Genomic DNA, 72089 nt, shown 5'->3' with positions numbered 1-72089 from the left:
TTTCAAGGTGAGGCATGATGATCATGACTACCCCATAATGGAATCGGGGGTTCTCGACCTTACGTCATCCCGATAGAGTTATAGTTTGTATTTGAGTTCTAATGCATGCTTTATGATAAGTATATGATGATGAGATTACACCGTGCCTAGATGGTCGGGCATGACACCGCGAAGGCGGGCGGCTTATGATTACATCGTGCCTAGATGGTCGGGCATGACACCGCGAAGGCGAGCGGCTTATGATTACACTGTTCCTAGAGGGTCATGCATGACACCACTAGTGGGCGGCGTGTGATAGTTACCCGGACGCGGGTTAACGGTGATGGTATGTTGATACGCATAGCATGTGTTTTCCTTTAAAAGCTAAGCAGGTTATGTCTTCACCTCATGTTTCATCATTTCTTTATTATGTTAGTATTATTCAGGCCTTACATACTCATTACACTTTTTGTACTGACGTCCTTTGATTTTTGGACGTTGTGTTCATGCCCACAGGTAGACAGGGAGACGGTGCAGATCCATAGGAGCTTATCTTATCAACGGATTCTCAGGAGCACTTCACTACTCCGGAGGTGCTACTTATGGTCATATTATTTTGTATATATATATACTTTGGGTATGACGGGGTCCTGTCCCGTCCTGATGTCACAGTACTCTAGTAGAGGCTCGTTGATACGGATGCGTGGGCAGTTGATGTCTTATGTATACATCAATGTATATTCTTGTATATCATTTTTGCATCCATGAGGGCTTACGTATATTTGTGTATTGTCTTGGACATTATATGTGTCCATTATGAGTATGATGACTAGCATAATGAGTGGTGCTCGGTAGTCAGCTCCGGGTACCCGTCATGGCCCCTAGTCGGGTCGTGACAAAAGTGGTATCAGAGCAGTTCCGTCCTAGGGTGTGTCTATGAGTCGTGTCCAGCAGATTCTTGTTTATGGGTGTGAAGTGTGCCACACTTATGAACAGGAGGCTGCGGGACATTTAGGAAAAATGACTGTTCTTCTTCTTACTAGATTGTGCGATAGAGCCATGTTATAAGGATTTTCTCCTACCTAATTGTGCACAATGATTTCAGCGATGCCGGTAAAGAGAAAAGCCACAGCCGCCCAGAAGGGCGGGGTTACGACAGAAAGGCGGATGGAAAGGGAGCCACCAACGAATGTAGAGGAAGGTGAATCTCATAATGATGCTCCACCCAATACCTCTCACACTCCGCCTATTCTAGAAGAACAAAAGGGGGCTTCAGCTCCGGCTCCTATGCCTCCAGTTCCTCCATCGGGTGCTTTGGGTCAACAAATGACCGAAGCTATTCAGCTATTGACACAGTTAGTTGCCGCTCAGGCTCAGTGGCAGTGTTCGGGTCCAGGTGACAGGGCGACTAGTGCTAGAGCCTGTGATTTCATGAGTTTAAATCCTCCAAAAATTTTTGGGTCAAAGCCGAACGAAGACCCACAATGTTTTATTGATGAGATGCTGAGAACGTTGAGAATCATCCATGCCTCCGATACTGAATCTGTGGAGTTGGCGTCCTATAGACTCCGAGATATGGCGGTTCTTTGGTATAATAACTAGATATCTTTCAGAAAGGAAAATGCACCTCCCCTAGTTTGGCAAGAATTCGTAGATACTTTCATCTGCCACTATTTGCCACTCAAGGTTCGAAAGGCCCGAGCTGACAGGTTTCTGAATCTAAAGCAAGGGAATATGAGTGTTCGGGAGTATAGTCTCTTCATTGGCCCGGTATGCTCCCACTATGGTAGCCGATATGGGAGATAGAGTACACAGCTTTGTGAGTGGCTTAGGGCCACATTTGTTCAAAGATTGTTTGACAGCTTCACTCCAGGAGGGGATGGGCATTTCCCGTAGAGCAGCAACATCCGCAAAGGGGTGAGCACGATATTGATAGAGGGCAGAGTAAGAGGGCCAGATCTATTAGTAGTGAGTATAGAGGGGGTCAGCAACAGTATTCCAGGTACTCGAGCCAGTCTGCGACTAGTGCACCTCCTCGGTTTGCGGGTAGGAGATTTGGTCGCCCTATTTATTCTGGTCCGGATCAGAGTTTGAGGGTCTCAGGTTCCCAGTTTGGAGGTGATCCTCGCCAGAGGAGACCACCGGTTCCACGATGTAGTCAGTGCAGAAAGTTACATTCGGGCCCGTGTCGCCAAGGTTCAGATGCTTGTTATATTTGTGGACAGTCTGGGCACGTGATGCGTGATTGTCCCTCGAGTACGATAGAGATGGGGTTCAGCCCACAGGATCAGTAGCCGGTTCTTCTTCTTCTGTACGCCCCGTAGGGCAGACTCTCCAGATTTCGGTAGGCCGTGGTAGGGGCAGAGGGGGAGCACCCAGTTCAGGCGGTACCCAGCCCCGTATTTATGCTTTAGCCGGATGTCAGGATCTTGATTCCTCTCCAGATGTGGTTACAGGTATACTATCTATATTCTCTCATGACGTTTATGCATTGATTGATCCGGGTTCTACGTTGTCCTATATTACTCCTTGTATTGTTAGACGTATTGGGGTAAAACCCGAGCCAATTAAACCTTTTGAGGTATCTACTCCGGTTGGTGATCCCGTAATAGCTAGACAAGTATATAAGAATTGTGTGGTGGCGGTACATAATCGTCAGACTATTGCTGATTTAATTGAGCTGGAAATGTTAGATTTTGATGTGATTATGGGCATGGATTGGTTGGCTTCTTGTTATGCCAATGTGGATTGTAGAACGAAAATAGTTCGATTCTAATTCCCGGGAGAGCCCGAGTTTGAATGGAAAGATAATACAGCGTCACCAAGAGGTAGGTTTATTTCCTACCTTAAGGCAAGGAAGATAATAGCTAAAGGCTATATTTATCATCTAGTTCGAGTTCATGATACCGAAGCAGAGCCACCGACTTTTCAATCCGTCCCGGTAGTAAATGAATTTCTGGATGTATTTCCAGATGAGCTCCCAGGCCTTCCTCCGGAAAGAGAGATTGATTTTGTTCTTGATGTGTTGCCGGACACCAGGCCTATATTTATTCCTCCTTATCGAATGGCTCCTGCAAAATTGAAAGAGCTAAAGGCACAACTGAAAGATTTGTTCGAGAAGGGATTCATTAGGCCCAGTTCATCACCGTGGGGAGCACCTGCCCTATTTGTGAGGAATAAAGATGGCTCCCTACGGATGTGCATGGACTATAGGCAGTTGAACAAAGTGACAATAAAGAATAAATATCCGCTTCCAAGGATCGACGATTTGTTCGATCAGCTACAGGGTGCCAAGTGGTTTTTCAAAATTGATCTAAGATCAGGGTATCACCAAGTGAGAGTTAGAGAAGAGGATATTCCCAAAATAGCTTTCACGACGAGGTATGGTCACTATGAATTTAGGGTGATGTCATTTGGGTTGACTAATGCTCCGGTGGTGTTTATGAATCTGATGAATAATATATTCAGGCCCTTTCTAGACCTATTTGTGATCGTGTTCATTGATGACATCTTAGTATATTCTCGGTCAGAAACGGAGCACGCAGACCACTTGCGTATTGTTCTTAGAATTCTTCGGACTCGAGAATTGTATGCAAAATTTTCAAAATGCGAGTTTTGGTTAAATTCTGTGACTTTTCTGGGCTATATTATTTCAGCTGATGGCATTCTAGTAGATGTTCAAAATATTGAGGCTGTGAAGACTTGGCCAAGGCCCACAACGCCTATAGAAGTCCGTAGCTTTCTGGGATCGGTAGGTTACTATAGAAGATTTGTGGAAGGGTTTTTCTCTATTTCAGCACCATTGACGAAGTTAACTAAAAAATCAGCCAAATTCCAGTGGACTGATGCCCTTGAACGTAGTTTCCAAGAATTAAAAGACAGATCGACTTTAGCCCCAATCCTGACCCTCCCAGAAGGGCCTACGCTTCCCGGCAGTTGCGAAAACATAAAAAGAACTATCCAACCCATGACCTCGAATTGGCTGCGGTTATTCAGGCACTAAAGATGTGGAGACACTATTTGTATAACGTTCATGTTGATATTTATACAGACCATAAGAGTCTCCAATATATCTTCAAGCATAAGGACTTAAATCTACGACAAAGGCGATGGTTAGAATTATTAAAGGATTATGATGTGAGTATTTTATACCACCCCGGAAAGGCGAATATAGTAGCTGATGCACTTAGCCGCAAGTCAATGGGTAGTCTATGTAAGGTTCCTCCAGAGAAGAAAGAATTAACCCGTGAGCTTCACCAGCTAGCCGGCCTTGGAGTTCGTCTAATTGATTCAGGCGATGCAAGAATTGGTATTCACAACCCAACTGTTTCGCCTTTAGATATGGAGGTGAAAGAGCGTCAATATGAAGATCCCCAGTTGGGCCACTATAGAGATACATTTCCTGAGAAAAAGAAGTCGCCATTTGAAATTTCTGCAGATGGAGTTCTTAGGTACCGAGACAGGCTATGTGTTCCAAATGTTACAGGACTACATCATCGGATTTTAGAAGAAGCTCATTATTCTCGGTATTCCATTCACCCAGGAGCAACAAAGATGTATCACGACCTCAAGCTAATGTATTGGTGGGATGGAATGAAGAAAGACATAGCAGAATTTGTAGCTCAATGTCCAAATTGCCAACAAGTGAAAGTTGAGCATCAAAATCCAGGAGGATTGTTGCAAGCCATGGAAATTCCAGCCTGGAAATGGGAAATGATCATCATGGATTTCATTCTAGGTTTGGCTCGCTCCCGATGCAAGTATGATTCTATATGGGTGATCGTGGACAGACTGACGAAATCAGCTCATTTTCTTCCAGTCAAAACCACATATTCGGCAGAAGATTATGCAAGCTGTATCTTAACGAGATTGTACGACTTCATGGTGTCCTGATATCTATTATCACAGATAGAGGAGCACAATTTACAGCAAAGTTCTAGAAGTCTTTCCAAGAAGGTTTGGGTACTCAAGTGAAACTTAGCAAATCATTTCACTTACAAACTGATGGGCAGGCCAAGCGTACAATTCAGACCTTGGAAGACATGTTGCGGGCATATGTGCTAGATTTTGGAGGTAGCTGGGATGATCACTTGCCTCTTATTGAGTTCGCATACAACAACAACTATCATTCTAGTATTCAGATGGCCCTATATGAAGCTCTATATGGAAGGAAGTGTAGATCCCCAATTGGGTGGTTTGAAGTAGGAGAGATACAACTAATAGGTCCGGAGTTGATTCAACAAGTGGTGGAAAAGATCAAGGTTATCCGAGATCGACTATTGACAGCCCAAAGTCGCCAGAAATCTTATGCGGACAACCGTCGGTGAGACTTAGAATTTCAAGTTGATGATTGGGTATTCTTAAAGGTATCCGATGAAAGGCATGATGAGATTTGGTAAAAAGGAAAAAGTAAGTCTTCGATACATTGGACCTTACAAGATTGTCCGCAAGATAGGCCAAGTAGCTTATGAACTGGACTTACCTCCAGAACTTGAATCAGTCCATCCAGTTTTCCATATATCAATACTTTGTAAGTGTGTCGGAGATCCTACTAGGATCGTGCCGGTAGATGATGTTCAAGTTACAGAAAGATTGGCTTATGAAAAGATACCTATTGCTATACTAGATAGGCAAGTTCGGAAACTTAGAAATAAAGAGGTAGCCTCAGTTAAGGTCTTGTGGCGAAACAATAATCGGGAGGAAATGACTTGGAAAGCGGAAGAAAACATGAAGTCCAAATACCCACACTTATTTCAACCCCCGGAAGAGATTCAAGACGAGACATCAATATTATAAGGTATGTAATGCTTTCTTTTTATACTTTTGGTCGTGTGTGGCCATGATTTCTTGCTATTGTGTTGTAGCCCTGTGAGGCGATGTTATTATGGGCTGTTGTGGTAGGATGGTAGTGCCATATTACAGGGGAAACTCTGGTGATTTTTTTGTAGGATTCCTGAGAACTTAACATTCGAGGACGAATATTTTTAAAGGGGGGAAGAGTGTTACACCTTGGAAAAATTTCATGTCGTCATGTGGTAGGTAGACTAACGCAGGGTGAGATGTATGCGATGTACCTACAAGTAAGAAAGTTACTTAACTAATCTAATTAAGATTCCAAAGACGTTCGAGGCAAAAAGAGAAAGTTCGTTGAAGAATGTAAAGTATAAGTCGTGTTTTGAAAAGGGTTTGCAAAGTACCGAGCTAATGTTGATTTAATAACGTCTTAAGGGAAAGTTAGAACGCTCCTTAGATTGTTAATAATGTGTTAAACAAGTGCTAAGAAGGTTCCATAAGGATGGGAGATCAAACGAAACGACGGAAATAATTTCAGAAAAGTGGAGTTATACGACCACTTATACGGTCCGTATAACTTTATACAGTCCGTATAAGGGTCCGTATAACCCAACAGAAAAGATGTTTTCCCTGATGGTGAAATATGAATACTTATACGGACCATATAATGTTATACGGACCATATAAGGGTCCGCATATTTCACGACCCAACCCGGAGGGCCGCGACTGACACCCAGACCCTACTCGGCTGAGAGCCATACTACAATTCTAGTCATTAGCCACAACTTCTCGTGAGCTTTTAATTTATGAAATAACGCTTCCGTCAAGTAAAACATGAAAAACTCTTTAATAAAACTACTTCATCATATTAGGGACTTCTCCCGTATCGTTAATTCAAAGAAAACCTTTATTCACAATAGAATCTTTAAAACAATGCATACGAACAAATCAACCTACATGATCGCTTTACACCACTGTCGACATCTCGACTCACTCTCCACAGGACACTGTCTGCAAAAGTCTCTAACATACACGAGATACCATAACATAAATTGGTCCAGGGCTCTGACATACCCGTAATGCATCTGACTCAAGGATATACATAAGTACTCTGACTCAGCAACACTCCGAACAGAAATGGAGCTCGTCAATCAGCTGGTAGCCTGGGAACATCCTATAGCAAAGGTCCTATACTCATCTGTATACACCTACGTGGAGTATGTAAGGCATAAAAGTAACATAAACATAAGAATCATGAACTGAATCTGATCTCAGAAACCGACTGACTGTCTAGATGCATCTGTATGACTGAGTATCCGAAATATTTGCATAAATCTGTATATCTCTGCTTACTGAAAATGCCTCTGCGGGCGTATGATATGCATAGGTCATAGTGCCGAGGAACGTACGGCCCGATCCATATCCTATATAGTAGCATAATGGCCCCTTCGGGCATAATAACATAATGGCTCCTTCGGGCATCATAATCATCATCACTGTGCACCAGTTGATCAGGTGGTAATGCGTATATAATGCCTTGCCCTTTCCCTATACCCCATATATATATAATATACATAATATACGCGTATATAAAGCCTTTTGGTCACGGGTCAATATGCATATATGTAAATGAATGCAATGCATAAATGTGAACTAACATAATCATGATACACAACTCAGGACCCATGAATAGAAGGGACGATCATAAGAGGGGTACAGGAACATCAAAGACTGAAGTGCTCCTAGTGCTTCTAAGAGTATAGTAATATGAAAGCTCGTTTACTCGTTGTTCGCTCATATCATATGATCACGCCAAAAGAAATAAAGGAAAAGCCTTAACATACCTGGAAGATAATTTCTCGACTTCCCAACTTACTTCCGGTCTCCCAATCTACATATAAAAGCAGTCATACTATTATTAGGCTTATTGTCATATACTTATCTTAAGCCTTCAAATGAAATCCCTTTTAGAATCTGCCGAAATTCGGGCAGCATCTCCCCTATTTATATCCCTAGCCCTAAATCACAATACCAGCAAAACAACAACTACAATAGCACCAACATCAACAACATCATCATTAATACCAAAATATTCCATAAAACATCCCACGCGATGTTTGTCCAATTTCTCAACCAACAAATTTATTATACAACAATTTAATCACTATCTTCGTAAATAAACCAAAAGTAATATTAATAAGGAGAGATTCATACCGTATTTTTGTTAAAACAGCGATATCTTCAATATCCACCTTGAATCCACCGCAAAACCATACTAGAATCACATCTATGCGTTATCCGAGCTTCGATTAATACTCCGCCACTTGAAAATCACTCAAACCCTCAACTTTTTATGACATAATTGCCCTTTATATTGCTGAGCTTTAAAATCTGATTTTGGGTGAAAAATATGGGGTTTTGCCCCTTTTATAAGGTTTAAAAGTCGGGTCGGGTCATGATGTGCCGCGGATTTGTGGCACATTCGACGCCTTTTTACTATGAATTTTGGTTGTTTTCAAGTAAGTCTGGTTCTCGTTAATATTTTTTGTTGTGTTTTAGGAAAATAACGGCCCAAAAGTAAAAAGCAAAGAACAAAAGAAAAATTGGCCAGAAATGAAGAATCAACGGTCCGTCGATCAGCCAACGAAGTTGCAAGTAGGGTGATGAAAACCATGGTTAGCCACGCTGGTCTGTGACTGTGAGCCCGCTGTTCCGAAGTTTCAGCCTTTCTGATTATACTTAGACCTTTGAGATGGGGCACTGGTTGTAGAGAGAGCAGGTCCTGATGACCTATTCTAAAAAAACTGCCGATTTCCACCTCCTTAATGTCACGACCCGACTAGGGGGCCACGACGAGCACCCGGTGCTCGCCCACCCGGGCACCCCCTTTTCTTACACTTATGCTTACATTTAGGTGAGCCACATAATTAGACATACATTTCCGTTCATTCGTCAAGCTAGTCCCATTTGGACAACAACACCTTTATATCATCATAGGAATTTATGCCACATCAATGTACATGGGCCGACAAGGCGAACAAAATGATATACAAAACATAGGCCGACAGGGCCAGACATATCTAACCATATACACGTGACCACAAGCCTCTAAGAAGAGTGTGACATAACACATGAGCGGGACAGGGCCCCGCTATGCCCATAATTATATACACAAAAGAATAAGTACCCAAAAGCTATGGCTCCGAAGAAAATGGAGCTTTGCTATGTATTCTCTGAGTAAGCAGCTACGGATCAAGTCTGTCTCCTTGTGCACCTGCGGGCATGACACAACGTCCACAAACAAAAGGACGTCAGTACGAAGAATGTACTGAGTATGTAAAGCATGATCAACATCGATATATAAGCATAATGAACAACATATGAAATAGCATAGGAGGGGGAGACAATAATATCATCATCATGACACTTACTTGCCTTTCATAGGAATTTTCCATTTCTCATACGTATTTGTATACATACATCCTCATCCGTGTTCCATAATGGTACTCGTATTCATATACATGCCCTTATTCGTAGTCATATACGTAGTCTTATCACATTCATATTCATATTATATACATAGCACATACCCATATATACATACATAGCGTACCTGACCATAAGGTTCGGTGTTCAATACATACTTGGCCAACCCAGGCTCAATGTTATATCTACCTGGCCCTACCAAGGCTTCAGGGTTATCCGTACCATCTACAGATGTGTGCGCGCGTTACGTAATCATATACATATAGATATATATATAAGCATATGCTCTACCCGGCACCATAGGCTCGGGGTTTCATTATAGCCCTTCATAGGCACACATACATCTAATAGCCCATAGGCACCTTTAACATCATTATTATTATCATCATCATTACTATCATCGTCATTATCGTTACGTCTATATTATAGGCTTACTTGTCATATGAGGAACGTAGTACAATCGTAGTACATTTCAAGGATCGTGAGATTACGAGCTCAGAAGATCGATCATTTGAAGATAACATACTCGTATAGAGGATTTAGAAACTTGGTCAAAGAACCATGCCAAGGTTAGCCTTACATACCTTTTCGTCGCACTATTCTACACTTGCATGTACTCCTCTGATGCTCACGTTTCTACCTTCATTAAGGTCATACTATCATTAGCATCGATAATTAGCACGCATGGCTAAGGCTAGGGAAAATAGGACAACTATTCCTTCACATCGTAACTCAACTCCCAAACGTCAACAATACATTCATAATATCATAACAATGGCCACTAGTCATTCACATTAACCATATTCCTCAATTCACTTTCGTTTCTCCATATCTATGGCTATAACACATGATTTCGTCCTTTCATGTACAATGTCTAATTCATGGTCGTTCAACGTCATTTATAACCCGTTCGTGTCACAATGTAACAATAATCATGATTCAATTCAAACTATTTCTCAAAATGTCACTATTCATCATTCATGACCCACTTTATCATATTTTCTATAATCCATGTATTTCAACTCTCCAATACCTTAAACATCATATAAATATCATGATCCTTACCTTAGATGTTGTAGAAACAAGCTTTAGTTGATAACACTCCACCTTGAGCAAAACCCTAGTTTATCTCCATTTGGATTTCTTGACCTTGGATGATCTTTGATGGTTTTTCTTACTCTTTGATTCACTTGTTTTATGTTGTTGATTACTAGATATCTTCGAACTCTTGTGAAATAAATGTAGAAAGATGTTTTAGAGAGAAGGGGTGTGATGTAGAAGTGAAATGAAATAAGCCTTGGTCCCCTTATTTAATGACTTGAAAATCTGTGTTGAAGTGCACAGTGGTCGTAAACATGGTTTACGACCCGTCCTCCAGTTTACGGATTGTCCTTCGTGGTCGTCTTTAACCATTTTCAGGACCAGAAACTTAGGCTGCTGGATGGTGATTTACGACCATGGTTTACGGGCCGTAAATCACTTTATGGTCCGTATTCCAGGTCGTATTTTACCATTTGCTCGACTGGCAGAAAGTTGAAGCTTTGCATGCCAATTTACGACCTGCCAGTTTACGGACCGTATACCATTTTACGGTCCGTATTACACTTTATGACCACTGGCCAAGTTGCAATTCTGCAACTTTTCTCATTTCTTAGACTTTTCATTCTAATCACCCACACCCATTTACATGCATTGTTCATCCCATACCTTGCCTTATCTTAGCCGACTTTCTCGTCTTACATCGGATACCTTTGAAATCTCGCCTAAGGTCATCAAACGTCATTTCTTACTCATGGAACATCATACACTCGTACTCACCACTAGTTCATTCGCTTGCGTACCAACCAAAAATTTCCGAGGTGTAACATTCTCCCCCCCTTAAGAACATTCGTCTTCGAATGTTAAAGTGTTCGGGAATTCTATAAAAATTTCGCCAGATTTCCCCCTATAGTATGGCACTACCAACCTTCCACAACAACCCATAATATCGATTCCTCACAAGGCCACAACATAATAGCATAAAAATTTGGCCACACACGACCCAAAAGCATAAAAAGAAAGCATACATACCTTAGGATCTTGACGTCTCATCTTGGACTTCCTCCAAGGGCCGAAATAAATGCGGGTATTTGGATCACATACTTTATTCCGCTTCCCACATCATTTCCTCTCGTTTACTGTCTCTCCATAGAACCTTAACTGAGGATACTTCTTTGTTTCTAAGTCTCCGTACTTACCTATCTAGTATGGCAATGGGTATCTCTTCATAAGTCAATTTCTCTGTCACTTGCACATCATCTACTGGGACGATCTTAGTGGGATCTCCAATACATTTCCGGAGCATCGAGACGTGAAATACTGGATGGACTGACTCCAATTCCGGAGGTAGATCTAACTCGTAGGCCACTTTGCCTATCTTTCGTACAATTTCATATGGCCCAATATACCAGGGACTAAGCTTCCCCTTTTTGCCAAATCTCATAACGCCCTTCATTGGCGACACTTTCAAGAACACCCAATCTTTCACCTTGAACTCCAATTCTCTGCGACGATTATCCGCATAGGACTTTTGACGACTTTGGGCTGCTAACAACCGATCTTGTATGAGCTTGACTTTCTCTATAGCTTACTGGACCAAGTCCGGCCCTATCAACTTAGTCTCTCTTGTTTCAAACCACCCAATTGGGGATCTGCACTTTCGCCCATATAAAGCTTCATACGGTGCCATTTGAATACTAGAATGATAACTGTTATTGTAAGCAAACTCAATGAGTGGCAAATGGTCTTCCCAATTTCCTCCAAAATCTATCATACATGCCCGTAACATATCTTCAAGAGTCTGAATAGTACGTTCAGCTTGTCCATCAGTCTGGGGATGAAATGTCGTGCTAAGGCGCACTTGGATCCCCAAACCCTCTTGGAACGACTTCCAGAAATTAGCTGTAAACTGAGTCCCTCTATCAGAGATAATAGATATTGGAACACCGTGAAGTCTCACTATCTCTTTAAGATAAAGCTTGGCATAATCTTCTGCCACATAGGTCGTCCTGACCAGTAAGAAGTGAGCTGACTTTGTGAGTCTATCCATGATTACCCATATGGAATCATGCTTACGTCGAGAATGGGGCAACCCTGAAATGAAGTCCATATTAATCACTTCCCACTTCCAAGTTGGGATTTCTATTGCTTGCAACAATCCACCCGGCTTTTGGTGCTCGGTTTTCACTTGTTGACAATTAGGACATTGAGCTACAAACTACGCTATATCTTTCTTCATCCCATTCCACCAATATATAGACTTAAGGTCGTGATACATTTTCGTCGCTCCGGGGTGAACAGAATAATGAGAACAATGAGCTTCTTTCAAAATCTGGTGGCGTAAACTTGCCACATCAGGGACACATAATCTGCCTCGGCACCGGAGAACTCCGTCTCCTGAAATATCAAATGATGACTCCTCCTTCCGAGGGAGTGTATCTCTGAACTGCATTAGCATGGGATCCTCATATTGCCGCTCCTTCACTTCTGCTACTAGCGACGAGACTGCAGAATTCTGAATAATAGCTCCGCTGCTACCTGAGTCGACTACTCGGACTCCTAGGCTAGCTAACTGCTGGAGCTCTTCTCTCTTCTCTGGTCGCACACCACATAGACTTGCCATCGACTTACGGCTAAGAGCATTAGCCACAACATTTGCCTTTCCGGGGTGATACAAAATATCAACATCATAGTCTTTCAGCAATTCCAAACATCGTCGTTGCCGCAAATTCAACTCTTTCTGCTTGAAGATGTATTGAAGACTCTTATGATCTGTATAAATATCCACGTAGACACCATATAAATAATGTCTCCATATCTTTAATGCATGAACCACCGCGGCCAATTCTAGATCATGGGTAGGATAATTCTGCTCGTGCTTCCGCAATTGCCTCGAAGCATACGCAATCACCTTACCATGTTGCATCAATACACAGCCTAGCCCAACACCTGAAGCATCACAATAAACAACATATCCTTCCAATCCCTCTCGAAGTGTCAAAACTGAGGCCGAAGTCAATCGACCCTTTAACTCTTAGAAACTACGTTCGCAAGCATCTGTCCACTGAAACTTTGTCGATTTCTGGGTCAACCTTGTAAGTGGTGCAGAAATAGAAGAAAAACCTTCAACAAACCTCCTGTAATAACCTGCTAAGCCCAAAAAGCTACGAACCTCCGTAGGAGTCGTCGGCCTTGGCCAAGTTTTCACGGCCTCAATCTTTTGACTATCCACTCGAATACCATCGGCTGTAACGATATGTCCTAAAAATATCACCAAGTTCAACCAAAACTCGCATTTGGAAAACTTTGCAAATAACTCTCGAGTTCGAAGAACTCCAAGGACAATACGCAAATGATCCGCATGTTCTGCCTCGGATCTAGAATACACCAAGATGTCATCGATAAATACTATCACAAATAAATCCAGGAAAGGACTGAACACATTATTCATCAAATCCATAAATACTGCCGGCGCGTTCGTTAGCCCAAATGACATCAGCCGGAATTCAAAATGACCATATCTTGTTCTAAAAGTTGTCTTAGGGATATCTTTCTCCCTAACTCTCACTTGATGATACCTGGACCTCAAATCAATCTTTGAAAAACATTTGGCACCTTGCAATTGATCAAATAAATCATCAATCCTTGGGAGAGGATATTTATTCTTAATCGTCACCTTATTCAATTGCCTATAATCAATGCACATTCTCAAGGAACCATCTTTCTTTCGGACAAACAATACGGGTGCTCCCCACGGGGATGAACTAGGCCTAATGAAGCCTTTATCAAGCAAGTCTATCAATTGCTCCTTCAACTCTTTCAATTCTGCGGGAGTCATTCTATAAGGAGGAATGGATATAGGTTTAGTGTTTGGCAACACATCAATGGCAAAATCAATCTCTCGCTCGGGAGGAAGGCCTGGAAGCTCCTCCGGGAACACATCCGGAAATTCATTCACTACGGGAACTGACTGAAGAGTTGGTGACTCAACTTCTACATCTTGAACCCGAACTAGATGATAAATACAACCTTTCGTGATCATCTTCCTCGCCTTTAGATAGGAAATAAACCTACCTTTTGGTGACGCCGTATTCCCTTTCCATTCTAGGACTGGTTCTCCCGGAAACTGGAAACGAACCATTTTCATCCTACAATCAACATTGGCATAACAAGAAGCCAACCAATCCATGCCCATAATCACATCAAAGTCTACCATTTCTAGCTCATGCAAATCAATCATGGTACGACGGTCACAAATCATAACTACACAATCTCTATATACTCGGCTAGCTATTACCGATTCACCCACGGGTGTAGACACCTCAAAAGGTTTGATCGACTCTGGCTCGACCGTAAATCGACCCGCAATATATGGAGTAACATATGATAATGTGGAGACCGGATCAATCAAAGCATATACATCATGAGAGAATACCGATAATATACCTGTGACCACGTCTGGGGAAGACTCAAGATCTTGGCGTCCAGTCGAAGCATAAATACGGTGCTGAGGACCGCTAGAATTGGGAGCTCTCCCTCTGCCTCTACCATGGCCGACTGGCGCATGTGGACCTGGCCCCGTAGGGCGTACAGATGCCGAAGATCCGGCTACCGACCCTGATGGCTGGGTCCTACCCTTACCGTGTACTGAGGGGCAATCACGCATGATATGGCATGGTCGACCACATGAATAACAACCATCTGAACCTGATCGGCACTGACCCCAATGCAACTTTCCACACTGGGAACATCGTGGCACGGGTGGCCTCGCCTGACCCGAATCACCTCTAAACTGGGACCCCGAATAACTCTGACTCGGCCCGGAATGAGTAGATCTATCAAATCTCTGGCCTGGGAACCGTGGAGGTGCACTGGTCATAGGATGGCCTGAGTGCCTGGGAAACTGCTGCCTGTGCCCACCCCTAAACTCGCTTGTCGGACCCGAATCTGGCCCTCTTGCTATGTCCCCGATCTTTCTCACGTTCACTTCTCCGCTGCTGTAGGCTTTCTTCTAGGTTATGTACATGTGCCCGAATGCGTGCGATGTCCATACCGTCCTGAAGGGATGCAGTCAAGCATTTATCCATCAAGTGTGGCCCTAGGCCCTTTACGAATCGGTGTACCCGGTCACCCATATCCGCTACCATGGCAGAAACATACCTTGCCGAGGAATTGAAGCGGAGGATATACTCTAGGGCACTCATACTACCTTGCCTCAAGTTCAAAAATTTATCGGCCCTAGCCCGTCGAACTTCTGGAGGCATATAATGACGGAGAAAAGCATCAACAAACTCTTGCCATACCGGGGGAGGTGCATTGGCCCCCCGTGAAGCTATTTATACCGTATACCACTGGATCGAGACATCTCTTAATCTATACGACGCTAGCTCCACCGACTCGGTTTCTGAAGCATGCATCAACCGAAGCGTCCTCAACATACCATCAATAAAATCCTGAGGATCCTCCTCCGGCTTTGACCCAAAAAATTCCGGAGGGTTTAAAGTAATAAAATCACGGGCCCTTGTACTAACAACCCTATCACCATGCCCAGAACCTTGCCTCTGAGTCCGGGCCGCAACCAATTGAGTCAACAGATTAATGGCCTCTTTCACATCTTGGCCAGAAGCATTCGGTGGAGGAGCTGGAGGTGCTGGAGCTGGGGCTGAGGCTGCCTCACGCTCCTCAGTAATAGGCACTGTCTAGGCGAACCGAGATTGAGCCGCACTCTGAGACTCACTTGCCTCTACTACCGGTGGCAGTGCTCTTTCAGCCCGCTTTTCTGCCACCGTCTTACCCTTTTGGGCTGCTGTAACCTTTTTCTTTTTAGGCATCTCTGAAATATACAACACACGATTAAGGAACAAGAATTTCTTACATCATAGCTCTATCGCACGATTCTTATGAAAAAAGAAGGTCATTACGAAGAATGTACTGAGTATGTAAAGCATGATCAACATCGATATATAAGCATAATGAACAACATATGAAATAGCATAGGAGGGGGAGACAATAATATCATCATCATGACACTTACTTGCCTTTCATAGGAATTTTCCATTTCTCATACGTATTTGTATACATACATCCTCATCCGTGTTCCATAATGGTACTCGTATTCATATACATGCCCTTATTCGTATTCATATACGTAGTCTTATCACATTCATATTCATATTATATACATAGCACATACCCATATATACATACATAGCGTACCCGACCATAAGGTTTGGTGTTCAATACATACTTGGCCAACCAAGGCTCAAGGTTATATCTACCTGGCCCTACCAAGGCTTCAGGGTTATCCGTACCATCTGCAGATGTGTGCGCGCGTTACATAATCATATACATATATATATATATATATATATATATATATAAACATATGCTCTACCCGGCACCATAGGCTCGGGGTTTCATTATAGCCCTTCATAGGCACACATACATCTAATAGCCCGTAGGCACCTTTAACATCATTATTATTATTATCATCATCATTACTATCATCGTCATTATCGTTACGTCTATATTATAGGCTTACTCGTCATATGAGGAACGTAGTACAATCATAGTACATATCAAGGATCGTGAGCTTACGAGCTCGGAAGATCGATTATTTGAAGATAACATACTCGTATAGAGGATTTAGAAACTTGGCCAAAGAACAATGCCTTATGAAAGAAAGGTTAGCCTTACATACCTTTTCGTCGCACTATTCTACACTTGCATATACTCCTACGATGCTCACGTTCCTACCTTCATTAAGGTCATACTATCATTAGCATCGATAATTAGCACGCATGGCTAAGGCTAGGGAAAATAGGACAACTATTCCTTCACATCGTAACTCAACTCCCAAACGTCAACAATACATTCATAATATCATAACAATGGCCACTAGTCATTCACATTAACCATATTCCTCAATTCACTTTCATTTCTCCATATCTATGGCTATAACACATGATTTCGTCCTTTCATATACAATGTCTAATTCATGGTCGTTCAACGTCATTTATAACCCGTTCGTGTCACAATGTAACAATAATCATGATTCAATTCAAACTATTTCTCAAAATGTCACTATTCACCATTCATGACCCACTTTATCATATTTTCTATAATCCATGTATTTCAACTCTCCAATACCTTAAACATCATATAAATATCATGATCCTTACCTTAGATGTTGTAGAAACAAGCTTTAGTTGATAACACTCCACCCTGAGCAAAACCCTAGTTTATCTCCATTTGGATTTCTTGACCTTGGATGATCTTTGATGGTTTTTCTTACTCTTTGATTCACTTGTTTTATGTTGTTGATCACTAGATATCTTCGAACTCTTGTGAAATAAATGTAGAAATATGTTTTAAAGAGAAGGGGTGTGATGTAGAAGTGAAATGAAATAAGCCTTGGTCCCCTTATTTAATGACCTGAAAATATGTGTTGAAGTGCACAGTGGTCGTAAACATGGTTTACGACCCGTCCTCCAGTTTACGGACCGTCCTTCGTGGTCGTCTTTAACCATTTTCAGGACCAGAAACTTAGGCTGCTGGATGGTGATTTACGACCATGGTTTACGGGCCGTAAATCACTTTATGGTCCGTATTCCAGGTCGTATTTTACCATTTGCTCGACTGGCAGAAAGTTGAAGCTTTGCATGCCAATTTACGACCTGCCAGTTTACGGACCGTATACCATTTTACGGTCCGTATTACACTTTATGACCACTGGCCAAGTTGCAATTCTGCAACTTTTCTCATTTCTTAGACTTTTCATTCTAATCACCCACACCCATTTACATGCATTGTTCATCCCATACCTTGCCTTATCTTAGCCGACTTTCTCGTCTTACATCGGATACCTTTGAAATCTCGCCTAAGGTCATCAAACGTCATTTCTTACTCATGGAACATCATACACTCGTACTCACCACTAGTTCATTCGCTTGCGTACCAACCAAAAATTTCCGAGGTGTAACACTTAAGATCCCCCATGATTGAAGTCGCCTGCAGACTTAGCTTTCTTGCTGAATTCCCTGTCTTTCTGTTTCTGCAGTGCTTCTTCCTCCTTCAACCTATTCTCATTACCTTGCACAAAAGCAACCATCTTGGCAATGTTCATGTTGTTATTCTGAGCAGCTGTATTAGCATCACCATGTAAATCAGGTATGAGCCTAAGAACAAATGTCCTAACCACGTCCCTCATATCGGGAGCTATGAGGGGAGCATGTCTGGCCAATAAGACAAAATTGAGATAATACTCTTGGACGGTCATGATATTCTGCCTTAGCCTCTCAAACTCAATAGCCTTTGCTTCTCTGACCTCAACTGGCGTGAAGTGGTCAATGAAAGCATCTGCAAATTCATCCCACGTAGCAGGAAGTGCATCCTCCCCTCGGGACTGCTCCTATGATTCATACCCAATGTGAGCCACATCCTGCAGCTGAAAAGCTCCAAATTCTACTGCCTCTGTCTCAGTAGCACGAATCACACGAAATACTTTCTGGAGTCCATCAATAAAATTTTGCGGGTCCTCCTCCTTCTTAGACCTTGTGAACACTGGCAGGCCTCATGCACAGAAATTCCTGGGTCCTAGAAATAGCTGACCCACCACTAGCACCTGAGCTAGCAGTCATTTCCTGTCGCTACGTCTGGTTAGCAACGATTTGAGAGAGCAACCGAATAGCTCCCCTAACATCCACGTCTGAAGCACTGGGAGGTGTAATTGTAGGACGAACCTCCGCAGGCCTCTCAGTAGCAGTAGCTGGGGCGACTATCTCAGCCTGAGTGTTCTCTTCCGGATCTGCATCAGCGGTAGCCCTTTGGCTAGTATTTATAATCCTCTTGTTGTACTTTCTTTTTGCATGCATTTTCTGAAATACGTAATTCGCACGAGTTAGAAGAATTCTAAGTACCGCTCTAACTGCATGAACTAGTGTATGAAAGAAGTGAGACAAATCCTAAATGTCTTGGTGGTAAACTGTTAATGTGTGTGGTGCGCACACACAAAAAAGTGACCTCACTAGACACGACTTCATAGGATCCCTAGGACACTTGAATCTAGGCTCTAATACCAAGCTTTGTCATGCCCCGGACCATGGCCTGGATGTAACACAACACTCGGTGCCTCGCTGCATATGACCGAGCGAACCCATAAGCTGGCTGAATCAACATGTGATATCAAAACATACAAAAGTGCGGAAATAATACTAACACATGATGATCTGCTAAAGGTCTTACTGTAATATCATATATGCGAAAATACTGAATGAGTCTGAATAAGTAGCCAACAAGGCTAACACAAATGCATGCTAATAACTGACTGAGCTGTAGCCTATAAAGCCCCTAAAGTATACTGAAAGGATAACTATCTAACCGGGACAAGGCCTCGGCATACCCAACTGACTGACATAATGTAATGACTAAGATGTGATAACGCCCCGAAGGAACTCGTCTTATCAAGCAGCTGATACGAGTAAGTCCTAGCTAGGAGAATCGTCAACCTGTAAACCATTGCGATGCAGGCCCCTAAGCAATATAAGGGACATCAGCACATTTGAATTGTACTGGTATGTAAAGCAACTGAATGAAAGAACTGCAAGTACATGAAACTGAAACTGAAGCTGAAATTGATATCTGATACTGAACTAAACATGAGAAATAAAGATGTGAATACTTCCTGTTTCTGAATGAAGAATCACTTGTGTAACTGATAATATAATCTGTGGCCTGGAGCCCAATAAATGTGCACAAATCTATGTCCTCAGAAACAGGAAATACGCATAAGTAAACTGTGGCCTAGGGCCCATAATACAAATTGTTATACCCCGCGTTTTCAGAGCATGAGTATGACATGTACCTTACCGTAGCAATGGAGAGCTTCGGAATATTTCGAGATCGAGCAAATTGAAGAAAGTAAGTTTGACAAAAATTTGAAAAAAATGCTGGGCGAAATTTTAGTCAACTTTGGAGGCGCATATCTCATAGTATATGTGGAGTTTTAAGGTGTTTTAAAAGCTTAAAAATGAAGTTCATCGAGTCTAGTTTGTGATGCAACAAACCGTTCATTGATAGGACATCAGAGTAGAGAATTATAGACGTTACAAACTGAACTGTCGACGCAGAAGCAACATTTCAGCAGTACCGCTACAGTACTGCTACAGTACTGTAGCTACAGTACAACCGACTTTGGCCTTTTCTTTAAAGGGACAAAAAACTTCATTTTTCCAACAAATAGGTTCCAAAAATTTCCAGAAAAATTCAGCAACAAAGGGTCATTTCCTTCTTGAAAAAAAAAAGAATTGAGAAAAAAAAAATGCTAAGCTTAAGGGAGAAGAAAGTCACAGCCATGGCTGCTCTTGAAGAAGTTACATAATGCCTTTAAGAGTTTTGCTTCTAAGGTAAGATTTCATTCCCTTTTTCCATGTTTTGGAAAGGATTAATCTTGGTATGAATTGGTGGATGTGGAATTGAATGCAAAAATTGTGTGGGTTGATGTTGAAGCTTTGTTTGAGCCGTGTAGGGGCTGTTTTTGAAGAACATGGTGAATGGGTTTTATTTAGTATTTTGATTGTTGTTGTTGTGAACTCCATAATAAAAATGAAGGTTTGATGACTTGAAATGAAGTTGTAATCGTTGAGAAATTATTGGAGGAATTAATGTGATTCTAATATGGTTTCTTGTAATTATGAGAATAATGTTGGTAGTGTATGAATTATTGGCATAGTTTATGAATTTGGAAGTGAGACATGTGTTTGGAAGATTGTAAGTTGGGTTGTTGTGATTGAATGTGAAAGAAGGAAATGTGTCGTTATTATTCTTATTGAATTTGGAAGGTTTCGGACGAAGTAATATGTTGATTGGGTTGTTTGGAATATTATGAGAATTGTTTAAAGTATCCTTGAATCATGTTAGAACATATTTTGGATTGATTGTTAAAGTTGTTAGTATACTCGTTGGTATTGTTGTTAATAATTTGGCCGAGTTGAATTCTCGGATTGTTGTTGGTAAATTGGCCGAGTTAGATTCTCGGGGATGGTGTATTTACAGGGGAGATGCTGCCGAAATTTTGGCAGAATATAAGTGAATTTATTTGAGAAGTTAAGACAAGTGAATGACAATGAATTTAATGATTATGTGAATTCTTTTGTATGTAGACTAGCAAGCTTGGAAAAATAAGCATAGCTAACAGGACGTGGAACAGGTATGTAAGGCTTACCCTTTCTTTCTTTGGCATGTCCTAGAGCTACATAAGGTATGATATGCTATGCACTTTGGGGGTAATTCTACTCTTGAATTCTGAGTTTTGTCCCTAAAGAGTTCTGTACGCGTAAATGTCCAAAGTTCTGTTTGATATGTTTCCGAATGGCATTCGAAAGACAATTGGTATGACTAACGTTTTGATTTTCAAATGATAGTACGTTTAACTATTCCATTGAGTCTTTAATATACTTTGATATGTACATATGATTCTAAAAGTTATATTTGATTTGATCCATATGATATCCGAAAGAGATTTGTTTCTGAGCCTTCAGGAGTCGGTAAGTATGCTCGTCTATCGAGTCTTAATTTGTGTGCATATGGTTTCGCATTATTCGGTTCGTGCAAGCCTCAGTTTGGATTTCACTGAGCCCGGGCCAAGATATGTTCTCGTGCGTACTCCTCTGCATTGTTCACCGAGTCCCTCTCACTTGCGGGCCGGGGCATGTTATGTATGATATGATGACATTATGATTCTGTTCATCGCGTCCCGCAGTAGAGGGCCGGGTACGGTATATGTATGATTATGGATCGGGCTGCACGTTCCGCAGCAATACACTATATGATGTTCTATGAGCACGCATGCATGGATCTGTTATATGCATATATGATGTACGATATCGGTAACTATGTTTTGTGTTTGAAAAGCAAACGTCTTGGTATTCTGTATCCTGTACTTAGTTTTCATACTATCTGTTCCGGTTATGGTTCTGTTTTCTGTATTTCCTGCTTTACATACTCAGTACATATTCCGTACTGACCCCCTTTTCTTCGGGGGCTGCATTTCATGCCGCGCAGGTACACCCAGATGAGTAGAAGTCATTACAGAAGATGTTCCAGCGGAGTTGGCAAGCTCCACTTGTTCCTGGAGTGCCGCCGAGTCAGAGTATATGTGTTATGACGTCTGGTTAATGTTAGAGACTTTGCAGACAGAGTCGTGGGTATTGGGAGTCAGTCTGTCAGCGGCTCCATCAGCCGATGTATTCTTCTGTGTTATATAATAAATTCCATATGTTTACAGATTTTGTTTGGTTTGAGTACTACGAAAGAGAATATTTTTGAAAGTATTTATTTTATTTGTCATTTTGTTTGATTGAAAGTCCAGGGGACTACGTCTGTAATAAGAGTCAGTGGGTTCACTCGGCTCCGAATATGGGGTCAGGTGCCCATCACACCCTAGTAAGGTTAGGGTGTAACACAGATATAGGTGTTCAACATTAAGCAATTCATATTACTGAAGCTGAAAGCTAACTGATAGCATGATAATGATTGCTGATTATGGAACTTAAGCCAACAACTGATTACACACTGATTGAGACTCATGTGATGTCAAGGCATGAGCCTATAATGATTACGTACTGGATTCATGATATTCAAAATGATGATCATGAACGAATTATGAAACTATATCCCTAGAAGATAAAAGTTCTACACTTGTTCATGAGAACTAGGGCTAAATTGTATTCTGAGTCAATTACTGATAAACATGAAGAACGAGGCGTAGGAGAATCATAAATATCCCCTAACATAAATAGTTAGCCTCACATACCTGTATACGCTCCAAAACTCATAACTATTGATCGTGAGAAGAATCCCAAAAGCCTACGTCTTGAACCCTTAAACTGGTTTTCTTGAAAACCCTAGGTTAAGAACAATGAATCCTTGCTTAACGTTCATTAACATATGTTAGAATCCACTTGGAATAGGTTGGGATTGCTTACCTTAGTGTTCTTAGTGATGGAGAAGAAGAGCAGGTCGTCCTAGGGCTTGGAGAGTTGAAAAGTGGGAAATAAACTGAAGTCTCGTATTTATACTATTCACTGAATCGGGAAAAGTACGGGCACAAAGTACGTCCCGTACTTTGAAGTACGGCCCGTACTTGTAGCCTGTACCTGGATTGTCAAAATCCAGTAGTTAGGCTAAGATCACTTGGAATGTACGCAACGAAAGTACATCCCGTACTTTGAAGTACGTCCAGCACAATTTGCCCGTACCTCGATGGCAATTTCCAGAAACTCCAATTTTTCCCAAGGCAAAGTGCGGCTTCAAAGTACGGCTTGTACCTTGAAGTGTGACCCGCCCATTTTGACGTAGCCCACACTTCTATCGTCGAAATCAAGTTTTCAATTCCAACACTTCCGTCTCAGTTTCTAAGTCCTGAATCATGAACGTAAGCTATTTTAAAGGTATTGGGTGTTATAGTAGCAGTGCATAATAAGTCTAAATGAAAACAAGTGGTTAAACGAATAAACGTGGCGTGGCAAAGGACAAAATAAGGTTAATCATCATTTTCAGGTACCTGAATCTTTCCCAATGTTTTATGAAGTATTATGTCTTGGTGCCCTTTTAAAGCACTTGCCTCATTATTATGACCATCTTGATCATTTGCTCCTCTCCTTCTTCAAGGAATTTTACCTTTGGAACTAATTGGTCTATCACCAAGTGGTTAAACGAATGAATGTAGGCGTAGCAAATGACAAAATAAGATTAATCATCATTGTGGTAATATAAAAGGAAGAATACTATGGGTTCTCCAAGTAGTCCTTCAAAATGTGAAGGTAATTTTTGTCATCAATTTGGTATGAAAGATTATTGGACATGCAGTTATCGTGCGATCTAATTTGATAAGTTTTGTAAATCCTCCATAAAAAAAAATACAAAATGGAGGTGTACATGACCTTTCGAAGTGATCTTGAGGTGGATCATAAAAATATCATAAGTGTCAACGCATGGAAATGAATATATAAAGAAAATTTATGAAGCACTATCTTACAAATAGTTATACTTAATTCCTTGAAGAGAATGTGACTTGTGATAAGCATCGTGAATGTCCGACACCATTCTTGAAGGTGAATGTGTCAACAGGTGATAAAAATTATGGATAAGGGTGTGCTCAATGTATCTATATATAATATAAAGCTAGGCATAAACAAGGTGATGTGGCGCCTCTCTTTGGCTAAGGATCTTATTTATTTATTTTTCTCCTTTTTTTAACTTTTTTTTCCTTCTTATGCTTCAAAAACAACACTTGAGAGGAAGAAAAAATATTCTGTTCTCGAAATAAAACTAAGAAGCTTTATTGATAAAGGTCAGGAAGAATAATGTAGTGAATTTTTCAGCAATGCACAACTTTTAGTAGTACATATGTCTCTCACTTGAACTGGAAGAATAATGTAGTGAATTTTTCAGCAATGCACAACTTTTAGTAGTATGTCCAGCTTTTATGACATTTTTAATAGGCAGTTATAAGATTTAAATGTCAGAATTGAAAGCAAAGAAAATGGATACTAGAAGTAGTTATAACCTTGATAACGTCCAAAAGAGGAGAGCAAGAGGTTGTATGTTCTACAATATTTAATTCAAGTAGAAAATCACTAAATATTCTAAAATATATCACTGCTTAAGGTCAATCTGTTCATTGACGCCGGAGCATTAGAAAAACTCTTGGTTTGCTCCCCAGCCTTCTATTTTTCTTATAGTTATGTTTCTCTTTTTCTTAGTTTTTCCTTTTTTTTTTTCTAATTAGTTTTGAGGAACAATGAACAAAGTTTCATTGAACAAGTACAGTAAGTAGAAAATTCAACAGAGTACAACATGATTCAAAGAAAGAAAAAAAGGACTCATCGATGGAATTACCGACTCCTCTCGTAATTGTTGATTTTTTCCTTTCCATGGCCATCTGAGTTATTCTTTCTGTGTATCCAGTTGGTTATTTATCCTTTGATATAATATGCAACAGGGTGAGTTCACTTTTTGTTTTGATGTTGTGTTGCTCTTTGAAGTGTAACTATTTTATTTTTTCTGAAAAGTCAATAGATAGCCATTTTTTTTTTGGTTTGCTTGGTAATATGAGTTTGCTGAATATGGGTTCATCCAATTTGTGATAAATCATATAGAGATTATGTAGTGCATTTTAAGAAGGGATTGTGTACTGGAAGAGGAAATTGAACATTTTAAGAAGGGACTTGTACAACTTGCTAGATAGTATAGATTCACAGTTTTTGCGATTTATAGAATATATGCAATATGAATTTCTTGGATATGAGTTCATCGTATTTTATCTTAATACTGCTCTTTGAATTGCAATTGAATAGTATATTGATGGATTCATACAAATTGTTTCTTGATAGAGGAAACTAATGTATTTTGAGAAACTTGTACAATTTGCTTAGTAATCTATTTTTTCTCATTGCAATATAAGCACACTTGCTTTGCCGATTTTTGGTGTGCATCACAGAGCATCCTATTTTAGAGGGTGTGCCATCAACAAGGAAAAAAATACGCATAGTTATATATCCACATTGTATTATATTTTCTCGCTTTCTGCTCTTAAAGTTGTTCTAAAAAAGTGTTTATATTTGTTTATATGTGAAATCATTTTTTGTTAAATTTGTTAAACTGTTACTACCAAGAAATTATATATTTGTGAACACTCATTTTAACTTAAAGAAGTATTATGTAGTTGAATCTTCCGATTTACAAATTTGAATGGAAGGGGTATATGTAAATGGGTTTCTCTAACAATGTCATTCTTTCACCGAAATAATTTTGTTTATCTCAAAGTATTTATCGATAAAATTTCAATCTTGATGTATATTAACTGAAAGCATATATATATTCATAAAACTAATAATTAAATAGATAATAAATTTCATCGTATTTTAAAGACTTATTATTTTAAAGATGATATTTTCTTTCATTTGAATGTTTTCTTAATTAATTAATAAATTATTTTCACATATTAAGAGAGATTTGGACTATGATCCTGACCTTTATGTCAGCCGATAAGGTTTTTGAGAAAGCGTTTAATGTACTTTATAAAGCATCATGTTGTACGCTACTGTGTATATAAGAAAAAAATAATCAATCTTTGTTACGAGTGACCGGGAATCTAAAGAAGGTAAATTTGACCAAAAAAAGTAAAAGATCAATTTTATAATTACAAAAATCATACTAAAAATACTTATATTTTTAACCATGTTTTAATTTCAATAGTGACAACACATAGCGTGGCAACATTCACTAGTTCCAATAAATAGTTGGATGGAATATAAGTTTGGAAGATATCATCTACAAGACTTGACACATTGAAGATGGCATAGAAGAAAACATATTTCAGTGAAAGTTATTTTCACACGAGAAAGTTATTTTCACACAAGATCTTCAAAAGAATGGTGAAAAGATATTCAAGAAATTCAAGGGACAATTTAGCAGATTTATTGACTAAAGCATTGTCAATTTCAACATTTGAGAAGTTGATATATAGGATAGGAATGCTCGTCTCCCGAATATTAAATGATGTTTTTATCAAGGGGAAAAAATACGGACTGTACTCTTTTTCCCTTAGTCAAGATTTTGTCCCATTGTGTTTTCCTGACAAGATTCCACCATTATGTGCACACCTCCATTACTCCCTCATTGATCTCCCACAACCCCATAATCTTCCCCACTTTCTCAAGGGTAAATATCATGTTTATGACACCTTTTAATGTTACTCAATATGACCCTATAAATAGAGGCATTGAGAATGATTTTGTACACACTTTGATTCACTTGAAAGAAATAAGAAATATCTCTTGTCTCTCTTTATCTCTTTATTGTTGTTCTTCCTTTCTTTTAATATATTATACTAACTCTTTGAAATTGATTTTATAACGGCACTAATTTATTTTTATTTTTTTTACTTAAGAAGGTACTAATTCATATGTCAACAAGGTCACAGTTAGATATATCTAGTAAGGAGGCTTTGATACTCTGGGATAGTGTATTTAAGGAAATGAAGTTTCTTCTCCTACCAGACTTAAATTACATGGGTTACCAATGTTTCTTTCATTTATGTTTCAAAATTTTCCAATTGAATTGCAGAATTTAGATTTTGAATTTTGAGATATAAATTTTGCTACTCCCTTCGTCCAATTTAGGTGTGGGTGGCGGTGTGTGTTGTGGTTCTGTGAAATTGGGGTTTTGTGGCTCATAGGTAAGGGTATTGGAAGGGTTTTTGAAATTATTTATTCATTCATATGTTTTCAAACAACTTGTGTTGAGTGTGACCGTGACGGTAGAGGTGGGCATATGTACAATCGTACAGATGGGTTTTGTCCAAACTATGACCACGTCTTTAAAAAAAACGTGGGCATAGTTTGGGCAAATTCGAACCGAAATCCAATTTTTTTGAATTATGAATAAGATTTTGATTTACTATTTAATATTTTTGAATTGGGATATAAATTTTATAAAATGTTTGGCCAACCTTTTAGGAAGGGTCTGTTTGGAAAAACACCCGGTAATTAGCATCGGTGTAATTACTAGGATAGTAATTACACAGCTTAGTCATTACACAGTATACTAATTACAATTTACAACAACCTATTTGTTTGTCATAACATAATTACAGTGTAATTACAAACATATTGTTTGGTTGCATAAGTGTAATTACACAGTTAGATTAATTTAAAAAATAAAATTTAATCATCAAAAATTAAAAGTTAATAGCTGACAAATATGTGCCTCTATAAATGATATTAAATTAGGTATTTAAGATACAAATTGTTTCTTGAAAATATATTAATTAATAGTTATATGTTTGTAACTAATGTTAAATTAAAATAGTATTTGGATCATTGTTGTGTGTAGGAGAAACTTTTAAGGCACTTTAACATGAATATTTTATTTTTATTTTCATTTTTGTAGGAGGAAGAAGAAACTCAACTTCTAGGCTAGAAATTGAAACTCGAAATAATGAAGTCGATTAGTTAATCAGGCTTAAAACTTAATCCGGTTCGAACTTATTTTGAACAATATATTTTTAATCCGAAAGCGAAAATCTAGACTGCCCAAGTGACCACCTTAAGTTGACGGGGCAAGTATCTATAAGACGATTTATTGGAAGAAGACTCAAGTCAATCAATCTTAAAATGTCTCAATTAGCAGATATAAAATTTAATTTGATGGTATAATTTATTTATTTATTTTGTATACTGAACGGATTGTACTTTTAAAATTATGAACTCAAAATTTAATATTTATTAAATTCTACTAGATTTCCATATGTATATCTAACTGCAAAGATCGTCACATTTTCAGTTTACACCTATGATAAATGATTTTAATCAACATTTTTTAATTATAAACAATAATTTGAGTCACATTAAAAATTAAATAAAATTTTATTTTATTTAATCATTTGGTATTTGAAAATTATTAATTTGAATAATTCAAATAAGCGTTGTATGACACATAAAGGGGAAACGTTCCCTACTTAAAGTAGTAAAAAAATTAGAAAAATAAGCATTGTGAAAGAAATAAGATCTTCCAATTGAGATTAATGAAAGAAAGAAAAGTAGATTAGTTGAAAGTTTCATTTTCCTTGTTTGGTATTTCGAAGGACGAATACAAAAGATTAAGGACACGTTTGGTCATGAGAATTTTTCACTTTTTTTCTGGAAAATTATTTCACTTTATTTGAAAATCAACGTTCCATGAAAATTCTAACTACAACTTGAAATTGTATTTGAAATTTGAAAAACACCTAAAACCTTGTTTTCACTTTCAATACATTCAAACAACTAAATATTCTTTGCAAAAACTATAACAAAACACAACTCCGTCTTCAACTCCAACTTCAAAATTCCAAATAAAGTGAATAATGTTTGGTTTTCATGGCCAAACACCTACTAAAGCTAGAAAGGAAGAAATTTGTTTTTTTTCTTCTAAAGGTTCCTTGCCTATAATTTGTTTGAATAGGAAGGAAGGAAAAAAAAAAGGGGAATTAAAATGAAGAAAATGAACAAGAAATGAAGTAATGGAAGGAAAGTTGTTGAATGTTCCTTCCACCTTTGAAACCATCCGAATATGAAAAGAAAAGTTATTCTACTGTCACATAGAAAGGAACATTTTTCTCATTTCCTTTTCCATCTTTTTTCCTTCCTTGACATTCCTCTCTCTAAAGCAACAATAGAAAGAAAAAATTGAATAATAATGAAAAAGATATTAGTAGTAATATTTTTATTCTTTTCAGACTGAGCAGTCGGACAAAAACACAGACAACAAACTTTAGGAATTTTTTTGGTTGAAGTTGTTCTTCTAGCTTTCTTTCCATTTCTCTTTTTCCAAACAAATATAAAAAGGAGGGACATATAAAGTTAGATTATTGATAATGGTGGGACTAATTAGCGGCAAATGAAGAAGAGTATGAATTGGATTAGCTGTTATATAGGTGTCAAAGTATTGAATAATGAATAATTAAAAGTTTGTGTACCTATCTTGATTTTCTTTTTAAAAAGGAAAATCTTGTGGGGAATGACCAGTCAAACTCATCAATAAGTTCAGCTGATTTTGAATTCATTTATCTTACTGTTCGTTTTGATTTTCAAGTTTATTTAATTATTTATTCAAGAGATAGTCTGGCCTCATGTTTAATATATATATTGATGACTTATAAAGATGATTAGCTAAGACTAATTTATCAACTTTTTAGATTATGGTAATAATAATTAGATTCTCAAAATAAGGTTAATTGTCCGATTATTCAAACTTTTGTTGTTTATTTTGAAAAGTGTATGTCAAGATGAATTTTACGAAAAATACTATAGGAGAGCAAGAGCTTGTGGTCGGCCAAGTTGAAATACACTTTTTGCTAGAAAATTTGTTTTTGATCAATATCTTCAACAGTGCTTTTGAATGTCACATTAGAATAAAAGACATAGTATAAAGATTCTCTTTACTATTAATATTATATAAATGACCCGCTTTGGTAGAGCGGGAGATCTCCCAGATGGGGATCGCAAGTTCAAAATGCCCTACATACTTTCTTGGTCGAGCTTATTGCACAAGGCTTGCCTAGTGTGGTTTACCTCTCCAGTGTGATTTGCGAGCTATTAAACTGGAATAGAGTTTATCATGAGTGCATCCCAAGGGTAGTGGCTGTAGGTTTCCTTGTCAATCAAAAAAAAAATATATACATGGTTGAAATCACTTCTAGTAATTGTAACGCCTTGGAAGAAATCAAATTTAAGTCTACTACCTAAAAGCGCGCTATAAGGTTGGAAATATCATTTTGTGTGTGTCAAAATAGGCTATGGACTAGTATAAAATCAATTAAGCATGATAATAAGTTTAAGAGGTGTATTTGAAGTGATATGATATAGGGTCTAAGGAGAGCCCTCGGGCCAAGCCAAATTGAAATTACACAACGAACTAAAGTTTCAAATGAGTACACACAAGCCCCAGTTTTTAAACGAACATAACTCTCAACAATCTATAAAGAGTTATGATGTGACCGATATATCACATTAAGAGCCCGTTTGGATTGACTTATAAGTTGCTTATAAGCTGTTTTCAGCTTTTTTGAGTGTTTGGTTGGTCAGCTTAAAGTCATTTTGTGCTTAAAATAAGCTCACAAAAATAATTGGGCCCGTTTGACTTAGCTTATCTAAAGCAGCTTATAAGCTGCAAACAACTTATAAGCTGCTTAAAATAAACCCATCCAAACAGGCTCTAAAGAACATTGAGTCTTGTTTCTAACGTCACAAATCGTTCATAATCTGAGCTCTGTGCCAAAAGTTATGCCCATTTTACCGGACATTGCCCCGTCGGCGCATCGCTGCAGACTTTTCATTGTCGGAGCTCACAAATTTAGCACGTGGCAGAATGATTCTTATTGACAAATGAATATTTTCACATTACAAACCGCCAGAAACATCTTTACTGCACATTAACAATGATTCATCTGTCTTTTCTCTCTCTTTTGCCCTCATTATTGTTCAACCGATAGGCCTTGCAAAACTCTGTATCATATACTATATCTTTTTCCGATAAAGGTAACATCAACTCTGTATCATATACTATATTGTTTTGGTTTCTTGGGTATGAAAAAATTGAAGAATCTTGGAATCAGTAAAAGTAATAATACTGCATCCAAACTTTTATCATTAAGTTCTCCGTTTACAGAGTGCTTATATGTGCTTGTGTTGGTAAACGTACATCCCATTCCAAGGGCTTGGATTTAGATTAAAACTTCAAACCTTAGTATCGTTAGATACATGAGAAACAATGTCGGATGAAACTTTTAACAGAAGGAGCACATAGATGAAAGCAGAGGCAAGGACTAGCAACTAGTTGTAAATAATAGAGGAAATGCATAATTCAGAGAGACCAAACCTAATTGAACATACGCAAAGGAAAACGGAAAGAACAGACATAAGAAAATTGGAAAAACAAAAAACCCAACACTTCAAAATCTGAACTACAATTTGCTCGTCTTGTTAAAGCAAAACATTTAAACCTGATTTGTTGGGGTGCGCCAGGCCTTTTCCGTAGTGCAACGCTTAGACGACGCGCGAAAGCCCAGGTAGCAAGCTACCTCGATGAACCTTCCTCCTAAGAAATTGCGGTAATATCGGCTGAGCCGATGGCTCAAATATCAAACCGATAAGAACAGACACTACACCTGATCTTAGAGAAAAAGCTGAGAAAGTTATGCTTTGCTTTGTTCACAGGCCTCTCATTTTATAATGCTTCTCCAACTCTCTGCTTTCCATTTTCTATCAACGTGGGATGGCGAACCTTAATACACCACTCTTGCTCTTATTAATTCCCAAAAAGGAACTCAACATCTACATTTTTCGGAGAGTTTTATGTTCACCTTTCAAATACATAGATTTAAACACGAGAGAGCAAAGCTAAGAATAGCAATTAATGACAATATACTCAGAAAAATATTTATATAACATTCCAACCTTAAAAAACTATTTGGTCAAGTAGTAAAGTATAAATAAAGGTTGATAGAACAGAGTTGTCTTTTTATACTACTCCCTCCGGATCAAAAATAGTATCCACTTAGTCAGATGCACACCCCTTACGAAAATACTAACTCCTAGAAAAAATTAAGTAGTTTGACTAAACTGGCTCTAATTAAATCGGTATTGGGATTTGATCAAATAACACTTAATAGGGGACAAATTTGAAAAAATAAGGTTAATTCTTTCTTAATTTGCTAAGTGAACACTCTTTTTGATCCAAGAAAAAAAGGCTAAGTGAACACTTTTTTTGATCTGGAGGGAGTAGCATTTACCAACATAATTTTCAGCTGCATTACCTTTACGGGTTTTGAAGGCACACGAAGGCTAAAATTAGCTAAAGAGATGTACCACAATTAATTTCTTAAGTCATAAACTCAATCAATATGGCATATTGGAACAGGCTCCAATAATTTTCTCAAAGTTGTGTTCCCTATCAATTAGGCACTGACAACATGCAGCTAGATAAAGCATTTTTTGTTAGCAAAAGGAAAAGGGATATAGATCAAGTCGAGATAGGTATAGATGTTATGCAAAAGGTATAATACCCACAAAGCACTTTTTTTTTTCTGGTAGAAAGAGGCCTTCTGTAATAAAAACTTGGCTGCACCAATGCAGATAAATGAGGTCTTGATGTGGGATGAGAACAGGATAACGGTAAAGCCACACTTCATTAGAAAACAAAAAATTATGGAGCACCCAGTGCAAACAATGATCATAACAAAGGTTTTGAGAAACTTTTGCTGTGTCAACCAAATAAAGGTTGCACATACTAGTCACCCTCGAAAAATTTAAGCCAAGCATGACTTACTTTCAAATTTTCTACATCTTCAAGTTTACCAGCACGCTTGAGATTTCATTACACAAGTTCTAGAGATGTTGATCTGAGGCATAATTATCAGCTTGTCTCCATGTTCAAGGACTCATTGTTTAATTTAGTCCTTACACATTATAATACATGGGGACTCATTTTTTTTTTTTTCAGTTTCAAAAAAAAAAAAAAAAAAAAAATTAAAAAGTGCTAAAGACCTGAAAGACATCAAAACATAATTATAGATTCCAAAAAAGCTTCCAAAGCCACATTGGTATCTGAATAAAGAGATAATCTGAAGTGCCAGTTTCAAGGCTTCACGACAAAGGGAATAAAGTGTTGGCATTTACTAGTAAGTAATAACACAAAGCTGAAGCTGTTATCAAAACCACCAAGGTCTGCAATCAATTGGATTTAGGAGATCAGATCACTGATGATGAAATGCAATGTCCAGATAGTACATATTATGAGAGAAGGGAATAAATTAGCAGATCACATGGCTAACTATGCTTTGGAGTTTCATGATATATTACAATTCATTTGGAGCATTAGATGTACAGCGAAGGAGAATCCGAGAATGCTATGACAAGTTGCAATGTCCAGTTCTTAGGGTAAAGTCTGTAAAGGGTTGAAGATAACAGAAGATATGATGAAACATAGAAGAAACTTATGGAATACAGTGATTGGTGGCATACGGTCATATACATCTTCACAAAGGCCATACCTACCAAACATGATGCTTCAACAATCAATAGTTTAAGCCAGTTTTAGAGAAGTAATATAGGAAATAGGCTTTTCAAACGTAACTATGGTTTAGAGCAACTTAGAAGTTCTAAAGTAGTAGTAGTATCTTTTATTCTTTCAAGTTCTTATTTTTTACATGATGTAAGCTATTTGTTTGGATCGGATTATTAATAAAAAAAAGCTACTGGGCAGTGCCTAGTAGTATATTAATCAAAACAAGAAAAGCTGAAGCTGTTATGTATTGTACCTGGAGAATGTGTATCACTAGAATTACCAGGAATATATATATATATATATATATATATATATATATATATATATATATATATATATATATATATATATATATATATATATATATATATGTATAACTATACTACTCCCCAAAAGCCTATGCATCCAAATGATACAATAAGAAACTTTTAGGTAGCTATTGACCAAAAGACATAACATAAGACTGATAAAACGGTAAGGTAGAATAATGCAAAAACTAACTTGTGGCCAAGAGTATCATCCGGCAGCCATTTATTTTTAGGTGCAAGGACTTCATCTACTGTGCTCACACATTTGGCATGTGGTAGCATGCTTCTTATTGAGAAATGTACACTTTTCGCATTCCCAACTGCCAGAAGCATCTTCACTGCACATTAGGCATGTCGTGGTAGAGCCAGCATTCAGAAATGTGCACGAATCGCATGCCCAACCTTCCAAATCATCAATCAAGTTTTGTGTTAATGATGCTCCTGTGGCAGAAGTTGCCTCTCCTACATCGTCGTCATCCAACTTTATGATTACGGATGGCCCAGCATTTGTTGTCCTGCGCTTTTTCCCACCACCTATTCTGCTGCTGCTCCCAGCCACATGTGGAGTTTTAGACACAGTAAGGTTGTTTCTTCCAGCCACATGTGCATTTGCCAAGTTTGTCACACTGCCTCCTCCAATGTTCATTACCTTGCTGCCCCCAGCTAGCTGTAAATTACTCGAGCCGGCCCCAGGTTGTGGTAAAGCTTGTGAGCCCACAGTGTAACTCCTTGCAACTGCAACTACAGGTGCAGCATCTTTTGTTCCCATAAAGTTGCTGCCCCCAGCATCAAGCGGATTTTTTAATGTTCTCAAAGTGTTGTCTCCACTTATAGCAAGATTCTTGGAGCTATTCGTATTTACCCCACCAGCAATTAAGACATGTTTCGAACTTACAGTGTTGTTAATGCTAGGTAGTTTTGCATTTCCAGTTCTTATGAGGGTCATAAATTTATCAGATCTTGCCTTGACGAGCATTCTGTCCCTCGAACTCGTCCTTTTGCTGCTCACAGCAGTACTTTTGGAGCTCGTTGGTATGTTACAAAGAGCTCCTTGCGAATCCACATCTTCAAGACCATTCTCAAGTGCTCTAACTAAATTCTCAAAGTAGTTCTTAGTCACACTAGTCAGACCACTAAGCTTTATACGGAAATCATCAAATGTTTTGGAATTACCTTCTTCAACATTCAGGTAAATCTCCAGTTCCTTCTCTGCACAAAGGTGAAGCCTCTCCAAACCGGCCTCCGCCTGTCCTTGCAAGTACTCAAAAAACTGCCTTTTCGTGTGCTCCACATCAGGCAAGTAAAACCCATAAGCATAAGTCCACTTCAACACTCTCCTACATTCAACAATCTGCTTCCAGGCTTCTAAGATGAACTTCAATTGTGTCTCTGGAACGCTTTGCAATTCACTCAGCTCCTTAACATTCACTTCCCCCATTCTCCTCAAATCTTCTACAGCTTTCTTCCTTGACTTCTCATTAGCAGCCCATCTCTCGTAATAATGCGTGTATTTCTCAATACTTTGCTTGGCCATTTCTTTCTTTTGCTCGTCTTCGTTCCCTGGCTTGTACTTGTTACATGGATTATACCCGTGAAGCGCCCAAGAATCAAGACACAACCAACAAAACTGATACTTGCAAGGATCTCGACAAGTCATTCGCATACACCCTTCGTTCTTTTCAATCGGTCGCTTGCATTTAGGACAAGCCTTTGTGTAAGCCAAAATCCAATTCGTGTTCTCCGATTCCGCATTATTTTTCTCCATCCACTTAACCACCATATCACAATCAACTGGACGATGAGCTTCTTCCGTACAATTCCAGCAAAAATAATTCGAACAACCACACACAACTTCACAATTATCACTCCCTATATCAAATTCAACCGCGAAATCACATCCCGGAGCAGGACACCACTTAATCTTCCTGTTCTCCTCAACATAATTACGGAAAAGAAACCCGCAATACCTCTTCCTATCATCCTCCGACGTTAACCGATCTATAATATGTTGTGTGACAGCAACTCTACAAGACGGTTCTGGACAGCGTAAATTCAAACATCCAGGACCATCAGCTATCGAATTACAAATATACCCTTTCCAACATTCAACACAAAAAGGATGACCACAAGCCATCCTCAAAATCCCATCATCATCAGAAGAGGAATAATCCTCAAAGCAAATTCCACAAGTTATGATATGTTGTGTTACATCAATTTTTTTCTCCTGTATTATTTTTAACCCTACAGCTTCTCGAACCTTTGATTCATCAGCAAACCATTCTTCATGAACTTTATTGACACTCCAGTTATACCTACGGAGTAAAGCAGATGCTTCGGTTTTCGAAACGGAGAGAACAGATGAAACTTTGTTGATATCGTCGTCCATGAGACGACGAATATCATCATCGGATAAAACGACGTAGTTTTTGTTGTCTCCGGAAAGAAGAACATCGGAATCATCAGGATCATTTCCGATGATGACGTCATCGTCTGAGGATGATGCGTCACTGTATCCCCCGTTGATGACGTCATCGCCGCCGGACAGAGACTCCACGTCACTTCCATCGTCGTACATGTCCACGTCGGTCTCCATGATCAATGCGTGAAGGATTTTGTATTGTATAAGGTAAAAAACTGAAAAGTGGGGAGCTGAGTGAAAGTATTTATAATGCTATTGTTGTTCTTCGGAACAGAAATTTTAGCCCTAAATTACTGTTTTTATAAGATGGTTGAAATCCGCATTTTCATTCTGCATACAATTTTCGTGAAACTATGGGCCCATTATGTCGACGTGGCAAATACTATTTTCTTTTTATTGGACGTTTGGACATAAAAATATAATAAAAAAACGCTCTCTTCTCTCTCATGCGATTTTCATGCGGGCCCTACTTCACTAAACCCTAACTATGGCCACTCCGGGAACTGGTTAGCCGTCACCGACGGCTGGCCAACCTTTGTTAATTACTTCCATTTCTCAATTCCCTCCCTTACCTTCCACGAAACCTACCGCTAACACCCTCACTCTTCCGCTTGATACCACGAACCCTAACCAGCCCCACAACTTTGTGAAGGCTCTTTCGAGAAATTCTGGTGACAATGGCAAGCAACCCTGCGATCCCATTCCCATCAAGACGATCTCTTATATTTATTGATGGGATTCCATTGGTAAAGTGGATTGAAGCAGAAGTAAAAAGAATGGAATTGATAGAGAACCTTCAATATGCTATTGTTGGTAAGTTTTCTCAAGGTTGGCCTGATTTGGAAGAATTGAGAAACATTATTCCAGTGCAGTGTGGTGCTAAAGGGGAATGCAAATTAGGTTTCTCAAGATATAGACATATATTGATTAGATGTTCGTTGTTGGAGGATTATATCAATATTATGTCAAAAAGTGCATATTACTTGAAATCATCTGATGGATTCACATACCAAATGAGACCTCTCATTTATGATTCTAAATTCAAAATTGATGAAGAAATGTCGATGTCCATGGCTTGGATCTCTTTTCCGTATCTGTTGCCTACGTTATTTGTCAAAGAATCACTTTTCACATTGGCATCAGCAGTTGGTAAGTCGTTACAATTGGACTTAGCTTCTACAAACAAAAAGAGACCAAACTGTGCCAGGATTAAAGTACAAATGGGCTTGTTGGGTGATCTTCCAAAGGCTGTTGTAATGGAAATTGAGGATGAGGATTCAAAGGAGATAAGTTATGTGAACGTTAAAATTCAGTATGATTATTTTCCCAAATATTGTACTGCATGCAAGTTACAAGGTCACTCAATAGAGGAATGTAGAATTCTTTATCCTGAGTTAAACAAAATAATGGATGAAGAGGCTGTTAAATCTAGCTCTGGGGAGAATACTGATAAAAGGATTGATAAACCAAAGCATGATGTGCACAGAAGGAATTATGGTAGATATCATACTGTTCAGAAGTATATGCCTAAGGTATTGTCAAGTGGAAATGTTGTTAACTACCTAAAGTATTTGTGACGACCCAAACTGATGAGTCGTGATGAGCGTCTGACCTCTAGCGACCAAACACCCCTATACTCATATCTGAATCTTATCGGACATCTAGGGCCCATACATGACTTAAACTGATCTCATAAATAGGCGACATCATGAACTCTGAACAATCTGTATATACATAAACATGCTGAAAAAACAGTGCAAGCCACCTAGGCTGCAACATATGTTGTACACAAAAGAATAGAAGCCGACAATGCTATATCATCTAACTAATACATACAACTATCTACAGACCTCTACTGGAATAAAAGCTATAGAAGGGCGGGACAGGGCCCCGCCATACCCATCTATATACATCTCAAAAGAATGGCATACCAAAATAGACTGCAACTCCGGATCCAATGGAGTGCACTGATCGCTGCTGGATAAAAGTCCTACTAAGCTGAACCACCTGTCTGTCTACTTGTACTTGCGAGCATGAACGCAGCCCCCCGAGCAATGGGATCCAGTACGGATAATGTACTGAGTATGAAAGGCATAAGAACAACACATACATGTAAGAGTCATGAATAAGATCTGAACTCATAAGCTGAAATGACTATCTACATGTACTTGTATGAACTAGTATCTGTATGTATCTGCATAAATTTGTGTAACTGACAATGCCATTGTGGGCGCATAATATGCATGCTCATGCCTATCAATGGAGGTCATACATCTATATATATGTTCGTGTATAACGCCTGATATATGTGCGTGTATAACGCCTGTCTTTCTTCTCATATCATATCGGCTTCTCTGCGGCCATCATCATATACATTGCTGCAGTACGTGCAACCCGATTCTCATATCATCATCATAATGGTAATGCGTGTATAACGCCTATCTCTCTTCTCATACTCCACATATATCTAATATTCACGTATATAACGCCTTCTGGTCACGGGTCAATGTAAATAAATATATAATCAATGTAATGCATGAGTAACTGTATACATAGAACTGGCTACATAAGACTGGACCCATGAACAGAAGGAACACTCATAAACGAGGTACATGAACATCAAAGACTGAAGTACTTCTAATGCTTCTAAGAGTAGAGTAATATGGAAGCTCGCTTACTCGCTTATTGGCTCATATCATAGGATCATGTCAAAGGAAAGAAAGGATAGCCTTAACATACCTTGAAGTATATCCAATCGTCCAACTTCTACCTCTCAAACTTGCAAGTCTACAATTAAGATAACATAGGCCTTAATTAGACTATTTGCCTCGCTTACTAACCATCTTTAAATACATATAGAGCTTAACGAATTATGGACAGCATTTCCCTTGTAAGCTTAACAACCATTCGACTTCCCATTCAATCTAACATCAACCATAATACCCACAACATGATGACAACACACACACACACACACACACACACACACACACACACACACACATATATATATATATATATCAAAATATACTTAAATCCATTTCCAATCATCTCTTAAAATAACCCCAAATCACTATATTACCCTTCATCAACTTACCACTTCTATAAGTATCCTCTCTCTACTTAAAATCACTATAACTCTTGATAATAAACTCAAATACAAGGGTAGAAATCATTTACATACCTTGAGGGGTCTAAGATTCCAAGAATCACTTCAACTTCAACTTCCTAACCTTCACAACCTTGAAGAAACCCTAGAAACAACCTTCTTCTTCACAAGTATGGGTTTACGGTAGGGGTGGGCGTTCGGTTTTATCAAACTTCGATTTGACTATTTCGGGTTCGGTTTTTTGAAGGTGGACACCAAACACCGAACCAAACTAGTTCGGTTCGGTTCTTTCGGTTTCGGTTTTTTAAAGCTCGGTTCGGTTCGGTTTCGGTTTTTTCAATTCGGTTTTTTTTAATATAATATTAGAAGCGATTCCATTGACACTAATTCATATTCTCAAAAGCAATAAAACATAAAACTGATAAATTAAAATCAAAATCAAACAAACAGGATACACAAGAGTAGAAAACTATAATCATGACATAGGATTACTAGGTGTTATATATGTACCATAAGAATAATTAAGAAAACACATAAATGACATACATTAATCCTAAAGAGACATCCTAGTTACCTTTCTTTCTTAAGGATATTTGATTTTTTCAATTGAAGTGGAAAATTAGGGATACAAATGCAAAAGAGGACTTATTACAATTGGATTTTTTTTCCTTTAAACTTAATGGGCCTGGACTATTTTAATTTTTTTGGGTAATGTATTAAATTTCGGTGCGCGTTCGATTTTTCGGTTCGGTTTTATCAAACTTCGGTTCAGCTATTTCGGTTTCGGTTTTTTGACGATGGACACCAAACACCGAACCAAACTAGTTCGGTTCGGTTCGGTTTGTTGAAGTTTCGGTTCGGTTCAGTTTGGGTTTTCAGTTTTCGGTATTTATGCCCAACCCTAATTTATGGGGCTTGGATCTTACCAAATCTCCACTAATGATGATGGAAAATATTGGGAGAGAAAATACTAGGGTTTTTCTGATTTGGAATAGAGGAAAATGAGAAATAAAGTCGTGGGTCTTATATTTATACTTGGAAGCCAAAAAGTTACAGCGGTCCGGTTCGACGAGTGGGTTGAAGACCCGTCGATGTGTCGACGGTCCGTCGACTTGCTCCGTCGACCTGCGCCTGCAGATTCAAGGCTGCGGAACCCTATCGACGCCGCACAATGACGGTCCGTCGACCATGTCGACGACCCGTCGACGATGACTAGTGTCGGCAGATTTTCTCAGATTCAGCTCAGGTCGCGTCGATTCGATTCGCTCAACTTCTAATCCTGAAAATTGCCAGGAATACCTGCTGGTACCCTTGTACATGGGGAAAGACACTTTCTACCTCCAAACTCGGGCTCGGGTCTCTATTCCAAAGGCATACCCTACTAGAAAACCATAGGTTCTACTACGACGCAAACGAGGGGCGTAGCAATTTTGTCAAGTGGAAATATTATTAACTATCCGAAAAAGGATAATCAGGCGAATACAAGTGACAATAACAAAACTACAATGACAAAATCGGAGTAAAAAGCTGATAGAGTGGGAGAAACTCATAATAAATTTGATGTTTTAACCAACAATGAAGAGGATGAGACTTGTAAAGAGACAAATGGTGATACAGATGACAATAAAAGCAAAGAAACCAATCAAGCTGGTGTAGGTGATGGTAATACTAAGGAGTAGGTTGAAAATCTATTTGGTACTAACAAAGGGATATCTACTCCTAGCATGGAAGCACAAAAAGAAAAGGAAAACCATGATTAGGAACAAAAAGAAACTGATGAGATTGTTGTGAGTGAGAATGTTCAGCATCAATGTTTAATCAGTAGTGACCAAGGGGATATCTCAATGGATGAAGCATTTGAGAAACAGATTGTGCAGAAACAAGGTGGTGAATCCACTATCAAAAACACAGAGAATATGATTTTACAAGCATCAAAAGCATTAAACAATGAGGTTCATGGGGAGAAATTGCAAAGTATCGAAGTTGAGGTAGTAGAAGGAAGCAAAGAAGAATCTGTGTTATTATAAGATTTTATAAAGCTAAAAGGAGAGTTGGAGGAAGCTCAAGGTGATATGGTATCTACAGAAGGATTGGAGAGCAGTGATAGTTCAAATATGGATATTAATCCTCAACAGAAGGAGATTCAAGGTGATATGGCGTCTATAAAAGAGGTGGATAATAGTGACAGTTCAAATGTTGTGCTTACTACTCAAAATGAGAAAGTTCAAGTGGCAGAGCTCAAGAGGTGCAAAGAGATATTAATGGAATAAATCAGAAGCATGTACAGAATCATGAGCATGCAGTGGAAGCATAAAAAACAGAAGGGATGTGTGAACATAATTTAGCTCTAGATCAACTAAGTGATACATAAGTACATGATACAGGCCAAACTAATCTATTGGTGGATGAAGCTACAGTGACAGAGGAACAAAAAGAGAATTTGGAAATTATGGGAAGCACTCCAATGGTTGGGGATGCTCATAAGGGTAAAACTCAAATAGCGGAAGTTAGAAAGAATTCTCCTAATAAGGTGCTGCATGAGATATTGTCACACAGCAATCCAGTGCTAAAAGAGATTGGGAATAAGGAAAAGGCGTAAAAAAGAGAATTGGGATGGATCAATCTCTGCTATATGAAAGGAACAATTTGTATTTGACATGCTCGTCGGGATAAGGTTGCAAGAGGTGCGAGGGTGGATGTCGTATAAGGTTACTGTTACACCTAAAAAATTTCATGTCGTCGCATAGTGAATGAACCAACGTGAGATTAAGGACAATAGGAAGATCTTAAGATTTTAATATGGATGATTAGTGGTTTTGGAATGCATACGTTAAGATCTTGAAGTTATATGAAATGATGAAATAAGGATCGATAAGGACAAGTGGAGTATAAGTGAGGTTTAGGAAAGATCCCGTAACTTGTTGTGTTAAGGATTGTTTGGTAAGGTTTCATAAAGGAAAAATAAGGAGATATATAAGTAGTACATGGAAAGTTGAGCAAGTCCTAAGAAGGACCCATAAGCCAAATATGAGCATAAGCCATCCAAAAAGGGAAATTTAAGGAAACATTTTCGGATGACCTGACTTGGAGGGGCAAAAACGTCATTATAAGTTTGGAATTTGGAAATACACCAAGAATTAAAAGTTGTATATAATTGAAAGATATTTCCAACCATAGGTCGTGGGCCCTCACACGATATCGGGATCAATAGTTATGACCTTTTTACTGAACGGAGGTCCGCAGACAATTTCGGAACTGTGAGTTCCACGAACCTGTTTCACGATCCGTGAAACTTTCCACGGACGGTATCTTGGTCCGTGGAATACCCAGCAGAGAAAATTTTCTCCTGATGGTAAACCACGACCAGAACCACGGACCATATAATATTCCACGGACCGTGGAAGTGTCCGTGGAAGTCCCGACGACCTGAACTTAGTTCAATTATATAATGATGTTCCCACTTCATTTTTTTCATTTCCCACACACTCTTCATCTCTCAAGACCTATAGAAAGTTCCACCAACATCATATACAAGAATACCAAGGAAATCAAAGATCAACAACATCAAATTCATGAATCAAAGTCTATGAAACTCAAGTAGAAGTCATCCAAATCAAGAAAATCCAAGAAGAGGGAAAATAGGGTTTTGGTGAAAAAGGAAGAACTCCACTCAAGACTTGTTCAACCATAATCTAAGGTAAGTTTCATGACTTTATCATGTTGTTTAAGGTATTGGAAAGCTAAGACACTTGAATTGTAGCAAGACATAGAAGATGGGTCATAAATGTGTGAATAGTGCTATAGTTGGATGATAGTTAGATTGAATCATGAATGTTTATACGCTATGATTATGAATATGCTATAAATGATGTTTAGACCATGAAATAAGTATTATATACGCGAAAACGCAATGATGAGTCATAAGAACAAATGTGGAGAAAATATAGAGAAATGGTGGATTATGCTCAATGTATATAAATGATGATTGTTGATTGCAATATTGTGAATGTTGTTGTGAACGTTTGAGAGTTGATATAGAATATGGGAAAAGTATTATAAACAAAGGGGATGCTACCCAATTTTCCCTAGAAATAACGACACGTTCTTATAGTCGATTAACTAACGTTAATACGAATTCTCTCGTGAAGGTAACGACGTGACATTGAAGGAGAACAAGCGAACGATAGCTTAGATAAACGACAAAGGTATGTGAGGCTAGTCCTTTCTTTCTAATGGCATGAATCCTATAGCACAAGTTCCCTTCCTCTTCATGAGTTCCCATATTCCGGAAAGCTAGAAGCCTATATCCATAAATGTCTATATAAGATAAGAGATATTATATGATGATGCCATATTGATGATGATGTTATTTGTTGCTTACACTCACCTTATGTACTAATTCCTCCAAGGTGAGGCAGAATGTCCATAATTGCTCCATAATGAAATCGGGGGATCACGACCTTACGTTACCCCGATAGAGTATAGTTGATCTTGAGTCTTATGCATGTACTATCATAAGCATATTATGATAAGTATATTATTACAAGTATTTTATGATGAGCATGTCATGATTATATTACACCGCGCCTATATGACCGGGTAGCACCGCTAAGGCGGGCGGCTTACAGATGATTACACCGTGTCTATATGACACGGGCAGCACCACTAGTGGGCGGCATGAGATGGTACCCCGGACGCGGAAGGCCTGGACGCGGGCTACTGATTATCACACCGTACCTACATGGACGGGCAGTTTATACATTATGCATATACGATATGATGATGAGAATGAGTAAGATTGCATGCATTGTCTCTTTATGATTGTCAGTTAGATCCAGATGCTTCATATTGATATTTCCTTTACATCACTATCTTATTTATTTGTTTATGCCTCTCATACTCAGTACAATGTTCGTACTGACGTCCATTTTCTTTGGACGCTGTGTTCATGCCCACAGGTAGACAGGGAGGTGAGCTCGACCCAGATTCTTAGTAGCTGTCAGCGGATTGAGAGCACTCCATTGTCCGGAGGTGCTCATGTTTATTCTTTTGGTACATATGTATATTTTGGGCATGACGGAGTCTTGTTCCGTCTATATGTATAGTATGTCAGTAGAGGCTCGTAGATACGCAGTGTGGGTAGTATGGTCTCACATTTTTCATGTATGTGTACATTTATTATTTTGATAGCCTAAAGGAATATATATATAAAAGTATTTACGTTTTCATATGAAATATGAGTTTTTCTATGTTTTGAGTATAAATATGATAAACAGGGCATTAAATGGATAAGGTGAGTAATAGAGCGAGCGGTGCTCGGTGGTTAGCCCCGGGTACCCGTCGCGGCCCCTAGCTAGGTCGTGACAGTTACGAAAAGTTAAGATGGGCTTCGACATGACAGAATTGTATATTAAGTTGATTTTGGAGGAGGCTCACAGTTCCAAATACTCTATTCATCCTAGTGTGCTACAAAGATGCATCGCAACTTGAGACACCATTACTGGTGGGTAGGATGAAGGGGGATATAGTGGACTTCATTTCCTAACGTTTGAATTGCCAGTAGGTTAAGTATGAGCACCAGTGCCCGGGTGAAGTGACTTAGAGGATGCCCATTCCTGAGTGGAAAAAGGAGAGGATAGCTATGGATGTCGTGGTTAGTCTACCGAAGACTTTGGGAAAGATTGATGCTATTTGGGTTATTGTTGATAGGTTGACTAACTTTGCGCACTTTATTCCAGCTCAGACTACCTACAACTCAGAGAAGTTGGCTAGGATCTACATCAGGGAGATTGTCAAATTGCACGGGGTGCCCATTTCCATCATTTTGAACCGTGACATGCAGTTCACTTCCCATTTATGGAGGACTTTGCAGAAGGAATTGGGGACCCAGTTAGATCTTAGTACCGCTTTTCACCCGCAGACTGATGGCCAGTCCGAGAGGACTATTTTGGTGCTGGAGGATATGTTGCGGGCTTGTGTGATCGACTTTGGTGGTCATTAGGACAAGTTCTTACCTTTGGCAGAGTTCGCGTACAACAATAGTTATCACTCGAGTATTGATATGGCTCCGTTCGAGGGTTTGTATGCTAGAAAATGTCGTTCTCCGATTAGTTGGTTCGATGCATTCGAGGTGAGACCGTGGGGTACAAATATGTTGAGAGAGCCTTAGATAAGGTGAAGTTGATTCAGTAAAAGCTTCTTACGGCTTAGAGTAGGCAAAAAGAGTATGCAAACCGAAAGGTCTGGGATTTAGAGTTCATGGTTGGTGACCAGGTTCTATTTAAGGTTTCACCCATGAAGGGTGTGGTGAGATTTGGGAAGAAGGATAAGTTAAGCCCAAGGTTCATTGGTCCTTTTGAGATTCTTCGACGTGTTGGTGATGTGTCTTATTAGTTAGCTCTGGCACCAGGCTTGGCAGGTGTTCACCTGGTGTTCCATATTCCTATGTTGAAGAAGTGTAATTTAGACGGGTCCTATATCATCCAATCAGACTCAGTATTGTTCGATCAAAATCTGTCCTTCGAAGAGGAGTCGGTAGCGATATTGAATAGGCAAGTGTGAAAGTTGAGATCTAAAGAGATAACTTCAGTGAAGGTACAATGAAAGCACTGTCCAGTTGAGGAGGATACACGGGAGACCGAGGCCGATATGCATAGTAGATATCCTCAGCTTGTTATTGACTCAGGTACTTTCATTCTCCATTTCTTTTTCCCATTCGAGGACGAACAAGTGTTTAATTGGTATCTGATGTAACAGCCCGTTTGGTCGTTTAGGCCCTTTTGACCCATATACCCCCGTTGATCCTTCCCTTAGCTCCGTTAGAGTGATTTTTATCGGCGAGGAGGGATGGCACTATTCCCCAGGTAGTTGAGAGAGTCCTGATTGAATTTGAGGAATTTAGAAGCTTTTAAGTTGAATAAGTGAAAAAGAGTTGACCAATAGTTGAATTTTGGGTTAACGAGTCTTTTTGGGATTTTCTTCGGTTCTATTAGTTCTGGAGGGTCAATTATAACTTGGCAGGGTGTTTGGTTCGATTCCCGAGGCACTCGGGGCGTTTTGGTCTTTGGGTTGGAAACTTGGTCTTGGGGGTTTGGGGGGTTGACTGGGTCAAGATGATCTCATGTGGGAATTTCGAGGGTGCGGATACATTCGTAGCGTGTTTTTTTAGTGGGTTGCAAGCTTGGTTTGTATTCGGGAGGTCTCGGATGAGTGTTGAGTTTCGGTTTGAACTTGGTAAAAATAAGAATTTTCTTATTTTTTGGTGTGCTGCCTATACGGACCTGGTGTCACCTCTACAAGACTTGGCCCGCAGATGCGAAATCGTGTGTTGTCAAGTGAGTGCGCATTTGCGGACCTTTATCCGCATATGCGAGGCCACATCTACGGACATTTCTCCGCATATGCGAGGCCGCATCTGCAGGAATGGGTCCGCAGATGCAAGATCGCAAAAAATCAGATCTTTAAATCCCCAAATTTGAACTATTTCTTTCCATTCACTAAATTAGAGACTTAGAGGGTTCATGAGGGACGATTTTGGGAGGCTTTTGTGAAATCTTCCATTGGGTAAGTCTTCTACTTTTTTTATTTGTTTATGTTACCATTAAATTGGAGAAATCATGTTAGAAAACCATGTTTAAGTTGGGGGTTTTGGGATGATAAACCCTAGGTTGATTTTGAATCATCTTTCTTTCTAAATCATGTTTTGTTGGGAAATTATCTTGAGTCTAATCTTTTAATCATTGGAGTAACTAGGTCCTAAGCTTGAATCTCTCTCTTACTTAAGATTTGATTATGGAAAATAAGGTTTTTTTTTTATAAATTGGGGTTTTTGATCAAATGAGATAATTAATGCTAATTTGAGACTAGTATGTGATGGAGACTAATATTTGGACTTGAGTAGCTTAATTTTCATATGAGTTTCCTATTTTACCCTTGTTGGCTCGGGGTCCTTTTTTTTTTAGGATCATTTTGTATTTCGATTGGTTTTATGGCTTTGTGTGTATCATTACCTAGTAATCTAATGTACAATAACAATTTGCTTGACTAATTATTCGGAAGCTCTTCGAAAGGGGAAGGCTCTAGCGGACTAGTTCGTGACACTTGTTCGGCTTCGAGGTAGGTTACAGTTTACTTATGTCTATACTTTAATTAGCGAATCGTATACCTGTAGTAGTGATTGACGAGGAAAGCATGACAGGCCTTCGGGCATGGTGTGGAGTTGTATTCCAACTAGGTTGGTATTGTCATTTGTTATGTGGGCTTGTCACTATACTTGTGATTTCCATTTAATTGACATGGGTTTGTCGCCATACTTGTGATTTCCATGAATTGATGTGACTCTCTTTGGTTCTTAATTCTCATTTATCTTATTGGTCTTATGAAATGTGGAAGGGTTGATACTGATAGCTCTGATTTGCATTCATGGCAATTATTATGGCTTCTATATTGGTGTTATTGATGAGATTGAATTATGCATAGCATGCATTCCATATTTCATGTGTTATTGATTTGTCATGATTGCCTCGAAATGATGATAAGTGAGAGAGTGGAGCCTCTGAGGTCTTTGCAGGAGAGCGTAAAAGAGAGAGAGTGCCCGTGATATGAGGTTTCAAATAAGAGCGGAAGAGAGTGGTCGTGATACTAGGTTACATACCGAAGTGGAAGAAAGTGCTCGTGATACGAGGTACATACCGGAGCGAGCGTGGCACATGGACTTCACGGGTCCCCTATAGGTCATGATTATTGTGACATTGTCCTTAGCATGAGTGTACGGTACAGAGAGGAGGCCTGGGGGTATTCAATTGCATAGCATAATATTACATTCATACCACATCATCGCATGGCACATTATCTATTGATTCATGGTTGTTAATAAACTGAGTTATTGTTGTTGTGATGACTTAATTAATGATTTGATAGATGATGTGCCGTGAATTTCAGCACATTTTATGCCTTTGCAACTAGAAGTGTTGCTTGTTTTTAAGTGTTTTTACATCGTTTCTTATGTTATTTTGTGTTTTATAGGGTTGGTTGACTAAGGATCGGAAATGATAAGAAATGTTGAAAAACGGACAACTTGGAGCTAAAAGACGGTCCGTAACTCATGTTACGGGCCGTAACTCATGTTACGGGCCGTAACGTGATCCGTATCAGAGAGGATACGTGCCGCTATAAAGAACGGTCCGTAACTCATGTTACGGGCCGTAACGTGTACCGTAAGCTGAGGAAAATTTCCAGAAAGTTGGCCAAGTAGTGTCACAGGTTACGCCCCAGAAGGACGGTCCGTAACTTAGGTTACGGGGCGTAACGTCATGGCGTAATGCATTGGCCACTGAAGACTGAGGCCATGATCCGCTGGGTGATACGGACCGTAACCTGTGTTATGGTCCGTAACGATGCCGCGTAAGGGTGTTTTTGTCCAGAAACTTGGCGCGATTTTTGGCCCTATAAATACTTAAAGTAGGGTTTTAATTCATAATTCTGATTTTTTTTGAGAGCTTTAACTTTAAGTCCTGAATATTTGAAGTGGTTGGAGCATTTAAAGCAACAACTTCACTTCCATTCCGTATTGTATTAGCATCGTAAGTATATTATGTTAACTTCTAAACTTTCTTTGTTAACCAAAATGATGAGTAGCTAATTTTAATACTAAGGTTGTGGATCCCATGATGGGTATTATGTGAATGGGTTTCTACTATTGATATATGCATAATGGTTGTTAGTATTTATTCTATCTTTGTGCGTTAGCGACGGGTAATGATTGCAAGCATTAGCCTAAGCCATTATACTAACTTTTCTTGGAAAAGAGAGTTAGTATTGGTAAGATTGAATAACAATGACTCGGGGCGTTAACCCTCGTTTAATAGACTAACTTAGGGATAAGAACAAGTCTAAATTGGCATTATTGGTCTCTCTTCGATTTCAACTCTTTTATATTTGGAAAAATTATAAAGAGGAAATATGGCCTAATTGTTGGAAAACATTAGGAAGTCCTTATGAGATCAAGTGCATACTCTCAGAACAACCATTAGAAATATATCACATTGAAACCTGAAGCATAACATCTAATCAAAATGGGGAGCACAACCTTGGTCTCTCTGTCGCATTAAATACAATTCAAGTCTAAGTATTCAATTACATTACTCAACAGTTATTTCAAACTGTCTGGAATAGGATTAAAGCCTTTAAAGAATAGTATCGCATACAATTAGTATCCTTTTCTCTCCATATTCCCTGTGGGATTCGACCCCAACCTCGTTTGGGTTACTATATTTGACAACGTCCACTTTAGGCCATTAATAGGTGTAATTTGAGCATATCAAATTTTGGCGCCGTTGCCGAGGAATACGGTTTAGAAATTACTGATTGTGCGTACTCTTCTTTAAAACTTTTTCTATTCCATCACATCTTGTTTGCTGTTGTGGTGAACAAGGTGAACATGGCAGGAAGACAAAATCGCAATCAGGGAAACCATGGTGGACTCCAAGTGAACCCACCTGCACCAGAAGAGGACGAAGAGGAGAATATATTTGCAGAATTCATCAATGAGGCTGATTATGCTTCTGCTGTGGTCCCTCCTAGGACTGGAAATGCTACGTTCAAAATTGATAGTTCTATCTATCAGCTGCTGAAACTTGAAGGTTATTTCCGAAATTCTTTGGAGGATTATCCACTTCGACATTTGAAGAACTTCCTGCACGTGTGTGCTCAACAATCCCAAGGTGCTATTTCTGCTGATGCACTGCGGTTACGGGTCTTCGAATATTCCTTGGCTGGCCCAGCAAGGGAACGGTATGAAAAGCTTCCCAACAATTCTATCCATACCTAGAGCGAGCTAGCCAACACATTTCTGAAGAAGTGGTTCCCACCGAGCAAAAAGGCTGAACTTCGAGACAAGATCTTTGAGTTCAAACAACTCCCGGGGGAACAATTATGTTCGGCATGGGAGCGGTTCAAGTATTATCTAGCTCAATCTCCAACTCACGGGTTTCCGGATGCTATTCTCACGGAGAAATTCTACAAAGGGATTAGATACAATGAATCAGATTGCTGTCAATACTGCCGCGGGAGGATGCTTCATGGACAAGTCATTTGTCGTCATCACCCGCTTGCTTGATAAACTCACCACCCACAATCAAGCTTGGCATTCAACTGATAGTGAGAGTCTCTCTTATGGTAGTCTATGTTGACACCCAATTTTATCCCTCCTTTATTCCCATTTATTTCCTTGGGCTTTTAAATTTATTAACGAGCTAAATACTTTGTTTTCACTACTATTTTTTATTACTAATAACATCGTTACTTTCATTACTTTATCACAAATTTTAAATGGTTCGTCATCGTTTCATTTTAGGATTTGTACTCGTTAAATTAATTTTTACTTTATATACACTAATTACTATTTGTCTTCACATAATATATTTTGTACTAGTTATTAAGTTAAAGGCCCAAGAATAATCAAATAGAGGAGGAAAGATCAACAATTTTCAGCCAAATTATTAGCCCATTACCCGTTAATAATTCACCCGACCAGCCCACACTTTAATTAATTAGACCAGCCCACTATCACTACCCGACCCGACCCGGTCCACTTCCATTCCTTTTCATCAGTTGAACCTAAACGAACCCTAAACAAAAAAGAGAACAGCGCCGCAGCTTCTCTCCTTCCTCTCTCTCTCATCTCTTTCTTTCCTCAGTAAAATCCAAACCGTGCTCAGCCATGGCAGAGCTTTGCCATGCCATTTTCGTGCAATCTGCTCTGCTCCTCCCTCTCTCCTCTCCCTTTCTAGCTAAAATCTACTCTCCCTTTAGCCATGAACAGACTTTTCCTTTCCATTTTCATGAAATCTTTTGCTTTTCAGAAGGTCACGGAAAAGGATCACAAACAAACAATTTTGTCCAAACTCAAACGGCTATTCACTCAAAATCGTTGACTCAATTTCGAATTTTAGATTTCAACATCCCGCCCAAATAGAAAACCCTAACCTTTTCCTATAAATAGATCTCTAGTTCTTAGCCGAAAATGAGGGAACACTGATTGAGGATTGGGGGGAGACACGAATATTTTCTCTCACAACAGTCTTGAGTTTCTCTTTTTCTAATCTGGTTTTGAACTTTAAAAATCAGAAAAACATTTTTTGTTGAAATATGAGAATTGTGACGAAAGATTAAATTCTTGACGATTCATTAACTTTCGTCGCTGTTCGGCAAAAGCATTTCAACTACGACAGACGTACTTTAATTTTGACTCGAGTTTCGAATCTGTCAATACGAGAGAGTAGATTCGAGGCCTTGACGTCCCCACTTCACTGCACCCGAAAGAGGTGATTTTACTTCTTCTCAGTTTATTTGGTATTTTATCTATTTGATGGTTATATGTGTTGAACGACTGGTGTATTCGGGTTTGTGTTAATTGATTTTCCTATTAGTTAGATTATGTGTTGTAATTGCTAGTTTAGGAATATTTATGCACATTTTAATTCCTGTTTAACCGTATCGATATACCGGTTGCTGGTTTAGTTCATGTTTGGTTTGAGTTTAATATGCATATGTTGTTTCGTGGATAATCTGGTTTTGTTTTTGCTTGTTTGTTTGAATAACATTAGTATAGTCATGAGCGTCTTGTTTGAATCTGAACTGGGTTATTGTGTAAGATATTCAAGTGGAATGCGTAATATAATCATATCTAGTTTTGGTTTTTGTTGAATAGTTCACTGTCAGATCCGACTGTAGGTTTAATTTGTTAGTTATATGATTAGCAGATTTACACCAGGTCTACCAACAACTAAGCCTTAAGATTTAGACTTTATTGTTTAATTAGCTTCAGTTTTATTTGAAACATTTCGTTAAGACATAATTTTTGTGTTATCAGCTGAAGATTTTTGACTGTCTTCTTATTCGGTTACTCATTAGATTCATCTTCCGATTTCTTTGATTATGATTCAGTACGTTTTGCTCCAGCAAGAATTGGTGGTGAATACATTTTCGACCTTTAAAGTGATGAAATGATGCTTGCTTCAAAATATGTAGTTTCCTTTGTATATGTACATTGTTAGCATTTGACGATAAGCTGTATATAGGTTGTGTAGGTCTATCTAAACCAAAAGACATGCCCAGTTGAGATTAAGTGGCATATGATCTGTAAACTGATCAGTCCTTGTTCCATTCAATATCTTTCTCTGCTTGTGCTCTTCTATTATGCCCTACTCATTTTGAAGCTGGTAGATGAAATCATGTCTAGATAGAGTAATCCCTTATCTAATTCTAGACTCTGATCTGCCATTAAACTTCAGTGTGTTGTGTAGCTTGGATTCCAGTTTGTTCCCTGCTAAAAGGCCACTATTCCTTTTTTTTTTCTTTTATCTAAGTTTGGCTGCTGCCTTCTTATTTTTGTGTTTGTAGCGTAAGTCTCATGAATCCTCAATGTACTAATCCTATTTTCTTTTCTTTTGCATGACACACCGGAGTCGAAGAGTCTTACTTTAAGACTCGACGTCACCTCGCAAAGGCTTGAAATGTGCATCCACTATGCCATTCATATATCTCATCCTTTTCGAAACTTATCCAACAGAAGGAAGCGAAGAATGAAAAGAAATGACGAACGTCCTGCTATACTCTTCCTTTAGTTACTTATTCCTAATGTCATCCTTGATAGCTTTTCTTTTCGTTGTTTTGCCATGACTGACTGTGTGTTTGTTTTGTTTGTTTGGAGTTTGAAGTGTCCCAAGTTAGTTGATATTTGGTCTCCTCATTTAGAGAAGTATATAACTGAATTTAGACTCCCCTTTTCTTTCAAGAAATAGGTCTCACGCGTCATTATTCGTCGATGGCAGTAACTAGGATATTTAAATCAATTAAACTATTGGGAGTTTCATGAGTTAAGACACATTTTAAGTTAGCTGAGCTTTGAGAAGAAGTAATTTCAGAAAGGCTTAACATTCGGACTTATTAAGGATCAGAGTCGTTGAGATATAAGGAATTATTATCAAATCTCCTAAGTCCTATACTTTCTATCTAAAAGAAGGAGCAACGCACGACTTGGCTCAAAAGAGTTGAATAAATTTAGCTTTGGCCACTTTTCTGTTTCCAAGAGGAAAACTACTTCATTCTTTTATATTTTGATTCACAGCAATCTACTAACTTCCCCTTTTAGAACTTTAGTTAATTTACGTGTTTGGTTTCACTCTCTAATTCCCTTTAAATATCCCAAAATCAGTTGAGTGTTTGTGGAATTAATTTTACGCCTTAATTTGTTATACCACTTAGTCCTTTAAACTCTAAGTCCGGTCGGTTAACAATTATTAATGGAATTTAGAGGATGCCTAATACCTTCCCTCTAAGTTAGTTGAACCCGTACCTAGAATCATTTGGTTTGGTGGACTTTGAAATAAAATCAACTTTAGAAATAACTTTAAATAAACTTTAGGTGTCCTAATTCACCGTAAATAATTAGGTGGTGACTCCTAACTTTAATTAACCCCGTAATTACCGGAATGTTGTAAACTATTTTGTCTTCGGTTAAAATAGGGTATAACAGCTTGGCGACTCCACTGGGGACTACTTAGGTTCTAACCATAACAGACTTAGTTTTAATTAGGCTTTGTGTACTTGTTTTAATTACTTTATTTGTTCTTAACTGTTTGTACATGCTATTAATTGTTTGTTTGATATAAACTGTTTAACTGTTACTGCTTTGATAAACTGTCATTCCGTATCACTTTTCTCCACATTTGGAAATTCACACTATCACACATACACGCGAGGTGTGTTTTGCGCACCCGCAAATTTCTTCAAAAATCCAAAATTTTAGGAGAGTTGGCGTATGTGCGGGGTGTCCGATTACCGGTGACCGCGTAGCCTTCTCACTCGAGTAGTCCACCCGGAAACCCTGTGTCTAGTAAGCCAAATCTTAGAAAACTAGGATAGAGCTAAACCAACACCCTTTATTAAGAGCATACATTTCATGACCTAGGAGGTTTAATACCCTTGGTGTATTAAACCCATTAGATGACTTTACCCAAATGTCCAAGTGGGTTCACGACCCCAAGTGACACTACATCATACTTTATGTGCGTGTTTGAAGGATAATTGTGCCTAAATACGGACTATTTGCTTTAACTAATTAAACTTTAGGAAGGAGGGATGACTAACGTTTCTATGACAGGTATGGACCTCACATTGGAGTACGTCGCTGATCAACAATTGACGAGAACCGAGGATACCACAAAATGGAGCTGTACATTTAGACATAGGACATTGTATTTACTTAGATTAGGAAATACTTTATGTTGTATTCATTTGATATGTAATAAAACTACGTTACTTTTGTACTTTAGTTCGGGAATTAGAACTTGTTTAATTAATCAAAAGCAACGGAATGACGTATTATGGCACACTTTATCCTTCAAACAAACGATAGGCCTACCTCTGGCACGAAGAGGTCACATGCATATTAGGACGCGTTATTGTTTTATATACCCATGCACATTTGTTTGACAACTTGTTTGACTTTATTTGATGAATTATTTGCTACATGACTTACTTGACTTTACATAATCATGACTTTACCTGGACTGACATCATTTGCACTTTATGTTTCTTTTTATTTTTATTCCCAAAGAGTTGATTCGTGTTGACACTCGAGCTGGCCGACCACCCTTACCTCACAAGGTCGAAGACGTCATCACTACCTCGACGTACCTGCGTTGTGCAAGGAAAAGAAATTATCATGACTGATCCAGCCGCATCCGTTTCAACTGGTTTGGAAAAAATTGTGATCTCTAACGATCCTCCCGAGACTTCTGAACATAGAAATACTATGCAACATGACGAACATATCGCCCGCCTGACTCAAGAGATTGAGGACCTACGTGGCGAACTAAATCGGGTTAGGGACCTGACCAATTTATCTGTTACACTCCAAAGTCTACCTCCTAAACCTAGAACTGTTGCACCAAACCCACCTCGTTTTCCATCACTCGAATCTCCAGTTCCTGAACATTTTCCTTCACAAAACAATGCACCTACCAACAACAGCTTACCTCCTATCATCCTCACAAATCTACCAAATCCATCATACGTCTATACTCCTCCAAAAAGTCAACCACCCACCTACACTACCTATGCTACTCCTAATCCACCACCCGTCAACCCACCAAATCAATCACAAGTTCACACTCCTTACATTCCTTTACCTTCCAACACTAATCCACCACCTACAACTACTCCTCTAAACCCACCAAACAAACTACCTACAAACACCACTTATAACACACCACCTCCAGTCCAAAATATTCCCACCGTCCAAACTTATCCAACCCAGCATATACAAGGGGCGCATTTTGTCACTCCTAATGCACAATATCTTCCTCCGGTATATGCAGCGGAAACACAAGCCTATACCAACCCAGTAACGGCCAGGTTCTAACCCGAGGTAGATCAATATGAGGAAATGGAGAAAGAGGCAAAAGCAAGGGCGGATGATATGTTGTTAAAAGAGATCCACAGTCTCAAGGAGGCAATGAGAAACCTGCAAGTTTCTAGGGGAACTAAAAGCGTAGAATATGAAGATCTGTGTGTGCAGCCTGATGTCGATTTGCCCGTAGGCTACAAACCGCCGAAGTTTGATACTTTCAATGGAACCGGCGATGCTCATACACACTTAAGGGCTTATTGCGACAAACTGGTTGGAGTAGGTAGAGATCAGAACATAAGAATGAAGCTATTCATAAGAAGCTTGTCTGGTGAAGCTCTTACCTGGTATACACAACAAGACGTCCGCAAGTGGCATTGTTGGAGCGACATGGCCCAAGACTTTATGTACCGATTCAGTTTCAACACCGACATCACACCGGACAGAGTCTACATGACTAAGTTAACTAAGAAGTCAACTGAATCGTTTCGTGAATATGCACTGCGTTGGAGGTCAGAAGCAGCCAGGGTACAACCCCCGATGAATGACAGAGAAATGACTGCTACCTTCATTGAATGCCAGGCCGGCATATTTTATGAGAAAATGATAGGTATGATGGGACAAAAATTCACAGAAGTTGTCCGAATGGGTGAAGCCTTGGAAGAAGGAATCAACTCTGGAAAAATTCAGGATCTTACGGCTTTGCAAGCTGTAAACAAAGCCATTCAATCTGGCTCTATCAACGGGCTTAAAAAGAAGAAAGAAGATGCTGCTGCGGTCATGAATATCCAAGGACATAAGCCAAGCCAAGCCATCACATACTTTAACCATCCACAACAACCTTTCTACCCTTACCACTACACCGAGCCCTACCAAGCTCCACTATCTCCTTACCCTGTCTACAATGCCCAAGCAAATCACTACCAACCCCGAGCACCTCACTATCAAAACCCACGTCCATACCAATCTGTTCAAGCTCCCACTTACCAAAATCGACCACACACCACACCTAAAGTCCGTCCAAACCCTGACATAAAAAACACCCGTAATTACACTCGGTTCGCTGAACCTTTGGCTCAATTGTTTGAAAGAATGAAAGCAGCCGTCGTGATACAGCCAATTGAAGGGAAAATTCCCGATCCTATTCCAAGATGGTTTGATGGTTCCAAACGTTGTGCATACCATTCTGGAGTTGCTGGGCACGACACTGAGGATTGCTATGGGCTTAAAAACAAGATCGAAGCCTTGATTAAGGAAGGAGCGATCCAGCTCACTGGAGCTCGGCCCAATGTGGACAACAACCCTTTACCTACTCACGAAAATGCTAACGTGAACATGATAACTGTTGAGGAAGATGGGGATTTGAAAGACGCCATCATGTTATCAAATTTTGTTGCTCCCGTAATCCAAAGACAAGCACCGAGGAAGGTTGCTGATACAACTACTCACAACACCGAGACACCGACCATCTGGGGTGCCGAACCAGGAAAAACTTTGAAGAATTGGACTTGTACTCCGTCCCTGGTTCGCCAGGAGTCTTGGTAGATTGACATGTAGTGAAATTTTGACAGCACGATGTTAAAATTGAGGCTTAAATCGTGCCCCAAATACTTTTGTTGCTTTGCCTCATCTTTTGGAAGCTTAAATTGCAAAAACTATGAATGCATTCCTGATTTTCCTTAATCATCTATTATTGTTATTTGCTACTTCATTTATCAAATCTGCCAACTCTACAATTGTGACATAAGATGAACGAATGAATAACATACATCTCGAGAGAATAACAAAGAATTTAGAGGACAAGACAAGATTCCATTTGGAAGAAACGAAATAGCCGATAGGTGATGACATAAGCCTGAAAGCTAGAAATTCCAGAAGAAAACAAAGACGACATTAAGTTAGACAGCCTAGTTTGCAACCCTTCCTTTCACAATCAGTACGAACTACGCTGACCTGATTCCCGTGGTGGGATACGTAGGCAGCCCACATAGGGTTCGGTTGCATTATAGTAGAAAATCCGAAAATCCTTATACAAGGAGAACAACACATGACCTGATTCCTTCGGCGAGATTTGTAGACTTTCAACATACTGACAGTCGTATTTAGGTAAAAGTCCCAACAAACCTTTATCATTTACATAACAGAACTACGCAGACCTGATTCCCTTGGGGGGATACGTAGGCAATCCATATCGGGTTCGGTCCCTTTATTAGAAAATTTCAAACCATTTTATGTACTACGTTCTGACCTGATTCCTTTGAGGATATGTAGGCAACCTATATAAGGTTCGGTCACACCACAACATAAGTTTAGCATACCCTTTTGAGCTTAAAACTGGGGCATATTTTGAAAGATTAGACAAGAGAAGAATTGGACATCGATAGGATTAAGGCTACCAGACAGGAAATAGTATAGACAAATGACTTTTCAATCGTTTCAGAAACGTCACAATCTGAAGTTGGCAGAAATATTTTTACAACTTACATACATATATTTATATATACATCTTTCCTTACATACACACATTTACATATATATATTTCACAACTTATATACATATAGTTACATTTCCTTATACATATACTTACATACCTATCTTTCAAATGAAATACTTTCTTTCAATTGTTTCATTACTATTCATCTACCGAGGCTTGAACGGAGATCACAAGATCCAAACAAACACGACGAAGGGAGCACCAACAACGTCAAGCTTCGAGTCAACACGAATCAACTTCCCCCTCCCAAACTAAGAATTTCTCTTTGAGCGCAGGAATTAAAAGACCGCGAGACGAACAGTCAAGTCTATCAATCAGGGCCAAAAAGCATCATTTGGCTCATTATGGCCTCGCCTCAAAAGCCAAACTACTTCATTTCCAACTTTATCTTTAATTTTATTTTTATCACAATAACTTTATGACTTTATATACCTGTTTTTGTAGGTTGACGAAATTGAAGGCGAATTAAATCAAGATCACATGTCATTAGTTCGGCCTGTCACGATACCATCAACATCATAAGCCAAACGGCTATTCTATCACTTTACTCCATACTTTATCAATTACTTTATCATATACTTTACCAACTTTAACCACTTTACTCTGAACTTTACAGGAATCAACGTTAAGTTTCCGAAGACAACCGGAGGCATCATCTGGCTATTCAGCCTCTTCTGCACAAGCCAAACGACTACACTCTTACTTTACCCCCTACTTTATCCATTAGTTTATCATTTACTTTACCAACTTTAACGACTCTATCCTGAACTTTGCAGGGATTATCATTAAGTCTCCAAAGACAACCGGGGGCATCATTCGGCTATACAGCCTCACATGCATAAGCCAGACGGCTACACTATGACTTTATTCTCTACTTTATCATTCACTTTATCAACTCTTACGACTTTACCCCGGACTTTACGGGAATCTGCATCAAATCCTCCGAAGACAAACAGAGACATCATCCACTTTACGACTTTACCCCGAACTTTATGGGAATCTGCATCAAATCCTCCGAAGACAAATGGAGACATCATCCACTTTACGACTTTACCCCGGACTTTACGGGAATCTGCATCAAAGCCTCCAAAGACAACCGGAGATATCATCCTACTTTACGACTTTAACCCGGACTTTATGGGAATCTTCATCAAGTCTCCGAAGACAACCGGAGATATCATATGGCTATACAACCTCATTTTCATAAGCGAGACGGCTGCACTCTTACTTCACTTTCTACTTCATCAATTACCTTATCATTCACTTTAATAACTTTACCTTAATTTCGCAGATATCATCGAGTCCCCGAAATAACCGGAGACATAGTTTGGCTATAGGGCCTCATCAGCGTATCATTTACCATCAAGTCCCCGAAAGTAACCGGAGACATTATATGGCTATACAGCCTCATTTTCATAAACCAAACGACTATACTCTTACTTTACTCTCTATTTTATTACTTTACTTTATCATCCACTTTACCTACTTTAACGGCTTTACCTTAAATTCCACAGACATCATTTATCATCAAGTCCCGGAAGACAGCCGAAGGCCTTATTACTACCATTAAAACCTCCAAATACAACTGGAGATATCATTACATCCTCGACATACACATCACACATTCACTCAAGTCCCTGAAGACAACCAAAGGCAACATTTGGCCACACTGCCTCATTATAAGCCACACGACTTCATTCTCTCACTCATATTTACTATCGTCTTATACTAGTTATAAGTTTTACATTTTCATCTTTACCCGGACTTTATTAATGATTCTGACATGGATTTTAGTTTTAACAGAAAGTACAATCTACAGAGACACAGCGCAACGTGGAACTTTATCTTACGCAGTGAACTGGGGCAAATTTGCTGAAGAGGAATATCAAACTCACAAGCAAAGGTCACAGATCTACTCTCGAACTCAACTCCGCCTTCGTCCACAAACACGTGACACGTAGGTCAATTTTTCTTTCATATCCACCGCTAAAACTCTACTCAATCAACTCTCTTCACAATCTTGTAGTTTTACTGTATCCCAGTCTTACCATAATTCAACACTAGGGCAAAAAGCGTAACGTCAGTATCGACCCGTTTCTTTCGAACCACATACAACTTGATTCTCACGAAACTTGAGATATGTAGGCAATTCGAAACGGGTTTGGCCATAATTCCTTCTGCTCCCATAATATTTTCCACCAATTCTCCTAACCCCTACTTTCTCAAGTTCTTCCAAATTCGTATTCGTTGGTCGGAACAAAATTGGCTACTACGTCAACTTCTTCGCCCGAAAACTCTTACATCGTCTCCGGTCGAAGAGGGGCATCTGTTGACACCCAATTTTGTCCCTCCTTTATTCCCATTTATTTCCTTGGGCTTTTAAATTTATTAACGAGCTAAATACTTTGTTTTCACTACTATTTTTTTATTACTAATAACATCGTTACTTTCATTACTTTATCAGAAATTTTAAATGGTTCGTCATCGTTTCATTTTAGGATTTGTACTCGTTAAATTAATTTTTACTTTATATACACTAATTACTATTTGTCTTCACATAATATATTTTGTACTAGTTATTAAGTTAAAGGCCCAAGAATAATCAAATAGAGGAGGAAAGATCAACAATTTTCAGCCAAATTATTAGCCCATTACCCGTTAATAATTCACCCGACCAGCCCACACTTTAATTAATTAGACCAGCCCACTATCACTACCCGACCCGACCCGGTCCACTTCCATTCCTTTTCATCAGTTGAACCTAAACGAACCCTAAACAAAAAAGAGAACAGCGCCGCAGCTTCTCTCCTTCCTCTCTCTCTCATCTCTTTCTTTCCTCAGTAAAATCCAAACCGTGCTCAGCCATGGCAGAGCTTTGCCATGCCATTTTCGTACAATCTGCTCTGCTCCTCCCTCTCTCCTCTCCCTTTCTAGCTAAAATCTACTCTCCCTTTAGCCATGAACAGACTTTTCCTTTCCATTTTCATGAAATCTTTTGCTTTTCAGAAGGTCACGGAAAAGGATCACAAACAAACAATTTTGTCCAAACTCAAACGGCTATTCACTCAAAATCGTTGACTCAATTTCGAATTTTAGATTTCAACATCCCGCCCAAATAGAAAACCCTAACCTTTTCCTATAAATAGATCTCTAGTTCTTAGCCGAAAATGAGGGAACACTGATTGAGGATTGGGGGGGAGACACGAATATTTTCTCTCACAACAGTCTTGAGTTTCTCTTTTTCTAATCTGGTTTTGAACTTTAAAAATCAGAAAAACATTTTTTGTTGAAATATGAGAATTGTGACGAAAGATTAAATTCTTGACGATTCATTAACTTTCGTCGCTGTTCGGCAAAAGCATTTCAACTACGACAGACGTACTTTAATTTTGACTCGAGTTTCGAATCTGTCAATACGAGAGAGTAGATTCGAGGCCTTGACGTCCCCACTTCACTGCACCCGAAAGAGGTGATTTTACTTCTTCTCAGTTTATTTGGTATTTTATCTATTTGATGGTTATATGTGTTGAACGACTGGTGTATTCGGGTTTGTGTTAATTGATTTTCCTATTAGTTAGATTATGTGTTGTAATTGCTAGTTTAGGAATATTTATGCACATTTTAATTCCTGTTTAACCGTATCGATATACCGGTTGCTGGTTTAGTTCATGTTTGGTTTGAGTTTAATATGCATATGTTGTTTCGTGGATAATCTGGTTTTGTTTTTGCTTGTTTGTTTGAATAACATTAGTATAGTCATGAGCGTCTTGTTTGAATCTGAACTGGGTTATTGTGTAAGATATTCAAGTGGAATGCGTAATATAATCATATCTAGTTTTGGTTTTTGTTGAATAGTTCACTGTCAGATCTGACTGTAGGTTTAATTTGTTAGTTATATGATTAGCAGATTTACACCAGGTCTACCAACAACTAAGCCTTAAGATTTAGACTTTATTGTTTAATTAGCTTCAGTTTTATTTGAAACATTTCGTTAAGACATAATTTTTGTGTTATCAGCTGAAGATTTTTGACTGTCTTCTTATTCGGTTACTCATTAGATTCATCTTCCGATTTCTTTGATTATGATTCAGTACGTTTTGCTCCAGCAAGAATTGGTGGTGAATACATTTTCGACCTTTAAAGTGATGAAATGATGCTTGCTTCAAAATATGTAGTTTCCTTTGTATATGTACATTGTTAGCATTTGACGATAAGCTGTATATAGGTTGTGTAGGTCTATCTAAACCAAAAGACATGCCCAGTTGAGATTAAGTGGCATATGATCTGTAAACTGATCAGTCCTTGTTCCATTCAATATCTTTCTCTGCTTGTGCTCTTCTATTATGCCCTACTCATTTTGAAGCTGGTAGATGAAATCATGTCTAGATAGAGTAATCCCTTATCTAATTCTAGACTCTGATCTGCCATTAAACTTCAGTGTGTTGTGTAGCTTGGATTCCAGTTTGTTCCCTGCTAAAAGGCCACTATTCCTTTTTTTTTTCTTTTATCTAAGTTTGGCTGCTGCCTTCTTATTTTTGTGTTTGTAGCGTAAGTCTCATGAATCCTCAATGTACTAATCCTATTTTCTTTTCTTTTGCATGACACACCGGAGTCGAAGAGTCTTACTTTAAGACTCGACGTCACCTCGCAAAGGCTTGAAATGTGCATCCACTATGCCATTCATATATCTCATCCTTTTCGAAACTTATCCAACAGAAGGAAGCGAAGAATGAAAAGAAATGACGAACGTCCTGCTATACTCTTCCTTTAGTTACTTATTCCTAATGTCATCCTTGATAGCTTTTCTTTTCGTTGTTTTGCCATGACTGACTGTGTGTTTGTTTTGTTTGTTTGGAGTTTGAAGTGTCCCAAGTTAGTTGATATTTGGTCTCCTCATTTAGAGAAGTATATAACTGAATTTAGACTCCCCTTTTCTTTCAAGAAATAGGTCTCACGCGTCATTATTCGTCGATGGCAGTAACTAGGATATTTAAATCAATTAAACTATTGGGAGTTTCATGAGTTAAGACACATTTTAAGTTAGCTGAGCTTTGAGAAGAAGTAATTTCAGAAAGGCTTAACATTCGGACTTATTAAGGATCAGAGTCGTTGAGATATAAGGAATTATTATCAAATATCCTAAGTCCTATACTTTCTATCTAAAAGAAGGAGCAACGCACGACTTGGCTCAAAAGAGTTGAATAAATTTAGCTTTGGCCACTTTACTGTTTCCAAGAGGAAAACTACTTCATTCTTTTATATTTTGATTCACAGCAATCTACTAACTTCCCCTTTTAGAACTTTAGTTAATTTACGTGTTTGGTTTCACTCTCTAATTCCCTTTAAATATCCCAAAATCAGTTGAGTGTTTGTGGAATTAATTTTACGCCTTAATTTGTTATACCACTTAGTCCTTTAAACTCTAAGTCCGGTCGGTTAACCATTATTAATGGAATTTAGAGGATGCCTAATACCTTCCCTCTAAGTTAGTTGAACCCGTACCTAGAATCATTTGGTTTCATGGACTTTGAAATAAAATCAACATTAGAAATAACTTTAAATAAACTTTAGGTGTCCTAATTCACCGTAAATAATTAGGTGGCGACTCCTAACTTTAATTAACCCCGTAATTACTGGGATGTTGTAAACTATTTTGACTTCGGTTAAAATAGGGTATAATAGTCCATCACTAGCTGCCGTTGCAAAAGAAAATCATGAGAGAGATCATGCCTTTGCTCAATTGCAAACCACAGTGGATCTATTATCAAAGAAGTTGGCAGAAAAGAATGCACAAGGGGTAAATGTTGTTGAGGAGTTACCACCTCTTCCACAGGGCATGTATCAAGTCCCTGAAGGGATTTACCAAGATGGCAACAACAGTATGAAGATGCTAATTGTGTCAACAACTCGCAAGGGGGCTATCAAAGGCAAAATTATCAAGGTCCGGGCCCTCACCTATGGCAAAAGCCTCAACAACAATTTCAAGGGAACAATTATAGCAGAAATGATCAGGGAAATCCAAATCAAGGGAATTACAATAACAATAATTATGGCAACAAGAGCTCGAACCCCTACATTCCACCAAGGGGGCAAGCATCAAATTCCCAATAGTGGAGAGACAATTCAGCTAGCAACTCTGCTGGCAACACTGCTAATGATTCTGCGGAACTGAAAAGTATGATGCAGAAAATGCTAATGAATCAGGACAGAACAGAGAGCACAATCAAGGGAATGTCTCAGGTTCAACTATCTCATTCAGCTTCCATTCAGAAGCTTGAATCGCAATTCAGAGACCTTTCCAGAGAAGTGCATACTCCTCAACATAGAAAACTACCAAGTGATACAGTACCAAATCCGAAAGGTAGTGGAGTAAACTCTGTGGAGCATGCAGCTGCTATTAGCACCAGAAGTGGTAAAATACTTCAAGGTGCTAATAAAAAGGTGGCTGATCTCGAGCCAGTTGTTGAAGAAGAGGTACAACCTGATGTATCTGATGTTATTGTGGAGGAAGAAACTGAGGAGGAAGTCCCTATTATAGCTGCAGAGGAATAAAATCTTGATAATCTCAAGGCACAAGCGGAAACACAGGAAAAGGGGAAGGCAAAACTTTCTGGCGCTCTGCGCCCTTTGAGCCAATTGTTCAAATCTTCACCGCCTTTTCCTCAAAGGCTAGTGAGGAAAACAGAAGATGACAAGTGCTTGCGATTTTATGATCAACTCAAGCAGTTGACGATGAACATTCCTTTCATGGACGCATTCCAAGAAATGCCTGGATTTGCTAAGTATTTGAAGGATCTCTTAACAAAGAAGAAGAAGCCATTGAAACACGACACTGTGGGTATCACTCATCACGTTAGTGCTATTATTTCCAAGACCACAGTGTAAAAAAGGGAAGATCTTGGAGCATTCACCATTCCATGCACCATAGGGCAGTAGGATTTTTCCAAGGCTTTGTGTGATAACGGGGCTAGCATAAATCTTATGCCCCTTGAGATCTTCAAGAGATCAGGATTAGGGATACCAAGGCCAACTACCATGAGGTTGCAGATGGCTGATAGATCGATAAAAAGGCCAGTGGGGGTAGTTGATGATGTGCTTGTTCAAATCGGGGAATTCCTACTGCCGGCAGATTTCGTGATTCTTGATTGTGCTATTGATCAATAAATTCCTATTATTCTGGGAAGACCTTTCCTTGCGACGGGGAGGGCTCTTATGGATTCCGAGAAGAATGAAATCAAGTTCCGGGTGAACAATGAGGAGGTGACTTTTCACGCCAGCAAGGGTATGAAATTACCTAGTCTTTATCAAAGTATTTCAGTCATTAATTCTTTTGATGTGGTGGATGAAGCGGTAGAATTCAAAATGGAGGAAGAATGCTTGGGTGAAGCATTATCAACCATCTTGGTGAACTTTGATGCAGACGAAATGGAGGGGTATATTGAGACAGTGAATTCACGCACCGGTCTGGGATCTTACTTTTATGAGCCCAAGAAATTGTCTCTTGATCTAGAGAAACGAACCACTCCTCCAACAAAACCATCAATTCTTGAGCCACCGAAGTTGGAACTCAAGTAACTTCCATTCCATCTTAAATATGAGTTTCTTGGAGCAAATGCCACACTCCCAGTTATTGTGTCATCACTTCTGAACGAGGGCCAAACTCAAAGACTCATCGCAGTTTTGAGGAAGCATTTAAGAGCTTTGGGTTGGACTATTGCAGACATCCGGGGGATTCCCTCCGGAATTTATGAGCACCGAATTCAGTTGGAGGAGGAAAGTTCACCAAGTGTTGAGCATCAGAGAAGATTAAATCCACCGATGTAAGAGGTGGTAAAGAAAGAGATTATTAAGTGGCTAAACGCGGTGTGGTTTACCCGATTGCCAACAGTCCATGGGTAAGTCCAGTCCAGTGTGTGCCAAAGAAAGGTGGCATCACCGTTGTCCCCAACTCTAAAAATGAGTTGATTCCGACAAGAACTGTCACCGGTTGGAGAGTGTGTATGGACTACCGGAAGCTGAACACTGCATCTTGCAAAGATCATTTCCCTATGCCTTTTATTGATCAAATGCTTGATCGGCTAGCTGGAAGGTCTTATTATTGTTTCTTGGATGGGTACTCAGGTTACAACCAAATCAACATTGCATCTGAAGACCAAGAAAAGACTACTTTCACTTGTCCCTATGGGACATTCGGTTTCAGCCGAATGCCATTTGGTCTTTACAATGCCCCAGCTACTTTCCAACGATGCATGATGTCCATATTCTCTGACATGGTTGAAAACGTTCTTGAAGTCTTCATGGATGACTTCTCTGTGGTGGGAGATTCATTCGATGAATGTTTAGACCATCTTGATCGGGTGCTACAAAGATGTGAGGAGACAAACCTCGTTCTCAACTGGGAAAAGTGTCATTTTATGGTAAAGGATTGAATTGTCCTTGGCCATAAGATTTCTGAAAGATGGATTGAGGTTGATCAAGCCAAAATCGATGTGATTTCAAAACTCCCTCCACCCATTTTAGTAAAAGGAGTTCGGAGTTTCCTGGGGCACGCTGGATTCTATAGAAGATTTATCAAAGACTTCTCCAAAATTGCAAATCCAATGTGCAAACTCTTGGAAAAGGAGTCCAAATTCAATTTTGATGAGAAGTGCATAAAGGCTTTCGACGAGTTGAAGTTAAAATTAACCTCAGCCCCTATTGTTGTGTCCCCGGATTGGCCGTTGCCCTTTGAATTAATGTGTGATGCCAGTGGTCTTGCAATTGGCGCTGTGCTAGGTCAGCGGCTCAACAAAATATTGCACCCAATTTATTATGCTAGCAAAACACTGAATGGAGCTCAACTGAACTATACAGTAACGGAGCAGGAACTACTTGCTATTGTTTATGCCTTTGAAAAGTTCCGGGCTTATTTGTTGGGTGCCAAGGTAGTGGTTCACACTGACCATGCTGCCTTACGCTACTTGATGGCTAAGAAGGATGCTAAGCCTCGGTTGATAAGATGGGTGTTGTTGCTACAGGAATTTGACTTTGAAGTCAAAGACCGAAAAGGGTCAGAAAATCAAGTAGCTGACCATCTCTCCAGACTTGAAGCACCGGGAAGATCGATTGATGTGCTAGATATTGATGACACTTTTCTGGATGAAAGAGTCTTGGTAATCTCCAATGATGTGGCACCATGGTATGCCGATATTGCCAATTATTTGGTAACTGGCATTGTTCCTGAAGATATGAAGGCATATCAAAAGAAGAAATTCTTGAGAGATTACCGACAGTATTATTGGGATGAGCCTTACTTATTCAGGACTTGTGCTGACAATATGTTCAGAAGATGTGTGGCTGAATCTGAGGTGATGGATATTTTGAAGGCTTGTCATGATTCTCCGGTTGGTGGGCATCACAATAGAAATAGAACTGCAGCCAAGGTACCAGAGTGTGGCTACTATTGGCCAGCCATCTATCGTGATGCAAATATGTTGGCACGTTCTTGTGATAAATGCCAACGCCAGGGCACAATAGGTCGGAGGCATGAAACATCGATGAATTTTGTGCTTGAGGTGGATCTCTTTGATGTATGGGGCTTTGATTTTATGGGGCCCTTTGTGAGCTCATATGGCCTGAAATATATTCTTGTTGCGGTGGATTATGTCTCCAAGTGGGTGGAGGCTGTGGCCTTGCCTAACAATGATGGTAGAAGGGTCAATGCCTTTCTAGAAAATAACATCTTTACTAGATTTGGCACTCCTAGAGCTATTATTAGTGATGGTGGTTCTCATTTCTGCAACAAACCATTTGCTGATCTTCTTGAAAAATATGGCGTGTATCACAGGGTTGCCACTCTATATCATCCTGAGACGAGTGGTCAGGTTGAAGTCTCCAATAGAGAGATAAAAAACATCTTGGCAAAGACGGTCAATGTGAATTGCACTGACTGGTCCAAAAAGTTGGATGATGCTCTATGGGCATATCGCACGGCGTTCAAAACGCCTATTGGGACTTCACCGTATAAGTTGGTATTTGGGAAGGCATGTCATTTGCCTATTGAGCTTGAGCATAAGGTCCTTTGGGCATTGATGAAGCTGAACATAGATTGGCATGAAGCAACAAAGCTGAGGTTGTTTCAAATCAACGAGATGGATGACTTTAGGTACAATGCCTATGAAAGTGCAACATTGTACAAGGAAAAGATGAAATACTATCATGACTCGAAGATCCTCAAAAGGGATTTTCAGCCGAAGGACTTGGTCTTGTTGTACAATTCGCGCCTAAAATTCTTTCCGGGCAAGCTAAAGTCTCGATGGTCAGGCCCTTTTGAAATCGCAAATGTTTCCCCAAATGGAAGCGTCACTGAGGTGAAATCCGAGGATGGCAATCGGACTTTTAAAGTGAATGTACAAAGAGTGAAGCATTACCATTGGTGTATTGATGATGGTAAGGTCGTTGATTGGTATCGTTTGAAATACGATTCCTGAACTCGAAATTGAGGTATCACGTCGAGCTGTGACGTTAAACCAAGCTCTGTGTGGGAGGCAACCCATGTTTATCGCTTTGTAAGTAGTTTAAATTTTGCATTTCCTTTGTTTTCTTTTGTGTTTTTGATGTTGCTAATGTGGTAGGATTCTGAGAACTGAAGAGGCCAAAACAAAATAACTGCTGAGTTTTCACAGATGAGACGCTCCACGTTACGGCCCGTAACTCATGTTACAGTTCGTCTCATGGAGCGTAACAAGAGAAAACAAAATCCAGAAATCACTGAAGGATGGAGGAAAAGTGTTACAGTTTGAGTTACGGACCGTCGCCCATGTTACGGACCATAACACATGATCGTAACTTTGACAAAAATCTGGGCACTGACTGGAAATTTTACACCCATTACGCCAGGTAATACAGACCGTAACACGAGTTACGGTCCGTCGGCTATAGTGCCATGTCATTAATGAAAAATGCAAACGGGGTCGTTTATTTGACCGTAACACGAGTTATGTTTTGTATCTCATGTTATGGTCCGTAACATGGAACGTAACGGTCGGGCATGTTTAAATACATCACCCGACGGTTACCATTTCAAAATTTAACCGGTGCTTTCAAAGTTTTAACCCCCTCTCCCTGATAACTTCCCTCTTCTTCTCTTCATCTCCCACTCTCCCTCATATTTCTTTCACCATAGTTGCTATTTTCTTGTCAAAATCCCTGCTTTAATTTCGAGTTTCATCCAAGCATCACCAACGATCAGGTATCACCATGTTTTGACTCTCCTTCTTCTTTTATCTATCGACAAGATTGCTATGATCTTTCATGAGTAAATTCGTATGCAATGCCTTGTAATTAGTGTGTTGAATGAGTTTGAATCCCCATTAAATAATTGCGCGGGATTTAACAATGGTTGGGGGTTGGGATTGGTATGTTTGCTGTTTGAGAGACTCGTGGGCACAAGCACATTGTCTCCCACTGAGTCGGAGGGCATCCTGATTGAAAGTTTCATTCGTGAAATTACTAAATTGGTTTGCCCACCAATTATTCCATAAATGGTTCCAAAGAAAACTTTGGTAAAACCGGGTGAAGGCTGAGTAACCCGAGGTATGTGCAGGGATAAAATGGTGTTTTACACTATCCCCAAGGAGCATAAAGTCGAAAATCTTGGCCTCGTGCTTAAACGAGAAAATTTGGCCAAGCCATGCATTCTGTGAACTGATTGCCCGTCGTTCAGTGTTCCGGGCCGTAACGTGTGTTATGGACCGTAACATCCATTGTAACACTGATGATTTCCATGAAAACTTTCTGAAAATTTGGCTGATGTTACGATGAGGTGTTACGGACCGTAACCCAGTTGACGGACCGTAACACCACATCGTAATATCGAGGATTTTCATGAAAACATTCTGGAAATTTTAGTGACGTTATGGTGAGGTGTTACGTACCGTAACACGTGTGACAGTCCGTGACATCATACCGTAACACCTATGATTTCCAGCAAACTTTCTGGAAATTTGGGTCCTGTTACGGTTCAATGTTACGGACCGTAATGCGTATGACGGTCCGTCGATCATGTTACGTTTCCTGTGTTATAAATGAACAATTTGAGTTACGGTTGAAGCTACGGCCCGTAACACCATCGACGGTCCGTCGACCGTGTTATGGTGCATGAGCTAAGTGAAGTCTTGAACTTCAACCAATGAGTTGTATAATTGAACAACTTCTCATATCTCATTGCCTTCAACAGGTATGGTTAACCCATGACAAGGAAAGAAGGTTGCAGAAAAAGGAAAAGGTCGCGGTGCAGGCAAAGTAACCTCACGGTTGCGCGATGAAGATCAAAGCAAGAACACAAGGGCTACAAAGAAGCCCGCTGCATCTACCAGGCCAGCCTCACCATCCGAAAGTCCCTCCTCGTCTGATGAGGAGAGTTCTTCTAGTTCGTCTAGCCATGGTGGACCCAGGTAGGCTGTCACACCACCACACCGGTCTCAACCACCCATTAGACAGCCTACTGCGGAGGAGCGCGAACATGAGCGCGAGTAGGAAAGGCGCGAGACTGACATTCGGATGAGGGCTATGTATGAGCAGGACCTCCGGTTTTCTGTGGAGGGATCTGAAGACTTGTACAACAAAGGGTGTGAGCTTGCAAAGAATGATAGGCAGGGGCCAAAGCGAAGTATTTTCGAAGAAAGGAACGTCAGTTTCGTTGGTCTCGATGGATATCCAGGCATTCGTGACACTATCCACTTCCACAAGTTAGAGTTTTTGAAAAACTCTATGGGGTCCTACATCCCGGCTCTTGTTCGGGAATTCTACGCTTCTTATGGGGCTGCTGTATTCAAAGAACAGGAAAAAGGTGGCAGATTGTTCTGTTCCGAATCCGTCCTACCCAGGCAGATAATTATTTGACTTCGGACAGGGCTGTTCTTGTGGCTACCCTTATGTCGAGGTATAAGATCAACTTTGGACGACTGGTAGCAGCAGATCTCCGGGAGAGAGCCACCCAACTAGCCACTTCCCTCATTCATCCATGTTTGCTTACGCTCTTATGCTTGCGCGAGGGACCAGAACCCCTCCCCTTTATCAATCACAGTGTGATCGCCAGAAGTATCTATGACATCACAAAGGGGAGAGATGATATGTTGAGCCAAGGTTCAATGCCATCTGCCTCGTCTTTTGATGTGCCGGAGGGGCCAACGGGATCAGATGTTTTACCCTTGGCTATCATGGGTGCTGAGGAAACTGCTGTGGGTCGGCCCACAGATTCTGAGGCTCCGCCGGCTAATTATGCTACACAGCCCATGCCAGCTCCAACCGCACCTACTTCGGGTAGTCCTACCTCTTCCACTGGAGCGAGCCCAGCACCGGCTCAGCCCATACCGGGAGTCCCACCCGAGCTTGAGAGAAAAATGATTTTCAACTGGGAGAATTTTGGGGCAGTGGTCCAACAAGCAGATCGAACAGATAGACA

General features: G+C 39.4%; 1 protein-coding gene and 2 non-coding genes across 4 annotated transcripts; all 3 read right to left on the bottom strand.

The window, feature by feature from the left end:
- Positions 1 to 31848: 31848 nt before the first annotated feature.
- On the bottom strand, positions 31849 to 32036 carry LOC132629482 (U2 spliceosomal RNA). Its single transcript, XR_009578261.1, has one exon. It is a non-coding gene; the product is annotated as a U2 spliceosomal RNA (small nuclear RNA).
- A 1344-nt stretch (positions 32037 to 33380) lies between these two features.
- LOC132626478 (probable E3 ubiquitin-protein ligase ARI7) lies at positions 33381 to 36918 on the bottom strand. Of its 2 annotated transcripts, XR_009577330.1 has the most exons (2): positions 34405 to 36918; positions 33381 to 33563 (listed from the first exon to the last, which is right to left on the bottom strand). XR_009577330.1 is itself a non-coding variant. In XM_060341377.1 (1 exon), exon 1 carries the CDS (start codon positions 36802 to 36804, stop codon positions 34456 to 34458), a length of 2349 nt encoding a protein of 782 aa, XP_060197360.1. In that variant the 5' UTR covers positions 36805 to 36918; the 3' UTR covers positions 33993 to 34455. The 2 variants fall into 2 exon arrangements, 1 of the variants encoding a protein (XP_060197360.1); XM_060341377.1 differs by lacking the exon at positions 33381 to 33563 and having other exon boundaries at positions 33993 to 36918.
- Positions 36919 to 50622: 13704 nt separating this feature from the next.
- Positions 50623 to 50728, bottom strand: LOC132629607 (small nucleolar RNA R71). Its single transcript, XR_009578372.1, has one exon. It is a non-coding gene; the product is annotated as a small nucleolar RNA R71 (small nucleolar RNA).
- Positions 50729 to 72089: the final 21361 nt, after the last annotated feature.

Source organism: Lycium barbarum, chromosome 2, assembly GCF_019175385.1.
Source record: "Lycium barbarum isolate Lr01 chromosome 2, ASM1917538v2, whole genome shotgun sequence".
In the NCBI taxonomy this organism is placed as follows: domain Eukaryota; kingdom Viridiplantae; phylum Streptophyta; class Magnoliopsida; order Solanales; family Solanaceae; genus Lycium; species Lycium barbarum.
This window is presented reverse-complemented; position numbering and strand designations above follow the sequence as displayed.

What these genes read in the sequence shown, in the direction of transcription:
- LOC132626478 (XM_060341377.1), bottom strand. Translation starts at nt 36,804, where the DNA reads ATGGAGACCGACGTGGACATGTACGACGATGGAAGTGACGTGGAGTCT.